Source organism: Drosophila sulfurigaster, chromosome 3, assembly GCF_023558435.1.
Source record: "Drosophila sulfurigaster albostrigata strain 15112-1811.04 chromosome 3, ASM2355843v2, whole genome shotgun sequence".
Taxonomy (NCBI): domain Eukaryota; kingdom Metazoa; phylum Arthropoda; class Insecta; order Diptera; family Drosophilidae; genus Drosophila; species Drosophila sulfurigaster.
The window spans coordinates 5485889-5557977 of record NC_084883.1 but is presented as its reverse complement, the minus strand read 5'-3'; the positions used below and the strand labels follow the sequence as shown (position 1 = coordinate 5557977).

Below are 72089 nucleotides of genomic sequence, written 5' to 3'. Positions count from 1 at the left end.
GACATGGCTATATCGTCTCGGCTGTTGACACTGATCAAGAATATATATACTTTATAGGGTCGGAGATGCCTCCTTCAACCTGTTACATACATTTCCTGCCGGCACAAAGTTATAATACCCTTCTACCCTATGGGTAGCGGGTATAAATAGATTGATTGCGTTTTTTTCTTTATTTTACTCATTTATGTATATTATTGTATCTATTTTTTTTAGTATTAGTTACAATTATAACACTAATCCTTCTTTAAATACAAACCGACTAGAACCAACGACCACACAGCCCAATGATTTGCGGTATCTCTACTTACTGAGCTAACACCAGAAACTAGATTCTAATTTTAAAGGAAAGCAATTTCATTATTTTAAGAAACAGAAACAAAATTATTTTTTTGTTAAGATCGAAAGGTTCTTAAAGGTGCTTCTGCAGCACTGCTATTTTATTGAACACAGCTGTATATGTTATATATATTATTATATTACCAGAAATTAAGGTTATAACAATAATAAAAATAGTATGGCATCAAGAGCTGTACTTGAAAATATAAATTATAGCTATTGAGTTAGCATCAATTTTTTAAAGCATCTTTAATAATGATTTTATATAAATTTGTTAAAATATAATTTATTCAGTCACTTTAATAGAATCTCAAGAATATGCGAGAGAATCATATTTGGGCAAAAAGTTTTCTCATAGCTGTCGCAACTATAGTTAATTACTCATACTTATTCACAATGCTTAACCAAAAATGATTCGCATTTTGAATGTGTGAGTGAGTCAGTGGTTGGCAGTTTTGAATACGCCATAAACTATACGAAACAAGCAGATCGTCAGAGAGCAAAAGCCCATGTCGTTGACACTTTAAAAGGGGTCACAGAGCACTTCAAATTTAACTTTCGGACAGAGAGAGAGAGAGAGAGAGAGATAGAGGGAGAGGGAGATGGAAGGAGAGAAAATCAAATTTTTGGCGACAGTTTAGTGAAAGTGTAACTGTAACTGTAATTATATACAACTGACTATATGTCTGTCTGTGTGACTGTCTGGGAGGGGCCAAAGCACGTCCGAAGTGTGCAAGTTTATCCAATGGTTTGCCGTCCTCAACCTTAACTCCGACTCCAACTCAGAACTCATCTCACTAAACTGCAAGTGTCGCTCAAATGTCGCTGCCATTTGTCTGTCTGGAAGAGCAACGCAGTCCGAGAGTCTGACTGTCTGTGTCTGGTTGGGCTTGCCTTGGCTGTCATAAAATATAAAACTTTGGCCCAAAAATATATACGTATATTGTATGTATTTGTAGTCTACATATCTAACGTTGTCTGTTGTTATTCTGGTCCTGGTTCTGCTTCTGCTTCTACTTCTGCTGCTGCTGCTGATGCTCGAGCTGTGGCGCTGGTTGTGGGTTTTTTTGCTTGCCAGCCCCAAAAAGTTTGCAGTTTTTGTTGCCAGACTTTTTGTTGGCAACAGTCGCCCTCCCAGTTAGTTGCGTGGGTGTAACTCGAAGCGCCATTGGCCCAATTACACTAAACGAGTGTTTCGCAGATGACAACCTTCCCCTCCCCCTCTCCTTGTTCCTTCCCCCCACCTCATGCTGTCATGCTTTACCACCAGACTCATCTATGCTATCGCCTCAGGCAGTCGCAGGCCTTGTGTCTGTGCTGCCACCAGATAAACGACAAGGATTCTGGCCAGGATTCACATGCTGCTGCGCGTCTGTAATTTCGGGGCGTTATAATAGAGCTTAATGCACAAAACTCGTTATCAGTAGCCGGCGTTGAAAACTTTCAAAGGCAAACAAATGAAACACAAACGCGTTTGATTAAATGCATGTCATTTGCTTCAGTTGCTTCAAGTTCTCCTCCTCCTTCTCCTCCAGAGACACTGCTCAGCTAATGCTCAATGCCAACTGCCATCAATCGTCATTGTCTATTGTCAAATTGCGCGGAATGAAGCGCCAACGAGTCGCAGAACAAAACACAACAACACACTCTTCATAGTTAAACCGAACCTACAATGTTGAGAAAGCATCTTAAATATCCACTACAAACAATCCGAATGAGGTATGCACAACTCTGCGTGGAAAGCACACTACCATATGTCATATTTCATATAGCATAATATAATATTGAATTACAACATTCGTTAGAAATTTCCAAATATTTTAGAATTGAATATAAAACAATAATACATTTTATAATTTAAAAAACGGTAGTTGTAAATATCACACTTTTAAAGTACCCAATCACAACTCAAACTTACAATACTTTACATAGTTTTACATTATTCTCTTTCTTAACTGCCTAAATAAACGTTAAGTAATAATAGCTAAACACCAATTGCTAACAATATCTTTTATTTTGTGTGAAACAAACAAAATTATTGTATAAATTACAAATTAAATTTTATGCTTAAATTACAAAACTCAAATATATATGTAGTTTGATAGTATAGAAGACTATCGAAAAACTTTCAACAACTATCGAATAATTATAGACGACTACAGAAAGTTACAAAATAACTATCGTCGAGTATCGATGGTACGGACTATCAATAGTTCCCCACTTTTAAGTTCAACTATACGCTAGATTTCTAAATAAATAATTGTGGTGAGAATAGAAATAGTGAAATATTTTTGTATATATTTTATTATTCACATTATAAGATCATCATAATAATGAGTCAATAATGAAAGCCTTGACAAAAAGATTGGTTTTCCATTAATTTGTATTGAACATATTAATATAAAATTTCTCATTCTCTGATGCATATAAGCTCTAAGACAATATACCCCTTTAGTCGTCGATTGAAAATCAAATGGTACTTAAGGTAAACAAACTGTCTGGCTAGAGCAGAGAACTCATTCCGTTGGCATCATAAAGCAACGCTTTGTTGCGTATTAATCTCTTCAGCTATTTTAGCGGCAACTTGTGAATTCCCTTCAGTTCTTATTCCTAACCCATACTTCCCCGATATCTCTTTTGGCTATTTATGACGCCCACTCAGACATCTTAACTCGAATTCATACTTCTCTACTCATTCTCAAACTCGGGGTCGAACTCGGAGTCGTATGCTGGGCGTGCTGTATACTCGTATTTTTCGTGTATTATGTGAAAAATGCAATTTGATTGCTTGTAAAACATGTTAAATTCTTATGTGGCAACAAAATCCAACAGCGAACAACGAGTGAAGCGCAACTTTTATGTTTCTGGATTTTTGGAAGAATTTATATGACACGGGGCGTGGTCCAGGTTCTTAGACTTCCATCTCGACTCTTCTTAACAGTCTCTGCCGACAGACCGGGCATACTTTTATGATTTGTTTGTTGTGTTTGATCTTTTCGGGTTCTCTGCTCTGACTCACGAGTTGTGAAAACTCTTCTCTCATAAATGTATCTCTTGGTCTTCATAATACATTTGCTGTTGTCTTTGCCATGCTTTGTTTTTATATGCCGCTTAGAAATATATGTATGTTGTTGTGCCCCATGTGGCATATTATGCATTATATGTATTTATTTTTGTGAAATTGTCAACGCTGCTCATTTTTATGGCATATCATGGCCATTTGAAATTGTCGATTTCACACGCCCTGCCTTCCAGCAGTAGCACAAATGGGCGTGGCTGCTGCTGTTGCTACTGCACTGAAAATCTTGCGGCAAGGTTTAATTATTTGAATTTAAGAGCTGCTGACATCAACTTTTGCGACAAGGTTAAATCTTTCGCATTTAAGAGCTGCTAACTGGGTTCCCAAACAATCTATCTAATATGAGTTCTAAGCATGAAATATAAAATTAATAATCTAAGCACAATTATTAATTTATTTTTTTTATTGCATATTTAATAATTCGTTGTTTAGTTTGGTTTGAATTTTACAAACTATTGTAAATTTGCATATTTTCCTAGAAATCTGAAATGCAATTTATCTGTAAGTATATAAAAAAGTTAAATATTTATTTAGGGATTTAATATAGCTTTAAAATATATATATTTGTTACTTAGTTCTAATAATTATTCCTAAGGTATATTTTCTACAAGAAATACAAATAATTTATTGTGATGAAACATCAAAATTAACTGATTATTTATGAAATTTTATGAAATGCGGCGTTATCCTAATTCTTCATCTTAACTGTAAGAGTATTACTTCGATTTCCTAACATATTTGAAGAAATGAACAATTTCTATTTATGTATTTTCCTACGAACGAATTAGATATTTAGTATTATTTAATTCTACATATATTTTTAAAGTTTTCTATTGTGCAAGAAGTAATAAGATGAGTCATGAAAAAAATCTGTATACTTGCATAAAAGTGCATTTTGTTTATTTCTATATTTTTCATGGAATAATTAAATCAAAACATTTATTTAATTCTATGTATCGCCGCTAAGAAATATCTTTTAAAAATAACAGAAATAATTATTTGAACTATAACTTAAGTAAATAAACAGAAGATTAATAAATATTATATTATCCATATTTTTAATATATATTATTTATATTGGTCTTGTAAAAAAGGGAAGCTAACTTAATTGTGAAGAACTCTTAAATACTAGTTATAAACATGCGTTTGATGTATAGTATATTTTTTATTTTTCTTTTTGCATGTTAAAGAATTGATAACATTTTGTGAGGAAATAGGAATATTAAAATACAAACAAGAAATATTTAATCAATATTTATGATGTTGAATATCTTGTGCAAAGCGATGCTAAGTTAATTGTTCGTCAACTCCAGTCATGAAGTTTTCAATGCAACCATAAGGAGTAATTTTAATATTTGAGATCGCGAGGCGGACGATGCAGGAATATTTTGATTATAGCTGAGTGCAAGGCGTTGATGATGCCGCTGACGATGACGACTTTGCCACCATGTGGCACTGAGTGGAGAGTGAAATGATGAGATGAAAGCGCAACGCCGCCGTCAAGTGAATTGAAATGAATAAGCACAGCAATAATGGGGGACGAATGTGGGTTGAGGCAGGCAGGCAGTTATTGAGGCGGGGGGCAGCAAAAAAGGGCAACTGAAAAGCAAACAAAACGAGTGGCACTTGAGCAGCAGAACAAGCCTAAATAAGTGCCTGGATAGAGAGTGCCATAAATATGTGTGCGAAAATTATGCAGATGCGCAGCTACAGATACACAATCTCACAGATAGAAAGATTCATTTACATGCATTACTTCTCTCAGTGTGTATGTGTGTGAGTTCTTGCAATTTGCGTTGCTAATTTGACAGCCGTCAATGAATTTGTCTTGCCTGACTGCAAAGGTGTTCCAGTTACAGTTCCTCTGCCCAGGGTGGGCAACCGATCTCAGAGCTAAGTTAAATTGAGTTGGGTTTGGGTCACGTGCCTCTTTGGCTTTGATGTTAGCTCCTTTTTTCATCTTTTTTGACGCAGCAACAGCAGCAGCAGCGCAGCTAATTAGCCGGCGGACCATGCCACGAAGCTGCCATGCCAATCCCTCAACACTCGTTGGCAGCTGCCTCACCCTCTGTGAATGTAGCCCCGAAATAAAATTTAATTACGCAGATTTTTACGCCTTTCGCTCATTGCTCAAATAACACATTTAAATGTGTTGCGTTGTGTTATGTATTTTCAGCTCAGCGGCGACTATTTCCTTTTGACATTAAAATGCGTTTTTAACAAGCATTTCAACAAATCTGTCCACACTGTCTACAATTAAAATTCTAAAAAGCTTTAGCAACTACATGTAAAAAATCATTAAAAAGATTACACAAGCGAGGTTGAATGCCAAATGCTCTACAACTTAGAAAAATGTAAAATATGTATATTTTTAGATGTCAACTCTTTGAAATTTGTCTAATAAGCATTGTATATATTTAATATCTGAAATAAGATAGAAAATTGAATACTTTTAAAAATAAAAATATTTTGTTTACATAATTTCCGTATTGAATTTCATTTGTGCTTTTTAAACTACAAATTTATTTAAAATTGTATAAGAGTAAAGAAACAAATAAATATCTATAAGAATATTATTTACAAATATTTTTTAAATTTAAACTGTGAAGATCTTATAAAAAAGAAATTCTATTGCTTATTATGAAATACCATATAAAACAAATGATAATAAACTGTATAAATTTGTTTAATACAAATACTTATTACTACTTATTTATTTAAATTTTTACATTCGGCGAATATCATAATGCCATATAAATATCTATAAAAATATTGTTTTAAAAATTATCACGATTACACAAATAAAATATTATTCCTTTCGATAATTTGAAAGATAATTTTACAGTCAAAATACATATAATGTATACTTAAATCGTGTGTTCAATATATTAATTTGTGAATTCACGTATTATCTCTGTCTTGGTAATAACTTTTTAAAACTGCACTTATTACCATATGATAAATATGTAAAAATCCGAAATAATTCGTTTTTTAATAAACATGTATGTATAAATCCAAGCGGACTGTATCACCAATTTGAAATACTCTTTCAACAGATGTTTAATGTGAATCGCGAGATGACTGCGACTATGACAGAGACAGAGAGAGAAAGAGAGAGTGAGTGAAAATACGGAGGTGGGGACGGGGTCAACGTCACCCCTTTTTGGGGCAATGAAGCGCATCCGTGGCAGATCAAAAACAGCTGTGCACATGACAACGTCGTCGACGTCGACGTCCTCCTTCTCATCATCATCGTCGTCATCAGCATCAGCATCGTCATCGTGAGCATCGTTATGACTTCTACAAAGGCGCTTAACACTTGCAAATGCTGGCCGCAGTGGCAAGCAGAAGGCAGAAGGCATCATTATGTTTGCTTTCAGCTGTTGATGTTCTTGTTGTTCTTTTGACATTTCAACTGTCATAAATGGCAAATGCAGTGCGTCGCCTCGGTTGCCCTCTTTCCTCTCTGCCCCATACTCTGCCTCTGTTCCAGCTGAGCGCCTTTAATGCTCATGTGGAAAAGATTCACATGTTGCCTCCCGCCTGCCCCCTCCTCACACTTGATTGACATACTAGGAATGCCGCCGTATGACAAAATGTCGGCGCACCTTCAACAGCCACAGCAATGGCAACAAGAACTTACACTCGTATTTTGCAATGGCTCCAACTTCAATTGCGACTTTGCTTCTCCCAGTCGCAGTTCCTGCCTTTGTCTCTGGTTCTCTTCTGTGACTGACTGTCAACAATTGGCGTGAAGTAGTTGATGCTTATTGTTGTCGTTAGCAGCAGTCCCCTCTCTTCTGCTTATTACCCCCTTTTTAGCACTAACTGACTGCCTGACTGTGTCTTTAGTGCTTTGTGGGTCTCGTTTGCTAGTTAACCAGCCATGTCTTATGTGCTGGCTAATTAATTTCAATTAAAATGCCTAGACTGTTACTCAGAGTCGGAGGCGCTCTCTCTTTCCTTCTTCTTTTGTGTGTTGTTCTCTGGCACTTTGGCGAATTCAAGAAATTCGCATAGACCTTTTAATTGATTTACGGCTGTCAAGTAAGTTAACTAATGACCGATGGAAATTTTATAATTAAAACATTTGACTACTAACACTATTGCTACAAACCATAATAATAAATCTTTACCGTAATTGAAATGTTTTTGCCTATTGATTTAAAATAAATTATTCAATGGCATGCAACATATTTTCATTTGGTAGTAGTAAATTATTGAGTTTTCAATTTGACTTCAATTTAAGACAAACACTTGCATCTGTAAATCTGAATTTATATGATCTTTTTGAAATGCTAATATCGCATAATTTTACTACTATAAATCTTAGCGGGGGAACTAAATTTTATACTAGGGATCTGCAAGCGCAATTCCTACTGGGATTATATTGATTATAAGGCGATTCCCTTTTATACATGGGAATTTTAACGTTACGGCTAACGATTGACGTTCATCGTAGTAATGCAGCTGCAAATATCGGCAGCGTGATTTACTTTAAATTTGTATGTCAGCTCAAATAGAGGGTATTAATTGTGTAGAGCACATATGTATGTAAAAAATAAGGAACATTATCAAATTTGTAAATTTTAATAAAAGAAAATAAACATTTTAGCTGGCCCACTACAATTTGTTGTTTTCGAGAAGTGGACTGCTCGAAGAACGGGTAAAATATAAAATAAAAATTAAGTAAGATAATTAAAAGAAAATTTAGTAACATAATCATTCTACTTGCTATACAATTTTCTACTTTTGCCTTGTCTAGTATTATATTTTTTATATGGAGTCAAAGCGCTGAGAAGTTTTGCATTATTTCGATAGATATATTTTTAAAGTAAACATAAAGACAGTTGTTTTACTTTTTTCTACTTTAGCTTAAGAGTCAACAGCACTCTTAACAAGCTATAAAGAAAATTTAAAACTAGAGCTCTCATTTTTTTTTTCGTTATGATTTTCAATCGTTAGTCGAATGGCTTTTCAGCCTTGGCCTGTCCACACTTGAGATCATTGCTACCACAGCTGCCTAGTTGGTGAGCTGCCTCTGGGTTAAAGTCTAAAGAGAACGCTGGATGCATGGGCAATCGTTAGGCTCGCTTTAACAGCTGACAACTTTGCATGTGGTTCGCATTTATAAAAATCAATATTTTTCCTAGGCATTTGCTGGATGGTGGATGGCTGAGTATGAGGACGTTGCATGGCCCATTCTGCCAGACAGCGTCATATAACTCAGCATAAAAAATGTCAACTGTCTGCGACACACAAAACTTATTTGTCATGCAATTTTCTCTGAACGCCTTAAGAGGAGGAGCAGGCAATAGGATGAGGATGAGGAATCGAAACAGGCGGCACACATGGCGTAGGCAAAGGCAATGGCAATGGCAATCTATACATGTCCATGGATGGCAAACCTGTTTTCCCAGACATAATAACTTATGGCGATTGGGTGGCGGCGGCAAATTGTGGGCTGCGAATCAATAACGTCAATTGATGCGGAGCAGGTGACAGTCCACAGCAAGCGCCAGAGTCAGAGTCGGACTCGGAGTCGAAGTTGGAGCTGGAGCTTAGAGCCATTCTACTCTTGGGAGCCTGACCTAGGCTTACGGTTAGTTACAGTTGGATTAGCTGAAAACTGGTTTGTCACTTTGCCAGGCAAATAAACTTGACTTTTGCCTGCTGGCCAACTGGCCAACTTGGTTTGACTTCGCTGACAACGGCCAACTAATTGGCCATATTACTAAAAACTGTTAAGTTATGAGTGCAAGCCGACTCTTGACTTGATCCTCTTCCTCGGTCGTATATTGTGTCGCCAAATGGCTTCATCAGGCACTTGAAAAGCTAACTAGAGCTTAGCTCAAAAGGAGTTTACAGATTCAAGGATACGGGGAACACGCTCTTAACGTGGCACATTAACACTTTAACGTGCCATAATTATCAGCGCGGACAACCAAGGAAATAAAATCATGTACACGCGTAAAAATGTCAGCCAATGCCTTTTTAAAAGTCAGCGAGCAAGTTAATTGTCTGCCCAAGGTAGCCAAAGGAGCGAGTGTTGGCCGGACATAAGTAGGAGACAGAGAAGGAGAAGGAGCAAGAGAAGAGAGGAGAAGAGACAGAGTCAAAGTGTCCAGTAGATTGTGGGTTGTGCAGTGGCAACAGCTACAATCATCATCATCAACAACATCGTCATCATTATCGTGTTCGTTATTATCATTGTCCTCAACGCGAACTCAACTCCCCTGACAAAGTTGTAAGTTGTTGATGTTCGTCTGGTTGTTAATGTGGCTCTGCCTTGTTCTTGGGCCATTTTAATGCTTTTGACATCGAATGTGCACAGTGGGAAGTCGCTCGAGTTCTTATGGAGAGATTTCGCATAAAAATGTCCCCGGGAACTGCAAAATTTATTGGCAATGCGAACGACAGTCTCATCTTTATGACAAAGTGTACTGCTGAAACTAGTTAACTCTTAACGAACATTTCAAATTACTATTGATCATAATTTAAGGACGAACGACAAGGATCGAATCATTTAAATAGTCTCATCCAAATTAAGCTATTATTTTTAAGAAGTGGTAAAAAAAATATAATATACTAAGAAAAGATTTTGTATTATGCTTGGTGTGATTTAATAAATTCGTATTCCTTCTTTCACATGGATTTATGTTTGTTGCATACTATAGAGCAACTAAAAAAAAATAAAGTTTCCGCCAAATATTTATATAATTGATTGCTCACATTTAAATTTTACAAAATATTGAATTCCATTCATAGTCAATGATTTTTATTTATATCCAGAGATTTGTTTCAATTGAGTATGAGAAGACCGTGAATAGAGATTTCCAAGGGCAAGACCACTGTACTACTGATAATTACAATTCCACACCTTCAAGATGAGAAGCAGTGAAGAGGGAAAAGGAGAGGAGCAAAGCGCGAGGATCGACGCGCTCCAATGTCAGAAGATCGTTAAGTGAATTCATATAAAAATTCCTTAAATGTCGCATTATGACAAAACGGTCATTTAGACTCGCAGCCACGTTGAACAGCGACCGTCAGAGACAGACAGAGAGACAATGCCAAACAACATATGTATGTTTTTTTTATGAAGAACTCGCAACAAGCTGAAGTTTGGTTTGAGGCTAAAGCTGAAGCAGAAGCTTGCGTGATAAAAATGCTTAGCACACGGCGCATTTTGTAAACATGGCCAACATGACTGGAGACTTTAGCAAAAACAAAACAAAAACTAAAGGGCAGCGACGAATGGCTCGACTCCTCTCGATTCCTACCAATTCCCGACTTCAATTTTTGCCACAACATTTTTGCTTATTTTTTTGTTTATTTCCAAAAATATTCCGCATTATTTTCGGTTCGTTCGCAGCTTCGGCAAAAGTCACAAACCGAATCACGAACATTTTTTGTCCTCGCCTCTTCCATTTAAAATCTTTCTCTGTTAACAAGTTTTTATGAAATATTTAATGCGCTAACTAAGGAGACTCTATGTTATATGAGCAATCTGGTTGTTGGAGTCTTGAATCGGTAAAGTTCCTTTAAACCCTTTTCATTTTGTATAATTTATCAATTGTTGTTTTGCAGTGTATTCAAATTCTTATACTATTCTACTTAAATGTATAGGGTATTTACGTGTCGTTATTCCAAAGCTAGACAGTTCTTCTTTCTGCTTTTATTTTTGGCATTTCTGTGGCTTTTGGTCATGAATCATGATTTATTTGAGTTTTTTTTTTGTCTTCTCCTCGACTGCGCAGGACATTTTCACTTTGTTGTTGTTATTGTTGCTGTTAGCATCCCAACTGCCGCTGCTGTTGCTGTTGCTTTTGCTGCTGTATAAGCCAAGTTTGGTATTTAGACGGGCGGCGACAAAAATGGCTTAGTTTGTTGCACACGTTTTGTTTAGCTTCCACCGCTTGGTGGGAACTTTGCAACGCCAACCCAGCAATGCATTTGCTGATGTTGTTGTTGTTGTTATTGCTGTTGCTATTGCTGTGTGTCTGACTGTCTACGAACTTGTTGTTGTTGTTGTTGTTGTTGTTGTTATTACTGCTGTTGCTGTGCCGGCTGCCGGTATAAATATAACCACATTCACAGTATGTTTGCATGTATTTCGTTAGTCGTGATTTGCAGTTGATTTTGTGCCACAGTTGTAACCGACGCTTTCCCCACTCCTCCTCCACTATTAAAGACAAACCTCAACGCACGATACCAAATTTAAATATTTAAAAATAGTCCTACAATGTGGCTGCCAACAGAGCCCCGAACAACTTGAAGCTGCTGCTCAAGACTCAGGTGAATTCAATTCAATTTCTAAAGAGGTTAGTGATCCATGACAAAACCTTAAAAAAGGGGACTTGGCTCACCATATGAAAAACAAATATATTTTACGATTACATTGACTGGAAATGGTTTCAGTGTAAACTATTTATTTTAATAAAATGTGCTTTGAAAAAAACTGCGCAAAATCGGACGTAAAATAGTGAAGTAATTGCTTTTCAACATTTATAATATAATGATATTACTCATACAGCATATATTGACCTGTTATTTTTATTTTATATATTTAGTAAAATTTCTAATAGTACTAATGCATGCAAATCAATTTAATTAAAACGAAATTCATGTCAAATTTTTATGAGTGTACTCAATATGATTTAATTAGTTAACCGGAATTATATATGGTACACAAAAATTACGCATTTTTGCGTTGGTATTTAGATTTTTTAACTTCACATATGAGTGAAATCGACATTAAACATTCTGCATGCCCCCAATTATTTAATTTTTCAATTTATTAATTGACTGAAATTCAATGCGCCAGCTCGAATAGCATTTTTTAAAGAGGGCTTCATTTAATGGCTTTCAGCAGATTTCACACTCACATCTCACATTTGGCATTATTTTATTTTTATATTTTCATTTTTTATTAGCCTTAAACCAGATGAGCCGAGACGTAAACAAATTGAACATTCTTCAATTAGGTGAATTGATTTAAGTATTTTTATAACAGCAGCAGCGAAAAACTGTTTTTTGGATTTTGGTTTCAGTCGATTGGGTAAATGTATTTAAAATGCAAATAAATAAAATACTTACAAATAAGTAACTCAACATAAACAATAATTATGTGGTATATTTGGTATATAGAGGAACTTTTGTATACTATATAATGGAATATATATATATATATATATAGCATAGAGTACCATATATACAAAAAAGATGATGGTGATTAATAATATATAAACTTTATAAGGTCGGAGATATCTCCTTCTATCTGTTACAAGCATTTCTTGCAGCACCTTCTACCCTATTGGTAACTGGTATAGTAAATATTTGTAATCGCCATTTATAATAGGATATTTTAACATCGTATTTGAACTCAATTAAAGGCAGATGACAGTGCTGCAAATTGGCCAAGTTAGTAGTTGTCTGGTTTCCGGTGTCAGTTTTCCGATTTCCATTTGCCGTTTCTGTTTTCCGCGTGGGTAAACTAATTGCGTTGCCTTCGGGCGTTTGTCAATTTGCATATTACAGAAAAAAAATGTATGAATGACTGACGTGTGCGACATGTTTGCAGGCTTGATGTTAATTCAAATCATTGGATCAAATTAATTTTCACTCAAGAAAATTATTGGCTGTCAAGCACCGGGCAATTGGATTTTTCAATTTTCCCCACTGGTATTTTCTATTTTTCATTTTCTGTTTTTCGTTTCGCATTTCATACTCGCTGGTGACAACTCTGTTGCATATGTTGTAGTAAGTTTGGCAATTCTCGACCTGACTACGTGCCGCTTACCTTGTGATGTGGCATGTGGCATGCCACAGGATTACGATTACAAGCTCCCGACTGGCTGTTGCCAGTTGCTTCGATCCAATTAAAGTCACACAATTGAGCTACTTACACTTTAAGAATTGCATTAAAAATCTCATTGTTGGTTGGAGTTTTGTGTTATGGTTTTAGATTCTGTTTCTGATTCTGATTCGGTTCACTGCTCAGGCAAACTTCCGTGTCTTGAACTGCAACTAGGACGTCCGGCTGGTTCTACGTGCCTGGATTATATTGCAATCGCTGTGTTATGAGAGTAGTTGCTTGAAATTATGTTATGCATTTCACGTGCAACAAGTTGAAATCATAACAAGACCAAGTTGTACTAGAAAAAATGCTTCTACTTATATAACTGCAAATGCAATGAAAATATTGAAAGCGCCGATGTAGAAATTGCTGAAATTGAAAAGCAAACCATTTTTACAAGCCCTTCGCTGTGTACATATGTGTGTGTGTGTGTGTGTGTGTGTGTGTGTGTGTGTGAGCTTATGCATTTGTGTTAACAGAGACAAATACATTTCCTGGTACACTTTTCATGTTGTAGCTGCAGATGCAATACCAGTTTCAGTTATTCTCATTATAGATGATGTTGGTAGAAATTGTGTGGAGAAAACTTCTTGAATGTTGTTACTCGAGAACAAACTTACGCTTTCTTTACTTTAAACTGAACTGCTAACCATATATACAGTTAACAAACCCGAAAGGTAGTCAGTTCAGTTTTTAATAAATTACATTAGTGGATTTCGACTTTTTATACCCGCTACCCATAGGGTACAATAACTACATTATTATTATTATTATAACTTTGTGCCGATAGGAAACGAGTAGAACGAGGCATCTCCGACCCTATAAAGTATATATATTATTGATCAGCGTCAACAGCCGAGATGATCTAGCCATGTCCGTCTGTCCGTCTGTGTGTCTGTCCGTCTGTCCGTCCGTCCGTATGAACACGTAGATCTCAGAGACTATAAGAGATAGAGCTACAATTTTGATTCGACAGCATTTGTTATGTTTACGCGCAGATGAATTTTTTTTTTAAATTTTTGCCAAGCCCACTTCCCCGCAAATCAATAAAATCGAATAACAAGCGTAATTTGGCGTATATGATAATAACTATAGTATTTATGATTTCTGAAAATTTGATTGCGATTAGATAATAATTGTGGAAGTTATTGAAGAAATACTTTTGTATGGGCAAAAACGCCTACTTACTAGGGGTCTTAGTTGCTTTGGCTGAAAATCTGTTTTATAGTGCCGTCTATGGTCTATTTTGAATGTGGTACTATATCGATATACCAAATATATCATTTGGAATATTTTTTAGTATATTTGTGCTATTTTACTTTTATTCAAAATGGTCTAGCACACTCGACTGTAACTTCCTTACTTGTTTTTATTTTACATAGGAAATTTCAGTAACAGCAGTAAATTAAGTGTGCTTCGGATATTAGGCATGTTAGTTAGATTATTGGTACATACAATTAATTTATCAGATAATAATTGAAAAAAATTAGAAATACTTTTATATGACAGGAAACAGATGCTTTATTTCTCTGGTTGACAATCTGTTGTGCGTTGCTCTATATAGTATATTTTGAATGTAGTATTTTTGGTATATTTTAGGAATAAAACCGCACTGCTTTTCTTTTATTAAAAATAAGTATCGCGTATCTCATAGTCGAGCATACTCAACAGAAGCTTTCTCAACTGTTTTTCACTTCAATCGATCGTTGAAGAAATCTTCAAGATATATAGTAAGTAGTGGCATTTACTTATCAATGTAAATAAGATTTACGTCTAGAATATTTCACTGAAAAACTAAACAAAGTATGAAGTACGAATTTAATAAATACTGAGAAGGCTTTGGTTTTCTATTAGTTTAATCTCCACAATCAAAAATACATTCGGAGACTGACAAGCTCAAAGCTCGAACTTGTAGGGGATGAAATCTGGCCAGCATAGCATTTAAAGCTTTAGGACAAAATGTCGACCATGGATAAGCTGCAAATATTTCCATCGCGCGCCAATCAGGTGGTGATGAAGCAGCGAATTCTTGCAGCCAAGCGTGGTATGGGCCTCCTAAAGCGAAAACGTGATGCGATCGACTTGAAACTGCGGGAACTAAAGCGTCAGATGGGCGATAAAGAGGAAAATGTGGACAATATGATGAGAACTGCGATCTTCTCCATAGCCAAAGCCAATTTACTGGGCACAGACTTTAAGCCAGTCATTGTGGCCGGCAGTCTAAATGGCAGGACATTTCTGCGAAGACGCATGCAGAAGATTGTTGGCGTTATATTGAACTACTTTGAGCTGGAAGTGAGCGAACAAGATGCCTTTCCCAATACAGGACTCAGTTGCGGTGGTCAGCAGGTGCAAAAAGTGCGCGCCTATTTTCTCGAAGCTCTTAAGGAGGTTGTCATCTACGCCTCCTTGGAGTATATGCTGCGAATGTTGACGATAGCCTCACATCAGACCAACATGCGTGTCAATGCTTTAGACTATGTGGTAATTCCCAGACTGATCAACACGCACACGTATATCTGTGGTGAGCTGGAGGAATTTGAACGAGAGGATTTCTATCGTCTGAAGCGATCGCAGGCCAAACAGTTGGAGGCGAAGATCGCATTCACGGAACTCATCAGGACCAAGAATATGACCGATGAGGAATTGGCCGAGTATCTGAAACGTGGTCGTCCTGCACATCCTGTGGCCGATGTCCTCTTCGATGTCGATGATTTTGAGTACAAAACCCTCGAAGACCGCCTGAGGGATGCGTATGTTCTACGTCACTCGAGGCGAAGTAATCAGAGTAAGGAGAAAGCCAAGATGGATTCTAATGTGAAGTCATTTATAAAATCAGTTGCCATTCAGAAAAATCCACGCGCTAGCATCGCGAGTTTCATTTCCTTGAGCGGACGTGTGCTGAAAGAAAAAAAAACCCAGAAGAATCCTCCAGTTCTAGTGAACTGAGCTCTTATAAGTGAGCTTATGTATAAGTGATGAAGTAAATTAAAAGTGATATCAATGAATATATCATAGTCTGTTAATTTCATAAATGAGTATTATCTTGATAAAAAACAAATTATTTATTTAACAGTTCAATTTGAGTAAGCCATATTCCCCATTTCTGGTATTGAATTGCGCCTATTCGTTTATTCTACATTCCATAAACATAAATACCATTATATAATACTTTGGATTAGGTATTGTTTAAGCAATTAAGCTTGGCCACACTTTATTGACCTGGCTTATAAATTTATTTATCATTTGAGATTTAAAAGCGCTACAAAAGTAAATTGTATATTCTTTATGATATATTGAAGAGATCTTGGTTCCGTTTTATGGTTTTCTAATCTAATAATCTGACTGTACCTAAGCTCATTTGATATTTCTTTCAATTGCAATTGGTGATTCATCTTGTAATATGTAAGGAATTTCACAATGTACATATATTAATATTATTGTAATGATAAACTATCGGTTGCAAATAAGTTGCTACTAAATAAAGCAGTCAGGCACTTCTCCGAATTTTGCATAAATTAAATTACTTAAAATTACTATTGTCTAATTATTATTGTCTAATCTAGTATACACTAAATGTGATCATATCGAAAATCATATCTGTACCCAAGTTAGTTTATCTCAAACAAACAGAATGAGAAACATTTTTTGATTACGTGCAATTAAATATGAGTATAGTTATTGTCTCATTTTGAATGGCCATAAATTTCAGTTAAGGACAAATAAGCATCTAAAAGTGGAAGCTTCAGTTACTTTTGCCTTATAAGTTGCTCGTTAGCCAGCATTTCACCTGTGTGTAGCACCAATTGCGATTATGCGGCACATGCAACAGCGTGCTGTAGCAGCAGCCGGCCAACAAGGGAAACAACTATTGAATGGGACCCGGCTAGAGAGCAACAGCAACAGCAGCACCGGCAGCAACAGCAATTGCTGCCATCCATTGCCAGTGCGTCTTTTGTGTTGACAAATGCATATTACAAAATGCAACTGGCCATAACAAAAGGACGTCTATTACGACACATGATAAAGAGAAAAGGGAATGGGGAGCCAGGGAAGCGGAGGGAACATGAGGCAGCAGAAAAAAATAACACATACACATGCACACAACAGAACTCATAACACAGATATTGCAAACACATGCAGCACTCTTTGCTCTTGTTGCGAGCAACATAAAGGCCAACAGCAACAACATCGACATTGTTGGCGACAACAACTTGCAACGTGCGCTGCGGTAAGCTCACGTGTTATAGAAAACAAAACAAATATAACGACGACGACGAGAACAGCAACAATGCAGGCGCAATGCAGAAAAAAAAATATGTATACAAAAAAATATAGTTGAAAAAAACAAAAACAAAACAAAACTGCAACAATTGGCAGCAACAACAACAACTATGAGCAGAGCTTGCAGCATCAGCCACAGCCGCAGTGTGGCAGCAACGGTAGCTCCAAATAATAAAAGGATGATAGTCAAAGTTTAATGACAGTTCAAATGATGTTGCCGCCGACGTCGCCGTTGCAGCCGCTGCCACTGCAACAGACTATGCTGCTGGCGTTTGTTGCATGCTGAATGCTGCTTACTGCATTGCTGCACTTTGCGATGTGACGCCAAACCAAAGTATGATGAGATTGCCAACAAACACTGGTTGTGCCAGCTATAGCAATGCATTCGATACATTAAAACTACTTGACAACAATTGATTCTAAACTGACAAGTATATTTGGAATAAATTCAAAATGATATGAAACAATATGAAACTTCAAAATATTTAACGTTATTGACATTATTTTTATAAAGGTTGTTGTTCAACTTCGATGAATATAACGAAATATTTTCAAAAATATATTCACAAGAAAATACTTATTTATAAATGAAACAAAAAGCTGCCAAATAAATATTTTTATAATTGTAATGAAATAAATATTTCAAATAATGCAAATTCACCTAAGTTTAATAAATAATTATAAGGAAAATAAGCCAAAAACATAGTTATGTTACGTGTTGTTTCCAAATATGAAAGTGTCAAATATACATATATACATATGTATGTAGAAGTGAGAGTTTGAACTCCCTTCTTAGTAAAATTATAATTTTTGAATAAACTCATTTCTTAATTTTATTAATAAACATGTTTCTTATTTATGTATTTAACGTGTTTATCTATTTTATTGTTTTATTGTATGTATACTTTTCAATTTTAGTTTGTAGTTTTCCTTTTTTTTATCAAATGATGAGTGCATACAATAGTTATCTTTCATACATATTTTTTCAAATAGGGTAAATCAGTTTCGATGTAAAATGTCGTTTGCATTTTGCATGTTTGATTACATTTTATTTTCCTTTTTTTTTGTGTTTGCACATTTTCCCTGTGCGCTCTGTTGCCATTGATATTATTATGATGGTTGCTGGCACAGAGAAGAGGTGGCCGAGGAGGTGGCACAGGCACCGGCAACATGATGTTGCAACATGCGCTTGAACATAATAAATTTTTATGCATGATTTCTCACATTGCATGTGATGGCTGCCACTTGATGTGCCTGCTGCTGCTGCTTTTGCTACTGCTCTGCTCTGTTCTGATATTGCTGCCACATGGGGCGTATGCGCATTCAGCGAACGGACTGAGACTCACCGAATGAGAAATGTGCATTTTAAATTTTAAAGTAATTTATACCAAACATACAAATAAAGTACAAATCGTTAAATATTTAACAGCTTTACTCAAACACAAAAAAAATATAGATATCATTTTAGTTTGAGTGCCAAATTCACTACGCATCTTAAAATCCATCCGCCTTTTAAATACCCGGTACTCATTTAGGTAAGTGGGTATACCAAGTAGTCAATGAAAAAGTCAATTCTATAGCTATATGTATGTAAGTAGTATACAAATTATAGAAACAAGGATGAGTTTGATCTTAAAATATGTATTTTTTGTTAGTCATCACCATTCCTTTCTCTAATTATCTTTCGGTTCTAAAAGTTATCAAAGACAGCCAACATAAAGTGCGAGTACATATCTCACATATTTATTGAAGATGTAATTATGGGATAATTACCCTTCACTTACTTATACCGGGTATATCGAAATCGAGCATAATCAACTGTACTCAAATTCATTCTGCAGTTGAAGTCATTAACGTTCCTTCCAACACTAAAAATGACAAGACCAAATGCACTAAATGGAAGAAAAGCCTTTTGCTCTAGTACGCCAAGATCAAAAGGCCAGACAGAGACATCAAATGGAAAATGCAGACGTGGTGTTAAAACGATGTCTTACATTTACAGTGGAACGAATTAATCACATATATATATCAAACATATTTGGGCTTTCATAAAATTTGTTAAAAATATATTTATTTATTATATTAAATCTACTAGTATTAAATACTAAATTTGATATACAGACATGAGAGTATTGGGGCTGATTTATACATATTAACTAATAGTAATTTGAATAGATCATTGATCTGATATCAGATTAAATAACATTTAAATAACATATAACAAGTTATTAAACTTCTGCTTTGAAATTAGTCGGTTGCTTTGCTGCCAGTCATCCATAGTGCAGCTGAGAAAGAGCAAACTAATCTCTGACAGCTCGTTATGCCAAATGCTAAAACCAATGCCCGGGCAATAGGCAATGGAGCGATGTAGCATTGCCCCTGCCCCGTGCCCCTCGGCACTGCCACTGTCCATGTCGCAGAGCTAACTTTATCATCATTTGTCGGCGACTCTTTTAGGGAATTGGGTTGCTGTTTCCCGAGGGGGGAGGAATATCAAAACACTCATAGACTTGTGTTCAGTTCATACATATGGAGAGATGATTTAAGAGCTCATGCTGGTCGTGCCGATCATAATGCGGATGTGTCTGATGTTGATCATGTACTAGGCCTGGGCATTATAAATCGCCTGGCACTTGTGCATTATGCCGCTCAATCACTGAAGCTGCGTCTCCATCTCTTTCCGTTTCCCTTTCCCATTCCCTGTTGTGTACTCTGTTTGTGTCTCTGGTCGAGAGCATTCATTGTGCAGCATTTTAATTGCAAAATCACATTAGCATAAATTTGTTAAGAACATTTTCAAGTGAAGTTATGCCCAGGCGCCCTCTGCTGTTGCATTGTCGGAGGAAGAGGAAAGGGCGCTATGGTTGCTGGTTGGAGTATGAGGAAAGTGGAGTGCTGGCAGGATTGGCACAATGACATTAATAAGCAATTACAAAACAGAAAATGGCAACTGAAAATTACTTCAAAAGGCTAAAAGGCAGGCACAGTCGTCTCTTCCCATCACTTCGCCTGTCTCTGTCTAAGTTCTGAGTGTAGTACATCATCATTTGTATCTGGTTTTCCTTTGAGTATATCATCATCTACACTGTCACATAAAATACTGTGTATATACATATATACATATATATGTTTCTTCTATGCAAAATGACCTCCAGTTATGTCTACTTCTGAGTCTCTATCATTCTTCTTCCCTCTCTCCCTTGTAATGTATTTAGCTGGCAATGCACTCTTATAGTTTCTAGTGGCTTCATTCACAGCATGTCCTCCTCTTGGACTCTGTTTTGCTGTTGATGGAAAAACTAAAACTGACGCCGCGTCATGTCAGGGCACGACAATGAGCTGGCTGTTTAATGTCTCAACTATTGTCTCTATACACTGGGAAAAAGATTAAATTTAACAAGTAAGAAAGTTACAGTCGAGTGTGCTCGACTGTGAGATACCCGCTACTCATTTTTAATAAATGCGGTATTATTTTATAAATACGCCAAATTAATATAGCATAAAATTCCAATAACTATATTTGTTATTACGATATACTGCGATATTACTATTATTATATGTTTTAAATTTAAGGTGAAGAGCAGAATTAAACGTTAGTATTGACGCGAAAAATCAACGCAGGCGGTAAACTCAAGTGATAATTCAAATAATTTCATTAATCTACAAGAACAATTTTAGATCAAATTGAAATTTTATTTATACAGGAATTAGGTCTTCGTTTAGGACTTAATTAAAGCTATAATATTTTTCTCTATGTGTAGATACGGCGGTGAAGGGGTTTCTTCACTCTTTGCTAAAGCTTCACTTCCATGTTTTCGCAAAAATAAGAGCAAAACCTTTATTAGCAAAAAGTTTTGTTGCTTTTGTCTAAGCCAAGGAAAAAGCGCCGCTGGCTGCGTTTGTCCAATAAACCAAAAGGGTTTCTATTTATTAGCCAACTGAGTCGTAGTCACTGAGTGTCCATGGCTATGGAGAAAGCTGTGAGCAGATTAGAGCTGTCTGTCTATGCCATCATCGACTTTGTCTGGGAAAACTCGAGCTATAGTCTTTAGTTGGGATTGTCAGCTTAGCTGGACATTTGTAGAAAGAGTTGGACTTGGAAACGGAGTTGAGAATTGCTGAGCAACTGAATTACATTTACTCCTTCTCCAATGTCTAATCAGACATCCAGCTTATTATTTGAGTTGCTTAAGAAACTGTTGTTTGCTGCTGCTGCTAAAGTCACGCTAATTTGTATAGTTCAGCTGCATGACTGTGGCACTTGCGGCAGTGTGGCAGATGCCGCAGCATACGAACTGCAGTCATGTTGCATGCATTACGCAACATTTGGCGTTTCGGTTGCCGTTGCCACAACAACACGCTGATTATTGCTGATAATGATGGCAGTTGTAGTTGGCAGTTACACGCCCCCAAATTCAACTCTCATTCCCTTGCAAAACCATAACGAGTGGCATGCACCGCAAAACTGCGTTGACAATGCGACTCCATTCGACTTGCTGCTGCTCACTGGCTGCTGACTGCTGGCTTTTGGCTGCCTTTTTGCCAATTTCGAAATGAAAATGGCCGAACGAACGAAAACACAAACAGTCGAAACTCGACATTTAGAAGCGAATCCTGCCGTAGATATGAGCGACAATTAAGTGTTTGCCGCATAATGATGTTGCCGTTTTTACAGCAGCCAACTGACGGCAGCCAAGAGGCCAAGCATTGTGTGTAGCATGCAGCATGCAGCATGCAGCACAGTCACACAGCAAGTTTTTATCGACATTAATACACGTCTCGTTGCAAATATGCAGAATGCCGAATGCAGAATGCTTTTCGGGGCAGAGCATTGCGGATGCGGCACTTTGCCTCTCGCTTTTTGTGCCCCTCCTCATCATTGCCGAAATATGCTGTCGCCGCATTGGCTAATGACATAAGTTCCTGACAGTCTATTTGAACTAACTTTTCAGACTCTCTTCACGACGATGACTGTGATGATGATTGCAAGTAGGCCATAAATATCACCTTGGAATTGTGAGAACATCTTCACTTTAAAAAGTTCTGAAAAGTGATAAAGATATGTGTGAAGAACACTCATGAAAACTAAAGTCAAGAGAGCTTCACATCTTTAGATTCGCTAGATTAATGAAAAAATTAGAAATAAGAATTCGATTAAAAATATAAAGTAATTCGAAAAGTTTTCTTAAAAATGGATTTTTTAATACAAATAAAAATGTCAAAGACCTAATGAAACAACTTTGATAGTATTTCTGAAATTAGATAATGTTGTTAATTGTTAATAATAATGGTGTCACATGTTCTTATAAATGTAAATAGTTCTAAAAGATTGTTAATTGATTTTTGTAATTTTTCCTTTTTTTTTTGTAAATTGATACTTGATGTTTGTTTAAAGAGTTGCGATAAAACATTTATAAAGTATATAAATTTCCACTAATTTGTTTACGTTTTCATTTTTAATATTTTGAGTATATTTTTATATGTTTTATTAATAATAATAAATCAGTTTATTATAAATTAAAATTAAAATAAAGAACAAGTTTGTGTAATAAAATGAAAGTATTCTCATTATAGTAGTTTCATTTTGGAATATATAATAAGAATTGAGATTGTTCTTAACGTTACTTAACAGCTGTCATGTGTTTGTAATTTTAAATAATATATCGAAAAGTTAACTTCATTTTTTATGGGACAAGTGCTTTTTCAAGTGGTTGTGATTTCTTGCACATTTTTCTCGTGGGTTTCTTGGGGGTGATTTGTTGTTTGTTATCGTCCACGGCGCCTTTGGAAATATGAAGCTATTCGAGCTGTCAGGGGGACCATTAAAAATTCGATAATATTTTGTTAACAAAAATTAAAAAAGCACAACACGCTTCGTATAGGGGGAGGGAGGGTTAAGAGAGGCGTTTCTGGAGGTATCTGTTACTGCCACTAGGCTGACCATTTTGATTGAAAATCCAATCTGCCGCGTCTGAGTCTGAGTCTGCGTCTGATTCTGATTCTGAGTGGCTCATATGTGCAGTTCCCACAGCAATTAAATTTGAACACAGGACGCAGGATAACACACAGGACAGTCAAAAGACCAAAAAAAAAAGGCAGAATCAAGAGCGTAGAAGAGGAGAAGTTGACATGCTCAGCAAACAAACAAACAGGGCTGGCGGACAACACAAAAAACAACGAGGCAGCCAAAAGACAACCGCAGACATGCAGTAACAGCAACAACAATACTCGAAAGAGGAACAACTATATTGAGTCGCACATATGCGCCCGCCTACCGAAGAGGACAACGCTGCCAGGACACACATACATACACACACAGGACAACACTCAGCTGCTTTTTGGGCATGGAAGAAGACATCGCAACAACCACAAAAGCGACGCCAACTTCTTTTTTGTGTGTTGTGCTGTGTTGCCATAGTTGTTGTTGTTGTTGTGCTGTAGTCCCAGAAACAACAACTGCAAACTAAAAAGGACAACGGGCATACAAATAACATTAAGCCGGCGAAATCAGCAAAGGCAAAAGGATCCATCGCCAAGGACTAGGACTGTCGATGCGGGCCATGTGGCCCCGGGGCCAGGACCACACTATCAAACCAAGCCATCGCCTTTACAGACATCCCAAAGAGGACATCATCAGCAGCAGCCGCCACCGCCACAGCCTCAGACACCGCCACCGCCATCGCCACAGCTATGTTAGTCCACAGAAGGTGAAAGCGCTCCATAGAGCTATGACAATGACAATGTGCCTGCCCCTTCCTCCCCTCTCTCTATCACTCTCTCCATTCATCCTTCTCTCTCCCCCTCGCTGGCAACCGGTGTGTGTGACACAAAACTGGCATTAGGCAAGGATTTGCCTTGATTATGGACAGCAATGGGTTTTAGCTTTAGCCATTTTCAAATGAAATGAAAAGACAATGAAAGGTTTGTCCACATCGCCTGCATCCCTCGTACTTTATCCCTGACTTCGATAAGCAATACGTAAGATGATAATGCCATAAAGAGCCAATTCCAGGTATAACGCTAGCCTAGCCTCGGTATTGTGAAGTTGTCCTAAGCCTATTTTTTCAGCACGTTGTTCTCACTGTTGTTGGCGTTTTGCAGATAAAGCTAATTACAAAGAATTACTTTGGATGGAAGTATTCCAAAGTATTTTTTGTTTTATTTTGCAATATCAATGTCACTAAACTACTTGTTTCTTTTAGTTTTGTGTCAAATTATATTTCGCATTTATTTAATATTAAGTTTTTAAAACCATACAATTTTCTAATAATCAACACCGAATTCATCTTTATGTTGTAATTACTGATCAAGTTAAAGAGAAAATTCATATATTAGCACGGGATTTTGATTCCACCCCTTTTGTGTCTATCTTGTTAAACTAATACAATGTCAATTATTCATAGACATACATATTTAAAAAATCAAGGCTATAGGTATTTATTGTGATACTATTTATATTCTATGATATTTATGGTATCCTATTACCATACGGCATATTTTAATGAATGTAATAGTTTATTGATATACCAAATATAGCCTCCGGTATTTTTTGATACTTCAGTATAAAATTCTGGTATATTTAAGAGTAATACCTCATTTGCTATTATTCCAAATGGCCAGCGGGTTTCCTTACTTGCTTATACTCGTACATTTACATCATGGAAACTATAAATAAAACGTTCGTGTGTAAAATTTGACATAAAGGGTTCAATATTTATTTCCAGATGTTAGTTAATTAAATAATACGAGGCTAACTACGGAAATAGCGCCAAGCTTTTAAATCAATAAAACAAAAATTTGTAAAGTGCCAGAAACATTATTTCACAAACACATGCCAAAGTTGCTCATTAGTAGACGACATAATGTTGATAATGTTCGGGCTGGCATTTGGAATTGAGGCAACCATCGTTTAAGAAGCCATTTATTCATTCACTGGCTGCAAGACACTTAAAAATATATTTTATTATTAATTCATTAGGCGTTTTTTTAATGGGCAGCATATTTCTGTTGTGGTGTCGAGATCTGTTTCTTTGCCGAGGCTGGCAGTTTAATTGTTAATTAGTTTAATGTGCGATACAGGCCACATGGCACCCAGAGTCAAAGCAGATCCCTCCCCAGACATCCACCAAGTGTCGCACAAGTGTCGCCCCAGTCGGACTATTTATTGGACGTTCTAATTGAGAGTGCGTTGAATTGGAAACCACAGAAATAGGTCTGTCCCTCTGTCTGTCTCTGCTGCTCCCTCTGATGGCCTTCTGTCTCTTAAAGTTATCGTGTCCACGTACTTGGCCCACCCACTCTGTCAAGCCATAAAAAAGCCCGGCTAATAATTAAGAACTGTCGTACTCTCCCTACCTCTCTTGCTCCCTTGCTCCCTTCCATCCCCCCAACCAACAAGCAAATGAACATAAATGGGCGCAAATTGTGTCGCCCTCTCCACGCTTGGGGTTTCGGTTAGGGCGTGCTAATCATAAAAAAGAAATACAACGAAAATTATGAATTTGTTTGGCGTAATTTTACGCGCCGCCCAAGACAAGTTATGGGCAAGACGCAGAGAATGAGCAACCGAAGTTGGAGGAGCAAGACAAAAAAAGTATAATGTTATTGGAAAACCCAGCGAACGGTGCTGCCAATAATGACCCAATTTTGTGCATCAAATTTATGTTTATTCGGTTGCTTCAGTATCTTGTTTTTCCCTCTCTCTTTTCTTATTTCTTTTCTCTCGCTTTTTTTTTTTGTGGCAGCATTTTCCAATATTAATATGTATAAAAATTAACGGTGGAACAAAAATCGTTTGCGTCGCATAACAAGAAAATTACTTTTTAATCTTATGAGTCATTAGAAGACATTTCTACCATAATGCTCAAGCCTCAGACGATTGTGTGACAGCCGAGAGTGAACGGGAGGAGGAAAAAGTCGACTCGTATGCGATGCGATGCGATGCGATGCCATTGATTGAGCCAAAGACGATACTTAACTCCAAATTCGAAATTTAACCAAAGCTGCTTTCTGCTAATGCCGTCACACTTTTCGGGCTCATTGTTTAGTCTCGCTCGGAGTTTGGGTTCGGCTTAGGTTGGTTCTGGGAAACGGAAAAGCCCAAAGATAATTTTGTTACGTGTGAACTTTTGTTAACGCTTAGTTAATGCCGATAACTGGCCGAAAATGAGAGTTGACATATGGAAATGAAGCTGTCTGTCTGTGGCAAAAGGTGTGACCAGCTCTTAGTTATCTTCCATTAACGAGACATTTGACCAAAACATTGTTGACCAACTGATTACCAAGGCCATTAAGCTGCTGCTATTAAAAAATCGTAAACACATGTTAAGTGCTATATGTATTAGAGATAATACAAAACAAGTCGTTCACTATTTCTCAGTGCAGAACAAATCAACATAAATTCGATGTTCGTTGAAAAAAATTCACATTTCAAAAACATAAATATAAACAAAGAATCGTTAGCCTCGGATAACACTGCTCTTTATATTATAATTAATAAGTATAGCAAAATAATAAATAAAAAAACAAACATGTACTAAGATTAACAGTAAGATAGATTTTATTATTACTTTGACTTCAGCATAAACTTTAATTTCAAAAATAGTTAATATTAATTATATATAAACAAAAATACCATAGACTATCAAATATAGCAGATATTCATATAAAAATACCACTTAAACCTTCCGTCACAATATGTAGAAATAATGAATAACAATGGATTTTATTAAAAGTTTTTATTTTCGTATATTTTATATATATAATATACTTTATAATACTAATGATTTTTTTATACGAAAGGTTAATGACAACAAAAAGCTTTATTTTTTTATACCAGCAACTTAAATGGAAGCTTATCTAACTTTTCCATTTTGCTGCTCTTTTTTTCTAGGCCTTTTTTAAAATTGATTAATTAAACTCGCACTTTGATCTTTGAATGTTTGTCTCTAATTCCATAAAATGCCATTTCGAATTTATCAAACCGAACGGATTTCCTCTTAACATTGCCAGATTGCTATCAGATATCTTTTCTCTCAAATATCAATAGCTCAAATCCAAGATTGCTGCGCACTGAATTTGCAACATGGGGGCAAGGCACAGGAATCTGTGGCCCCTAGTGCCACAATGTTTTCGGGCGACCTTTGGCATGCAGCTGTGCATGTAGAAAGTGTCTCTGTCCCTCAATGTTTGTATGTTGCCATATGCCACATGTCATGCGCCCCGCACAAAACATGTCACTGCCCATTTTATCCTTGCTTCCTGCCACCTTTTCCCTGACTTTTGGCTATGGGTTCTGGATTTGGTATTGTGATTCAGTCTCTGGGTTCTGGGTTCTGGCTCAGTCTCTTGGCCGCAACACAATGACACAAAAACCCAAAGCACATAAAAGAAATTAATCAGATTTTTATTTAAACGCCCATCCATTGGGCGTCAACCATGTCTCTTGTATGTGCGAGAGTGTGTGTGTATATTTATGTGTGTGAATGTGTGTGTGTGTGTTGTGACCATTGTCCCTAACAAAACCTCACAACTCGCTCAGCAGTTTGTGTGCAATTTTCGTCAACATGTTTCCCTGCACAACATTTTGCTTTTTGTTTAGACTCTTCTGCCTCTACCACTACTTCCTCTATTCCTATCTCTCTTTTGCTACCCCTATCTCATATGGTATATGCTGCTATCTAACACTATCGCACAGTTCTCTGTTCTTTCAATGCCTGACTCTCGCTCGCTGTCAGTTTTGTCAGTTTTCTGTCTGTGTGTCTGTGTGGAATTTTTGGAAGCCTCATGAATGATTTTAGCAGATTTTTATATTTTCACAGTGCCATTGTATAAAAACTCGTTGCGTCCAGCCAAGCGGCCATCCATCTCTAAGCATCTAGTGCGATCTCCACACACTCGCACACACACACACACACACACATTCGACATTTATCCATGCGTCTCTATCTCCATGGCATTCGCTTGGTGTGGTTAGTTTGGTTTTGTCATTACAATTGTTTGCGTTTTCCAACCATTGAATGGGATGCTCTTTGTTGTAAAGGACTCGAAATGAAAGCAGCTAGAGCTAAGCTGAATCGTGGTAAGGGCAACAGCAACGGCAATAGCAAAATGTCCACAAAAAAGTTGCCCAAATACAAAAAGAGTTTCATGCGTTTCATGTGTGCAATCGAGTTAAGGTCAGAGTTGTCATCGTTTTGGGTTAGCAATTTGCATTATGCATGGAAAAACAGTTGCATAAAATATTTGTATGTCGTAAATAATGCACTTAAGTAGCTAAGTTAAAGTTGAGAGATGATGCATTGTCCTGCTCGTATTTGTATTGGCAATAGGAGAACAAATAATACGCTTTGTGTAAGGGACATATTTTAATAAATTCCACTTTAAATCAAAACATTCAATAAATTCTGGACTCTTAAGAAAATCTTTAGTGGTGATTCTAATATTGAATGTGTAAGGACATAATACACAACTATAAAATTAAATATTAAATGGGAAATAATGTTATTTATGGTATATTTTGAATTTAGAATGATTAGCAAAATATACCGTGGGATATATATATCTTGTTTAGTTTTTGTGAGACATATCAATTTGGTATATATAAAAACAAGTAAGAAAGCTACAGTCGAGTGTACTCGACTGTGAGATACCCGCTACCCATTTTGAATAAAATAAATCTATTTTGCGGTATTTTCTCAAAATATACCGAATATACTGCAAAATACTAAAAATATACCAAATGGTATATTTGGTATATCGACATAGTACCGCATTCAAAATATACCATAGACGGCTCAATATACCAGATTGTCAGCCAAAGCAACTAAGACCCTTAGTAAATAGGCGTTTTTGCCCATACAAAAGTATTTCTTTAATAACTTCCACAATTTTTATCTGATCGCAACCAAAATCAGAAAACCAGAAATCATAACTACTATAGTGTTTATTATATATACCAAAATTCGGAACTCTAGCTTGAAAATTACGCTTGTTATTCGATTTTTTTGATTTGTGGGGGCGGAAGTGGGCGTGGCAAAAATTTGAAACAAACTTGATCTGCGTGCAAACATAACAAATGCTGTCGAAGAAAAATTATAGCTCTATCTCTTATAGTCTCTGAGATCTAGGTGTTCATACGGACGGACGGACAGACGGACAGACGGACATGGCTATATCGTCTCGGCTGTTGACGCTGATCAAGAATATATATACTTTATAGGGTCGGAGATGCCTCCTTCTACCTGTTACATACATTTCCTGTCGGCACAAAGTTATAATATCCTTCTACCCTATGGGTAGCGGGTATAAACAATGGTGTCGGCTTGCTGGTATATCTTGCACTTCATTTAAGATTTGTAATATTATATTAATATTATATATTAAATATACATTTCAGTATTTTCTGGTATATTAATTTTGTATATTTTAACTTAAATACTGCTTACTTTCTATCCTGCATTTATTGAAACTGGGTCGCGGGTATTTCACAGTCCAGCACACTCGACTGTAGCTAGTTTTAATTACTATCTTTTTTTAGTTTTTTATTGTGCACTTTCTCTCCTCATTTTTAAGAGTTTCACAAAAATCCCTTTCAGGATTATTATCTTAAGTATTAGTTCTTTTTAGTTTACTCTACCGCATTTAATTTAATCATTTTCATTTCGCTGTCTTCGTTATTAAGCATCTTCTTCTACCTGTAGCTTTGCAAATGAATAACTGAGATTTAGCAGTCTTTCATTTCGTTTACTTTAGCTTGCTTCTTGGATTGTTTTTCCCATCAAAACTAAGTTTGTCTTATCTCGTCTGACTGGCATTATTATTCGCTTTTGGTAAATTGTCACTGCATTTATTGTTGTCGCCAAATTCTCAACTTCACTTCATTGCACCACAAGATGATGGTAAATGTGTTTTTAAACCGAAACTTGCCAACACAAAAAAAAAACGAAGCTGTAGATTCTCACTTATTTTACAGCATATTAGTTATGTGCCATAAACAAGATGCGACGGCCAAAGCGGCGCCATGGAGCCAGCCAAGCACAAAATTAGGGTTGCCTTGCCTCTCACCCTTCACCCCTCAACCTCTCTCCCAATCGTCATCAGCATTATGAGCAACCTGCGACAACTTGCAAAACACAAACCAAATTGTTCAATGGCGCCGCAAAAATGACCAAAATGCGATGCCAGCAAACGGAAGAAATGTTGAAGGCGCCGCCATTTTATTTGCAGCACTGCCACTTCCGGCCGCCATTTGCACACTTTCCTCCTCCCTCGCCAGCCACCTCTGTTGCCAGCATTTCCAGTTCTACCTACAATTTTTGTCATTTCTGCAGTGGCGAGCCAAAAGCTGCAAATTGATGGCGACTGGCGCACATTCAAAACGCTTTCATTATTGTCATAAGCTGCGGCAGCATCAGCATCATCGTCTTCCTCCGCACTTGTAGACACCGAGCGAGAGATAGCGCTGAAAAATTTTCCAGCGTACTTTTCGATTTCCGCTACGTAATATTCAAGTGATTACCAAAGCGGTCCAAAAACCCCTCCACACAGGAAGCAACAAAGTGCGCTGGCAACTTTTCTGCTGACGTGCGCTGATTTCATCCTTGGACTCACTGACTTGCCATTTGCTTTTGGTCGCATTATAATACCCTATATACTATGTTGGGGATATGTTAGAGAATTGTCAGATTACTGAAAGCATACGACATTCTAATTGTGAATAATTAATAATAATAATATAATAATATATGTATATTACATATTCTACATATAATATAGAATTTATTTATTTAGTTGTTTTAATTATATTATTAAGTAATATTATTTGCTGTATGTATTTATTTGTATTTTTTACAATTTTAAATAATGTTTAAAAAAAAGTATAATATAATATTTATTTTATTTTCATATTTATTGACTTGTGAATAAACGAATAATTAATGTAGTGAATTAGATATATTTACTATCGTTACAATTATTGTTACGTTTTCATTGCAGATCATAATAATAATATAATAAAATTAATTTAATAATATATATTTATTTTGATTCTATTTCCTGATACTTTATTGTTGTAAAAGTTAAATTATAAACTATAATAATCAAATATTAAAATATGTAATTTTAAGTCTTGTAGAGCGTAAAAATGACTTAATTTTTAATTGAACACGATAATAATAATAATAGCTTTTTCTGTATATTTATTAAATATTATATATGTAAATTACAAATTATAAATTCAAGTAAATCTGTAAATCCAAAGAATTGTAGAGCGTGTCTACTTCGTGGTATTTCTCAGATAGCTTCTTTGTTGTTTGTGTTGCTAAGTGTACAAGTATTTCGGACCTCGGCGGGGTTCAATGACAAAGTTTACTACCACTAGGTATTTATAACTATTATTTATGTGGACTCTGGACCCTGGACCCTGGACTTGCTCCTCCATTTTAAATGCTCACTGATGCGCAACGAATTTCTTAATGGTGCAATTTGGCGTTTTATGTCTGAAGTTTAGGCCAAAGGAGATTTCAACAAAGAGCGAGCGAGGGAGGAGCAAGTGCACCATTTTTGATGTACGCTATCGCTACGTGCATAAACTTTTTGCAAACAATTATGGCCTGAACCAAGCCGAGCCGATTGGAGTCGAGTCGAGCCGCCTGGCAGACGACCAACCAGGCGACCAAAAATCAAACCCCAACCACAAAGCAATCGAATGAATGGCGGCCCTCTGTGCGCTCTTTCGATATTTGCCGTTTTTCATTAAATTCATGGTGTGATTTCCGCGACGCTTTCTGGCTTCCGGCAAAACGCAAACAGTAATCACATTTTTTGTGGCCATCGAGTTGTCAATTTGAAAATATGCTCGCCGCAGCGGCGGTGTCGTATTATGATAGCGAGGCGCTTCCCAAATCGATGTGCCACTTAAACATAAACATGGACGGAAAATCGAAAAACCGTGCGAATAAATTTTATAAAATATAAAACACAGATGGGGGGGAATTGTTTGATCGAAATTCTCCGAATACGAATTATGCACAAAACCAAAAAAGACAAAGTCAAATTTCTCTATTATTTGTTGAAAATCAAATTTATCTCTACTCGTGAAATTCAAGTTATATATGAATTATGCATAAACTGAATAAGTTACCATAGTTTTCACAGTATTTATCAAAATCAAATCGAAATAAAACAATTCTGTTTTTCATCAAAATTTGTTCTCGTCAATTTACTCTTCGTATTTTTAGTCGACACTCACGCACTCATCTCTGATGCGGTTAAAGGGGGGAAAAAAAACGTCGAAACGAAATTAAATTTATATAATCAATAAAGTGAGTGGTGACAAAAAATCAAGCCAAAAATCAAATATTTCGCCCTGTGTGTGTGTGTGTGTTGATTAAAATGCAGTTGCGCACTCTGCGGAGGATCGTCGAAGCATTTAATGGACAATGGCACTTATGACAATGGACCATCATGACACCTTAAATCATAACGGCAAATTTACTTTAATGGGTATCTGTGTGTGAGTGAGTGAGTGTTGTACTGAGTTGTGTGTGCGTGGGGGACATGAATATGTTGTCATAAAGAATGAATATTAATTGAAAATGCATTTTGACCGCCATTGTCTTCAATTAATTTTCATTTCAATCATTTCCAATAGCAACCAAATTGCATGGGATGAGCAAAAAGTAGTGCGAGAAAGAATATGACAATTCAATCAATTTATGTAAATATACAACTCACTTTTATTTATAGTGGAACAATGAAAGCGGCTTAAGCTGCAATTAGTTTATGGCTCAAAATTAAAGTCAATCGGCATGATTGATGACAAATCAATCGGGCAGAAACTGAGGCTTTGTTTTAGTCGATTCATTTGGATATTATTTAAAATTTAAATTTGCAACTAAAAAGCCCAGTAATTGTCTATTGTATTATGTCATTGACTGTGTGGCGATGCTTAAGTTGTTTCATTCATAACCAGCTTAAGTTCCTAATTGGCTCATCACAAGTTCAAATAATGCAACTCCATTAGAATAGTCGTCTTCTGTCTACTATAATTCTGTTTTGGCGCTGCAAATCGTCTGCGCTCTTCAATTACCAAGCTAACATCATAATGTATTCAAAACCTTTAATGTAATTAATGTTGCTTGTTTAATGAAAGTTGTCTGAGCTGCAAAGCCAAAGCAGAAGCAAAAGCCTTTAGCCGTTCACACACTCTGCAACACACCCACACACACACACACACACACACACACACACACACACACACACACACACACACACACACAGATACATAGACAATGGCTCAGCATTCTCATCATGAATGTACTTGTTTGTGCATGTTCGTTGCAAAGGATATATAAGCATGCAGCCAGGACATTGCTGCTGCATACTGCAAATGCTACTCTCAATGTTGTTGCTGTTGCCAGTCATGTAGCGGACATGCAACATGCAGCAGCAACAAGAAGAGCTTCCCAATATGCTGTCTCACGCACCGTTGTCGTATTGGGGTACGTTTCTAATCATCGACAACTGTCCATACCATAGATTTGGTATCCTGACTGCCAGCCTGCCTTTCTACCCCCACTGACTGTCTCTCCATATGTATGTCCGTCCGTCCGTCCGCTGCTGTGTTTGACCCCGTTGGGGTCCCTGCCGTGGGTCCTAATGCGCTAAAGTGCTTTTTCGTAAAAACAAGTTACACTTTGCAATTTGCACTAAATCCCACTTGGCTGTGGCCAGGGATCGTGGGTAGAAGGAAGGAGGAGGAAGCAGGCTGCTGTCCAGCCAGTCAAAGTTGTCCTATCGTCCTCTGTGCATGGCTTCAGCCTCCTGTCTACGGCCTCAGTGTCTCTCTGTTTCTGTGTTTGTGTGCAAATCCTTTGGCCGTTGCGTGGCAATTAAAAGGGATTTTCATGGCTAAAGCGTATTTATTTTAGACACACACACATGCATACATCCGCATACTCAGGCAGACACACACACACACACAGACACACTCAAACACACATGTGAACTTCCTGAATGCCCCACACGCCCTCGCATTTAGCTCGCTTAATATTTGATTTTTGATTTGTGGTCTGTTGTTCTGTTGTGTGCTTTTGTTTTGCCTTGGAGGGGGGAGGCGGGTGACTGGGAGGCGGAAGGTAGTTCAGTTTAGTTATTGGAATGTTTGGTAAAAAGCTCGTGAAGTGTTAGCCTGGGGTTGGTTGGTGGTTTAGTCAAGTACTCATATTAATTACTATTGATTTTAGTGCTCTGTGCGCGTTAATGAAATTGAACTGCACGCTATAAACTGCCACGCCCCCTCTCAGCCGAATCGACGAACAACAACAACAACAACGGCAACGCCACCAAATAAAAATCAATAAATACACAACAGTGGCACAATTTTAATTTTTGAAATAGTGCATTGAACTTATCGTTGCGCTAAAACCCGAACGAATGTTTAACCGAAATATTTTTAAAAGCTCGACAACATGTTTTCATGTTGCTGTTTTAAATATTTAGTATATTTTAAAATTTATTTAAAGAATTCATAACATAACTTAACTTTGAGGAAAAAAAAAATATTTCATATTAATAATGTGTATACCAAAAAAAATTCATTCTGAGCCCTAGATAGAATTCAACTGACTAAGAACAAGTAAGAAAAATATAGTCGAGTGTTCCCGACTGTGAGATACCCGCTAACCAGGTCGAAAAAAACTGAATTATACCGACAATATTTGGTGTATTGACTTACTCCTAAGTTGAAAAACACAAAATTATACCGAAGACCATATTAGGTATATTGATATAGCTTTACATTTAAAATATAAGAGTACTAAATATATCAGATTTTCAATAAATATACATAATATGATACTCTAGGCATACAAATTTACGTATTTATAAAGGTAAACCAGTTAGTATTACCAAAATTTAAATTAAAACTGCATAACCTAAAATAGAGTTTAAAGCTTAGTTGGTAGTATTTAACATATTTAGCTTTCCGCTTCAGATTGAATATACCTAATTTTGTAGAATAAAAATAATAATAATAATAAATATATACTTTTATAATTCATTTTTAAGGTAATAATATTTTTCATATTATTAATCAATTTTGATAATTTAATACAAATTTTTAATATAACATGATTTTAATAGGCAAGCTAGAAACTTGTATAGATTATAAAAAAAAGAATTTTCTCAAAGTTCACATGAGTTTTCGCATTTACAATTTAATTTTTAACCTATTATTGTAGGATTATGAATGTTAGATAAGTGTATTGATTACCAACAAGCATCAGCTATTACATAAGCCGGTCTATTTCTGCATTTCTGCTATTTCTTTGGTTACCACAGTTAGTTAAGTAGCTTTCAGGAGAAAACAAAAATTACGCGACATGACGTCACACAGAGTGGCATGAATAAAGTCCACACCAAACGATTCTCGTAAAACTTATATTAAATAAAATTGTGAAAACCAAACAGTTCTCAAAAAGGTTTAATTTATTTATAGTTCAAATTCAAAGATCTTTCTATGAATACAAAACTTGTGAAATGAAAACCAAATTTCTAATTTCCACAACATTATAAAATTTGTGGGAATTCTATTTAATCCTTTAATTTATGAAAAATTTAATTTAAACAGATCAGTTTATTTAATTAAAATGTCTGTATTTTGCATTGTAACCAAACATTACTAATTGAGAGCCTTGTTATGACGTCACACACGCAGCATCCCTTATTCGTATCCCTTTTCTCTACAGAAGTCAAGTGAAATCTTTAAGAATGACGCATCGCTACCGCAACATTTTGGTGAAGCTTTAATCGAGCTACTACTTTAGCCAAAAGCCTTCAACAAGGGTGAGTGGATGGACAGGACAGACAGGAAGCGAGCATCGGTCCATTGGGGGGAGCATCCCCAGTGGAAACACCTTGCAACCACCGAAAAAATGAGCAGGCTACATAAATTTCATTTCATGCCAATTTAATCAATTGGAGTTAGACTTAGATAGCAAGAGGCAAAAGAGAGTTCGGGGTAAAAATCAAAATAAATGTGGCCCCAAAAATGTGTTTGTCACATGCGACTGAAATTAATTCGTTTTTGATTAGGCGCAAAAAATCAATTTCACTCGACCAAACTGAGTTTTATTTGTTTATTGCCAGCATCAGTTTTGTGTGTCTCCCTTTTCCCTCTCTCTCTCTCTCTCTCTCTCTCTCTCTCTCTCTCACCCCCAAGGCGCATCAGAGTTGTGGCAGCTGTTACGTCACATAATTTGTTGCTGTCTGAGCGGCAACAGTTGATGCCAGCAACCAAATGTTCTGCCCTTTAGTCGATTAGACGTTTATTTGTTTTTGCTGTAGGTAAATGCAAATTCAAGTGGCCATTCCCCACCTCCTCCCCCGCTTTCTATACCTATCAGCCTGCCTAGTATCGGGTTTATAAATCAACGCCAGCAGCTTGCATTGTCAGCTTCTCTCCACCAGTCGCCATGTTGACAATTTTTTGCGTCGGCAGCGACCCCTTGACCAGCGCCCCAGCATCAGTAATTAACACATGCAGATTTCCCGATTCAGTCCAAAAGGGGACAGAGGGAAATGGAAGAGGAAGAGGAAGGGAGAAAGAATTGGCGCAACTGTTGCCAGGCGGCCAATTGTCCATTTGCCTATTGGGGCGTTTTAATTTCAAATTCAATATTGGCAACAGCATCAGACAGACACAAGAACAAATTGACAAATAGACAGAGGGACAGTCGGACAGACTGACCAACCGATAGATAAAATCACCATATTGGTCAGAGAGAGAGGCGGCAGACAGTCAGCAATTTGTTGTCATATGTTTGGTCCATTTTCGTTTTATTTGTGTAACAATTTTACATAATTAATAGAACGGGAAAGTTCGGGGATAAATCGAACAGCAATCAAATGTGAAAACAATTCAAAAGCAGTTGCTGATTTGTTTTGTGTCATTTAAAAGATAGATGCCAATAATCGATATTTATGTTACATTGGTAAATGGCAAATGCAGACACAGAATATGCAACTATTCCAACATAATGTGATAAACTTATGTTTATTACAAAAAGTAAATAAATGGCAATTAAATAAATTAAATTAAACCTTGTAGAATACATGAAAGGTATCATTTAATATTACTTTAAATTCCTAAATTGAACATAAATCAAAACATTAAACCTCCTCTCATACTTTGACATTTTATGATTTTCGTTTATTGAGACAATTTACTTAAATATTCAAAAAGCAATTAGCAACTGCTGATATACTCGTATACGAAAGCGGACCAATTTAAATATTCAATAAACTTTAAAGATTACTTATTTCATTATTTAAAGACTGAAATTTGATTTGCCCCATTGCGAGCAAATAAATGTATTTAAATAAATATTGTCAGCAATTTCAAATGCATTCTTAATTATGTCATTCGTCTGCTTTTGGACTGAATAAATGTATATTTAAACAGCAGATTGATTTGCTTATTCATTTGCTCCACTTTAATGATTTTTGAGGCAATGCCAAATTGTAGCTTAAAACTGGAAATTATTGTTGCCCGAATTTCGTACACACATACATACATACATATGTACATTCACCCGGATACATTGGCAAATTCACATTGATTGCTTGCGCAATGCATTTTTGATATAACTAAGTAGGTCGTCGCATATTACGCATACGCCACGTGCAGCCCGAAAATACGACAGAGGCTGTCATAAAGCAAACCAAACTTTAAATAAATGATATCCGAATATAACGAAATATGAATGTATGGATGAGTGTGTGTACAAGTATGTGTGTTGAAAATGGCCATAAAAAGCAGTCATAAAACCCTTTCCGCAAAGCGGAAATCCCGCTTCAAAACAAACGCCATTAAAAACGAGGTCATGCACAACAGGCAGAAGCAGAGACAGAGTCTGAACTCATCGTAGGAGTATGAGAGTGTGGGTCGAAGACTGTCTGCTTCAAGGACTGTCAGAAGTCAGAGTAAAAAAAAAAAAACAAAATTTAGAGCCTCGAAACTGGCACCAAAAAAATATCAAAAATTTTTACAAAAGTTGTGCACAACAAACAGAAAAGAAAAGCAAAAAAAAAAAAATAAGATAATATTTTAAAAGTGCGCATAGGGAGTCGCATAAAATATGGGCATGAAAAGTTCAAGTTGAAGCTTCAGCGGAGAAAGGGAGAGCAGACACCAATACACACACTCACACTCACACATGGCCAGCTGAGGCGTCTCTGCCTGTGTGTGTGTGTGTGTGTGAGGCAAGGTATTTATTTTCATAACGCAACACAACATAAGGAAGCAATAAATTTAAGCTGACTGACGACAGTTTGCCTGACACAGATGAGGAGGATGGAGCATAGATGGTTTTACTCCTAGTCTGCTCCTATGGTTTAGTAGGCGGAAGGAGAAAGGGAAGGGGAACTTTGCAATGTGTCGTCTGTAGGTAAAATGCTAGCAGCCGTCTGTACATATTGCATAGTTATTGTTTTAAAGCTTAAGCCCTTCTCTTTCTATCTCTCTCTCTGCCACCCCTCGGCAACCCTTTATCATTTAAATAAATTTTATGCAATTTAGTTAAGCTGTTGCTCCCCCTCGTTTCCCTTTACCCTCTACCTTCGCAGCTAGAGTGAGTGAGTAAATGTCATTTAAATATTTTTCTCCTCATGTCGTCGTCCTCGTCATCGTCATCGTCTCTGTGGCATTCCAATTTTCTTTTGCACCGCCTGCCCCCGAGCCCACGTTGCAATAAAATATTTAGTAGGGATGTAGTGTCGAGTGGGTCGAGTTAGGGGTTAACTTTTGTAGGGGGGGTTAGCTAGGTGTAGGTGTATCTGGATTGTTAGCCCATTCTTCAGCATTTCGTTTGTGTTTTTCCAGCACTTTTTCCTCTCTCTCTCTCTCTTTCTCTATCTCTCTCTCTTTTCCTTGACTCTTGTCGTATGTCACCGGCGACTTGACTGAGTTGTTAGTTTTTACTGTTGTTGAAAAACCTTCTGTTGGTTGCTGCTGTTGTTTTCGTTGTTTTTGTCACAGCACATCATAAAATTGTTGTTGCTCTCATTCCCATTCGCAGTCGCATTCGCATTCTCGTTTTGGTTATTTATGTTTGTCATGTTGCGTTTGTCAAGTTTTTGCATTTTCAGAGACGCACTTGAAAGCATTATGGCTTAATTCTTATATGAGCCCTGGCAATAAGACAACACACTACACACAGCTTACATACGGAGTAGTCAAGTGTACATATGTGAGTGTCTGTGTGGGAGTGTATGCTGGAGCAGGTGTGACAGGCATCCTGTGAATTTTAACTGTAGTTACGCATTATTAATTCACATCAAAAGAAACAAGCTGGAGTCGTAAGTAAGATATAAAACGAAAAAGAGCAAGTTCGACTGCAGAATACTCTGCACTTAGATCAAAGAATCGATCGCAAGAATAAACATCAAAAGAAGAGTTAGAACACTTAATCAATTTCATTTCAATAGTCGATAGTTGGAATATCCTGAAAAGAAATGCTAAAAAGTAAAGTAAAGTAAAGTAAGTAAAGTACTCTGTAAATATTATTATTATTATTATTATATTTTAAATTTTTTTTGTATATTTATTGATTTTTAATACTTTCTTAGTTCGGAGGATTAGTCTGTATTTTGAACTATACATATTTGAAACTTCATGAACTTTTTTTTCACTAATTTCTTGTTAACACTTTCTAAACTTCTTATCAATATTTCACCTTACTGAATTTCTTAGCAAATTTATGCATTTCTTAAATAAATGTTTTATATTTTAAAAAAACAGTTTTTTTAGCGTAAAAACATTTGTTGTCTACGTTTGTACACATTAAAGCTCTTAAACAAACCAAATATAAATGTTGTGCTTCCTTTGAATATTTTACATTTTGATTGCGAATTTTCAATTGAAAAACTGAACAACTAAATACAAGACAGATGACAAGCAACAGAACATTTGAATCAATCTTAATTAAAAAAATCTATTATTTTCTCATGTTTTCTTGTTTTTTTTTTTAAATAAAGTATGTGTAGCGTTGATGGTGAATTGGCAGAAGTCGAGGAGAGCTTGAGCTAGAGAGCTGAGAGAAGCATATGCCAACAGCTGTTGCAACTATTTATTTGCACAAAAAATATAACAAATGTCAAATGTATGTTTACAATGAACGAATACACACACACATAGAATAGAACGTGTATTTGGAGCTGCCGTTAAGGAACAACAAAGAAAATTGCTTTAGTAAATCCAAAGGAAAATAAACACAAAAACACAAGTTGAGTAGCAAAGCAAACAAACTCACAGCTCGCATTCGCATATGTATTTGTATTCGTATTCGTATGTGTGTGTGTGTGTGTAGGGTCTAAGGTGCGCCCAGGTGGGCGTGGGGATGGGACAAACGGGGGCGGGAGGAGGGTTGTTTGGCTAGGGGCTGCTCGTTGACGCTTTTGCAAAAGTCAAAAAGGGTTAAGCCAAAGACGAGTGCTCCAAGTGTTTATTATGTGTGCGTCGATGTAAGTGTACGAGTGTGGCTGTGTGTATGTATATGTGAGTCCCACTACTGTCCCATTGCCACACTGTCGCATTTGCCACACCCACCGCATTTGAATGATATGTTGAAGGGAGATGAAGAGAAGAGGGCGGCACTCACGTGTGCGCTCATATTGCGCCTTATGTATGACACTTAAACATGCAAAGCTGCTTGCCAAGATGATTTATATTAGCCATGATTTCTAGCAATTTTTAGCACTTTAGCTTTACCGTTACCGTTACCGTTACCGCTACTGTTGCCTTTACCTTTACCTTCGTCGTTACCTTCACCGTTACCTTTTACCGTTGACATTACCTCTTTTGGCGAGGCGTCAAGGTGTTGATTGTTGTTGAAATTCTGTGCACCAGATGACGGACCGGAACGTGAAACATGAAACAGAAGTGGGTAATTCACCACACTTGTACACTCACAGTGTCATACATGGCGTATGACATATTTTCAGTCATGATAATAACAACTTATTCCACTTCTTACATTCACTTTTTCCTCCCACTTTTTGACAATATTTGTGGAGTATTATGACATGAAAGTTATTATGCGTAAATGCAGCGTGAGTATATTCAATATGATAAAACAGAAAGTATTCACAATAATTTAAAATTCTATAGTCAAGTCATTGTATTATAGCTAACTTAGCGTAAGTAAATAAAATGAAATGAAATGAAACATGGAAAAACAAGTGAGAAAGCTAAAGTGGAGTGTGCTCGACTGTGACATACCCGCAATCCATTTTATGCAAAATGCAAATCAGTGCGGTATTTATTTTAAAATATACCACAAAAATACCAAATACTATTTTTGTATATTTTTGAATTAAAAATAAATAAAATAAATTAATATCTATCTCTTATAGTCTCTAAGACTTCGGTGTCCATGCAGACAGACGAACAGACGGATTCGGCTTTTGATACTGATCAAAAATAAATATACTTAATTTTGTTGGAGATGCCTTCCTCTATTTGTTACATACATTTCCTGGAGGCAAAAAGTTACCCTATGGGTAGCAGGTATAAAAAGAATGGATTACAATGGATTTACAATAATTATTTTGATTACAGAAATATATAAGAAATAACCTCAATATTTGAAATTAGATAAGTCATCGTAATATAGATAGATGTAAGTATATTGAATGACAGCTAATAAGGAATACCATTGATTAATCCACAGAAATATATTTGGAATTAACAAGGATAAAATATATGACGATACATTAATATCAACAACGATTCTTAGTCACATTAATATACATATTCGTAAAATTAATTAATATCATTTCTCTATAAATGCAAGCCATCAATTTACTCTTTTTATTTGAGTACAATTTATGCACTTAATCCTAATCCATTTAAGTGGGTCAGCACTTTGTTATGAAATTCCCCACATGCTAGTGTAATATGTGTATCCACTTAGTGAACTGAACTGTAAGAAACGCAAACCGAATGCAAATATCAACTCATTTTTGTGTGCAACGATTCATAAAAGCCGCCTAACTCCACCTAATTCTGGTCACCAAAAAGGAGTCACTCCCATTCAACATGCGCATACCCGAAGTCGCAAGTTGCTTATAGGCAATGCCACCGCTACCGGTATTAGTTGGAGAGCTAGGTGGCCACAGGTCGTGTAAACAAGGCGCGTGCACAAGGCAGTTAAAACAATTAGGGGCCACAAAGCAAAGTCAGTTTTGGGTTGTACATAGTCTTGGGCCACGCTACGTATACGTATACGTAATATTAGCCAACGTCGTACTAAAAGGAAGAAGTGCATGGGGAAGAAAGATGGCACACACTTGGGCCATCAAATTAAGTAATTGCATAATTGTTTCACTAGCATTTTACTATGCCCCACGGGTGGGCTCTTCTCTCTCTCTCTCTTTCATTTCTCTTCGCTTCTCTCTCTTCCCCCTCTGTGCAATCGTCGAGCACTTTTCGGCTTTAGCTTTTTATGTGTGCGGAGTTTTTCTTTTATTTGCCTTTTGCCACGACTAATCCCCTGGCCGGCTGCTACGTGCCTGTCTTTGAGTTTGAGTTTTTGTAGGCACTCACAGTTGCCTCGCCCCGCCCTGCTCCCGCTCTAGTCCTCTTCTTCCGCCTCTTGGCACCGCCTCCGTAATGCCACTCATAAATCAGCGTCAAATCGTCGAGGGCTTTTGCCTCTGCGTCGTCGTTTCTAATTGTTTTGTTATAGACACATATATCCGTGATATTCCGTGCCGTATTCCAAATGCCAACTGCCAACTGCCGACTCTCGACTGCTGTATGCAAAATGCAAATGTCCATAAGGCAACCCGCAATACCGCAAATGTTGTAAATGCCCCCCTCCACCAACCCCACCGTCCATTCCGGAACCCTTTCGGGCCACACGAAAACACACGGCCACTTGCACCTGGCAGCCAACCTTGCGGTTGCGAACATTGTTGCCTGAGGTTACCTTTCGGCTCTGCAACTCGGTCTGCAACTCGGCCTCTATCTATCCCTGTCCCTGTCTATGCCACTGCCTGCGACTCATGATAACGCCAACACAGCGGTCAAATATGGCGCTAATATTATTAGCCAACGCTGGCCAAGCGACTAGACCAGGCCAGGAGGTGGACCACACTCAGAAGTGGACTCCTGCGATAGTAGTTGAGTGTTCTGCGGGTGCAGTTTGATTGCTTGAACTAAAGTGTAATTTCTAATTGTGCATATCGTAATAGCAAAAGGGTAGCGTAATATGCGGCACTTAGTTTTATGGACTGCAGAAGATGTTACACTATGCTGGCAGGGGTTTCTTTTATAGAACTCTAGGTTAAACTTTGTTAATAATTCGGACTAGCAGGTTGTTTGAGAATGGCATTCCATAGCATGGTTACTTGTAGAAAATAATGATGGATTATGGATGCACGTCATAAAAATACTTTTCTATTAGCTGTCAGTAGTGTAAAAAGGTATGAAGACTTTGTGTCAACAGGAAATGCATGAAGCAATAAAATAATGCATCTCCGTTCACATAAAGAATATATAATAGATAATAGAGATCAGGCGATACCATATATAATATATTCTTACGGAATTGTACACAAAATAGTAACTACATAGATAGCTGACAATTTGATTGTTATTAGATAACACAAGTAAGAAAACTAATGTCTAGCGTGCTAGATTGAGTGAAAGGGAATGTCACATTCTAGCACACTACCCATGTTCAATAAATGCAAAAAAGCAAACAATATACCAAGTTAATATTTTGAGAAAATACTAAAATATTCCGAAGACTATATTTTGTAGATCGATATACTAATACGTTCAATATACACCTTAGAATTGAAAATATACAAGATTGTAAACCAAAACAACTAAGTCTCAATTTAATAACATCTTTAATTTTTAATTTTTTTCAGATGATAACTCCTAATTATTCAGGAATAATGTAATCAGGACTTTATGTTAAAAAATTATCTTTTGGATTCGATTTCTTTCTGATGGTTCGTTGTAGTACAAATAATCCTTTCGTGTATTTTGGTATATGGTTAATATATTTATTTGGTGTATTCTTAAGGTGAAGCCGCCTAGCATTACTGATGACAGTTAAAATTTAAATTTAACATAGGGTAAGGTTGGTTATTGGCTTTTAATAATTCTCGTAATTAAGATTTAGTAGTATTTCACATTGTAATATTTTAGACTCTTCTTGAGCACAAAATTGTTCCTTCATAAATTTTGGTTTAAGTCTTTTCCTTCATTCCTCAAATACTATTCTCACCCCAATCTGTTTTCCCTCACAACTTAATTGCTTTTCCACCTTATCCATTCATGTGTCTGTTTGTCTGATGTGCCACTTTTTGTGCTTCTATTTTTTATCCAAAGCACACGGACACATTGCCCAATTGGTTGTCGTTTCTCGCATCTTATTTATAACCCTTCCATATCGAGACTCCATCCGATTGTCTGCCTTTCAGTCTGCCCAGCCCAGTGCTCTGCATTGAGCATATATCATTCCTAATTACTGATACTAAGCTGTTGTCTGTGCCTTTCGCTGCTGCTCTGCTACTTCTTCTTCGACGGGGGGCACAACTGATTGATCTACGTTGCTTGGCTCTGGACGACGTGCCCAGTCTTCAATTTATGGCATCGCTGGCATCTGAATGTGCAACTGCAACTGCAACTGCAACACACAACTGGTTGAAAATCTCATTTGTTGCGCTTCGTTGCTAATTTTAATATTATTTTTGGAAATCTTACTTATAACTTGCCCTTTGCTACTGCAACCTCCCTCTGCCTCCGTCACCGCCTTCTGCTCCTGTTTGGTCTTTGATGCCACCGAACTGTTGATGTCTTTATTGCAGTTGTTATGGGTTCCGTTCGCATTATAATTTTCATTTTCATTTCGTTTTCATTCAGCTTTCTGTTGTCTGGTGGATCTTCATTCTGGCATCTTCACGCGGCTTTGGCTGTCTATAATTGGCTGTCTGACAGCCCCCAACTGGATTTGCTATGCTTCTACTCTCGCCCCTCACTACTCTAAACACTTTTTTTTTTTTAATCAAGATCAAGCGTGATAAACTCAACTCGCTATGGGAATTAAAAGGCGTTGAGTGTGGACAGTGCATATACATAGGTAGGTTTCGATTAAAGTGCTAATAAGTTGGGAAATTCCCAAAAGTAGGAATTAACTAATGTATTGGGGAGTTCATTTTAATTGAAGTAATGAAACTATTTTATAACTAGTTGATTATTATGCATGATTTTGGAAAAATTTAATTGGAAGGCAATCATCTCTAATATGACTTTTTAAAATAAAAAGGATTTCCAACAACCTATTCAATGAAATGGACCAACTGAATATGTTCACATTCATAGTTCACTTTTCTTCAGTTGCTTAATTTAGTTTTTGATTTCCTTCTCATTCCGCTGTTTACTTTTGTTCTATATTTTTTTCCACATATTCCTCACTTCATTAGTCATTCTATTTACAATTGGATCTTAGTCGTTATCAATCAGTTCTTTTAATTTTTGTGTCATCACGACACTTTAATTTGCGTTTCAGCTTTAATTGTATTACAATAGATTTTCTAAACATGCACTTATATTTGTGAAACCGATAAGTATAATATTTTCTTTGAAAAATAATATCATACATTAAATTAAACAAAGAAGAACGTCACGAAAATTTAATCGAAAACGAAACGAGATGAAATCGAAATAAAACGAGATGGGATCAAAATCAAATGAATCAAAAAATGTTGCTCAGCCATCAAAAATTAACAATCGAATATCTGAAAAACATAATTTTCATAATATCTTTTTAAATCACTTGCAATTTTCAATCACTATTAGGCCTTATGCATAACTTCAATGTCTTGATTACGGTTAGATTGCATTACTGTTATGTTGGAGCTGCAACTGAAAGTGCATTATAATAAGTAGCAATACATTTCAAAGTGAACTGCATTGAGTTTCACTTTTTACAAACCAGTTTCGTTTCCGACTTTAGCTTTGAAATGATTCAGCTCATTGAGTGAAAAACAATTGTAAATCTAACTGGCTTATTATCATAATAAATGCTTGATTCCCTAGTTACGTAGAAACATATCGTCATATGAAATAGTGGCAAATATTTTATCCAACAACTCAGCTCCTCGTCGTCCATAGCTGGAAATTACAGTGGGTTCTACATCATTCCAAAGCTCAATCCAGTTCTCATTGTACACACGATTGACAGCGAGTGTTAGATCCTCATTCTCTTTATAAAGACCATCTAATTTAAGAGTAAACCTACGAAAATATTACATTTTTACTCAACATCAAACTTTAAAATAATTGAAAGTAAACTAACCTGCCTAAATCCAATTCTGGCACGAGTTCGTAAATTTTTAGATAACGTTTTTCCATTTTATATGTTACAATAACTTTAACATTGAGAACTAGTGAGACATTCTGGAACTCAGCATAGCAAGGCCCCGTAGTGTTTGTCTGTACCATTGTAAGCCATCGCAGTTCCATTTCATATTGAGATCTATGAATCATTCGAGGTATATTCACCTCTATTTGTATTTTCGACTTTGCGGGATCCTCTGCAAAGCCACTCACACGTGTTACAGTTGCATTTTCACAACCACTTATTACTTGATTCGTTAATCTAAACGTTATCCAAGTTCCTCCAACCTTAGGAGAATCCCAAAGTTGCAAATCACTCGGTCGAAAGTCACTGAATGGTGAAATATTTAATTCGGGTATTCCATTAGGATAGAGCTTTATCAGCTCATTGATGCTTCCTTTAATGCACTCATTGTCACCGAATCTGCACTTTTTTATATTTTCAGCTTGGAAAATTATTAAAACGAGTTAATTTTCCAGCATGTCGCACTGTTAAATGATTTTCTTACTCACGTAGTTGCGCGTTGTTGACGATTCTGAGACACATCACGAATACAACTAACCTATACATAATGTTGTTTAAATACTGAGCCAACCTGTTAAAGCGAAAGTCAAAATACAAATGAAATAAGTTCTCATATTGACTCTTTGTTAGCTCAACAACCCGATCCAAGATAGTGTTGACAACCAGTTTTAAAATGCGCTTAGAGAAGATGCACTTAGGGTAGTTGATAACAGGAAATGTAAAATCACAATAGCAAGTTTGCGATTAATCTATAGGGAACTTAATTTCGCAGCTAATGTATAAAGAATGAGTTTCACACAACAATTTATAAACACAGTAATTTACATAAATTGAATGAAAAGTAACAAACATAAACTTTAATGTAAATATTATTTTATTTTGTGATTGCCGGTTTACTATTAACAAAATTATAATGCACATATTAAGTTTTAAGATTTCTCAAGAGAATCTTACTATGAATTTAATAAATAATTTACTACGAGCTGGACTTGTCATATATAAAGGAATTACTATACAATGTTCACATTTCTTAGTCATGAATGAGTATTCCATTTATGATCAGTTACTACTTGCACTACAATATTACTATTGTTAAGAGGTACGCGATAAAAGCGCAGAACAGTTAGTGTAAAAATTGATGTTGATTTATTATCATACATCGATAATAGTGTTGAGAAATCAATTGCATGCGAATCTCGTTTTAACTCACGAACTCATTGATAAAATTTGCAATTAAACTAATTACTGCATTAATTATGTGATTGCGCCAGTCTCTATCATTAACATCGCAAATGAAATAAATACTTTGGAATAACTCATTAATTCATTATATGCATGAATTTCTTACCACACTTCTCGAGTTAAAAAAGACATAATAGTATTCAAAATTTCTTTGATGACGGATTAAATAAACATAAGTAATAAATGCATTACCCATTTAATTGCTTAATACAAAAATTAAATGTTATCATTTTGTATGTTCTTGATCATCGTGATTCAATACATTTACAATTGAAATACATAAATATAAATACATAAATATACATATGTGATGCTTTGCAGATTTCACCTTTCTTCTGTCATGTCACGCACTGGCAATATAAATGAACTCAAACTGTCTGCTTACAATTCAATTCTTTCCATTGTTATGTGCAACTTTTATGCCTTAACCTGCAATTCACAATCGAAACTGACTAAAAACACGATTGATTGATGTTGATATTTTTAACCACACGTTTATGCATTGCTATAAAAAAATCGAGTAAAAATAAGTCAAGCATGCGGACCACAATCGAATTTACGTAATTAAGAAAAAGCTTATGAATAGTATAAGGTATATTAATAAACTAAACAAGTAAGGAATCGAACTAATTTAACTAAGTTAAAAGTTCAATAAAGGTATTATCGACTGGAATTTCTTTTGTTTTTGCAGAAACCCATTTAGTAGTGCATTGCAGGGTATTTCGAATAAAAAAATTGTGCTGCTGCAACGTAAACAAATATCAAAACGTGTCCGGCACAAAGCAGGCCGACAAACGAGCCTCTGGCACTGCCTGAAACTGGCCTGTCAGTCAACGCCTTTGGTGCATACCAAAACGTTCTCTTTATATCAAGAAATTCTGAGAAACTTTTGCAAAATGTGCGTTGTGCTTTTTTGCATATCAATTGAAGAGCAACTGCAAACAGACAATGAAAGACACACCGAACGGAATAATCCAAAGAAAAAACTGAGCAGCAAAAAAGCAAACGGCAAATTGCTGTCGACTAAAGTCATTTGACAGGGGCTAATAGCTAAGGTCAATAATTAAGCTCTTTCTTCTCTCAGTGCACTAAAATTCTGAAGTACTGCTCTCGCCCTACATTTCTTCCTCCTGCCATAAAAGACAACTGCATCGACGTCTATTTGCACTCCATTTATTTTAGATTGCCTTGCACTAGGGAAGCCTCCCCTCCCTCTTCTCGCCCCTCCTTTAGGCTGTTTCTAGTTCTAGTTTGTGTTACATGACTCGCAGAGGCTGCAAACAAAAATCTTGAGCACACAGGAAAAATCAATCGCCCGCACTGTCAATGTGTGCCCGCAGTTTCCGAAATATTTTCTGTGTTTTTCTTTATTTTATTTTTGTGTACTGAGGGTTGATAAACCACAATTCTACCTAGACACGCGTTCACTATGTAAATATTTTTCACGAGCCTCTGACAGCAAGTAAATGCAGCCTCCGAATCTCTCACTGACTTTGACAAAACTGTTGCCTTATACCGTTCAACAATACAAATGCATCTTTGTATAAAATAATATTGTAAAGTATGAACGGACTTGTTTGATCAAAATACTTTAATTAAGGATAACCAAATATGAAATTATATTTATACGCGTTAGAAGGATATTATAACTACATATGTATTTGCCTCCAGGAAAAGTATGTAAAAGTCAGAATGAATTTTGACAGCACTGAGATCAAGTTTGTTTCAAATTTGCGTTACGCCCACTTCAGCCCCACAAATCGGTATAAATCGAATAACAAGCAAAATTTTGGAGCTAGAGTCACGGTGTGATATATTTTGAATGTACATTTTTTTTCAGTTAGTGTTTCGTTATTCTTTTGCAGTTGTCCACGGCTCTGTTAACGTATTCAAATATGTTTTTTTTTAAACTTCATTCAGTTGTTAGTTGTGAGTATATGAAAATTTGATCAGCATTTGTTTGTTTTTGCGTTGTCGCTTGTTAAAATATGTGTGTCTCGGGTCTATATGAAGAATGTGTTTGTGCGTCGCGTTGCATTTCCGTTTTGCAGTGTAGCACAACAGTATTTTTAAAATTAACAGTAGTAAATCAGACGGCGCTCGCAGACGCTGCTGCATGCCCCGTGTCTGATACTGCTCTGATGCAACGACCCCCAAAACAAACAGCGAGAGAGGAAAGCACAGAAAATTGTTGGGTAAACAAATATCGAAATGATGCGTGCCACAGTGACTGCTGCGGGTATTGTGCACTTGGTTGCAACATCAGAGACAGCACAAAGCAGCTGGAGAACGTTGCAGCCTAGAACTGGCTCCATGAGAAATATTAAATTTTATTTATCTTCTATGCAATAAGCATTCACTCAACAGAGAGCACTGTCAGTAAGACACTTTTCAGTCAAAACTCTGACACATGTCATTCCGAAGCGCCGAACTTGAATCATTGCTATATCATCAGCAGATGAATATTATATTTAGCACTGGAAATTGCTTATATTATTCATTGAAGAAATTAGCAACACTTAAAAAAATGTTGTTGATAAAGAAAAGAAAATACATAAATTATTATTTACTATCTTTGAAATTTGCTCAATAATTTGCATATTATTATTTTAATAAGCAAATTTTATATAATTGATTTCAGCTTCTGTCAAATATATTTAAAATAAAAATAACTCCTCGGAATTGGTTTATTTAATCAAAAAAAAACAATATACATATTCCTTCGAATTTAAAAATAACAATTAGAGAAGCTTTAAATAAAAATCGATTAAATTAAAATCATAAATTGATAAAACATTATGATGATTATTTGATTATTTTTAAGCTTTTTATTTTTGAAGTAAAGTATAATCTCAAATATCATGAGTGCGAAATGTCGGACATTTTGATATTACCTTGTTAATAACTCCAAAGAACTTTTTTATTCTATTTTAACGTTTGCATATTAATACTAATTTATTATTTGATAATGATCGCATAAAGTAATTGGATTGAAGAAATATTATAGTAGTTTGTAAGTCAATTGTGGTTGATAATAACCCTATTCAAAATTCAATTGACTTTTATTATTTGAAGATAAAATGAACTTAATAGCCAACGCTTCGTTTTCAAGTTCGGATAAAAGTACATTTAGTAAACTAATTTGAATAATACTAGCTTTCTTGCATTCCCAAAGAATTTAAGGGAGCTCCTCTCTATTGTTTTAATATTAGTCTTGTCATTAGAATTTGCAGTTGTCATAAAATAGGAAATCAAAATTAACTGAGAACAAAATTCGAATAAATTTTCATCTTGAAATGGAAAAGTTTTCAACGGTTTTCATCTTTTCTCCCCCCTACAGTGAAATGGGGGGATGCAACTGCTGGCGTCCAGATAAAAAAGATTGCCTAAGCATGCAGAAGGAAAGTACAGAATATGTGGAGCTAGACCTCGAGGACATTGCGGAAAGTCTAATGCAGGTGATGCGTATCTGTCGACTGCGTCCTTGGGAGGTGAAGCGCACCAAGAATGTGATCAAGCGTTCCTTTCGGCACTTCGAGGAGATTCGTTTCCGGATTGATCGAGTACCAAAGAAACGTTTCAGCAAAGAGAACTTCCTGCATGATCTGGCCGTCGTAGCAGGCATGGGACGCATGGACAGCCATTTAGCTTACGGTATAGTGAAACGCGCCTTCCAGGCCTACTATCATGGCACAGGCGAGGGAGGCATTCGACTGCAGTCATACGCTGACCAAATGCGACATCGCTCCGAATGTCTTTGGTTGCATGCTGCCAAGCGAACGGCGGAGATTTTTGCGGTCTACGCGGGTTTGATGTACTCGGAGCAAATGAAGTACGAGGAGTGCATCAAGTGTGCTTATCTTATACTGTATAAGGAACTGCAATCGCGGTTTAAATTTGAGAAATCCGAACCACAGATCTGTAAGTGTAAGACGGAAAACGAGAAGGCGAACAGCGTGTGGGATGCCTTATCTGGAACGACACTGATGAGTGGCAACACGGCCATCACCACCGAACTGTTCTTCAACAAGCACACTTTCGATGTCAGCAATCCCACCTCGGTGGTGTCTGTTAAAGCTGAGTACATGATGGTCTCGCGCACCGAAAGAATAATAGGCGCAATGTCGTCTGCACCTGACGAGAAGATCTCCCATCCCGTTGTTAAAGCAAACTCTAGCCAGAATTCGAAGCAGAGCGGAAAGGTGACTGAAAAGAAAAGCGAGAAGAGCATGGGCAAGAAGAAGAAACGCAAAAAGAAGAAGAATCGCAGCGAGAAATGCAAATGCCCCACTCTGCAGTGCACCGGGAGCCAACGTCCGCCAGTTATCACCGCCGAGTGTAGTCAAGGTCCCTACGTCTGCCGTTGGATTCCCTACGAAGACACCTTCCCAGCCCACCGCGTGCCGTGTCCCCCCATGGAGACCATCTGTCCCCCCTGCGATCACGACAACCGACCCTGTGACGATGAATGCACCTGCACCTGCGAGGTCTGCACTTGTCCGCCTGCCGATGAGTTCGTCGAAGAGGAACATTGCGAAAAGTTGTCTGGTTCTGGCTTGGAAGATCGAGATACCGATTTTTGTTGGCTGGCTCCATTCCGTGACGAAAAGATGATGCGAAGGGATGCAGAGCAGTCGCTGTTAGACGAAGAATTATCCGAAGCCGATGACGCAGAGGAAGAGCTGTTCGAGTGTCGCTGCACTTGTGAATACAAGCAGCGCGCTTTCCCGCATCTGTTCACCTATCTGGCGCCATTCAAGACACCTCCAGTCGAACCCGAAGTGCCACCTGTTGAAATACCCGTCAAACCGAAGAAACCACCTTGTGGCATCTCTATGGAGACTTATCGTTGCTGGAATGAACCCGCAAGACCATCAGAGGAAGAACCTCTCTGTCCGACTTGTCCTCACATCGCACTGCTAGCACATGCTGAGAAGTCGCTGGATGAGAGAGCTCCAACGGTGAAAGGCATCAGTATGGACGTAACTGTGAAAAGCCAACATTATCCTAGAGAGGAGAGAAGCTCCATAAAAACCCAACCTCGAGGCAAGGCTGGAAAAACTGCTCGATCTTCTGATTCCGTACAGAAATGCGCCAAGGAACTTGAGTCAAATTTAAAAGCTGTGGAAACCAGTAAAGGAAATCAACAGGGCGCAAAGATGCAAAATACTAAGCGACAAGCTCCTTCAGTCATATCACCACCGCCAAAATCCGTTCCTTTGAAGCCTGTTCCTATCACAGTTCCACCACAATCAAAAGCTACTTCCAATCAACCAGACAATACACAAAGGCAAAGTGATGACAAGTTAACCAAAGACGATATTCTAGAGATGCTGGGATTGAACAAGTAATTAATAAAATTATTGCAGTAGTAATTAATTAAAATTTATTTTTTTGTATATAAAACTATACGGTCTGAAAAGTTGTTGGGCCAAATTTCTTATTACCCATAATGTAACGTTATAATTTTGTGATTACACGAAATGTGTATACTTATAATCAGTGTCAACAGCTAGGACAACTAGCTATTTGGTATAATTTGGTATAATTCGAGGATATATTGCTCATATTTTTTTAAAATCTTACAGTATTATCTTACAGTATTATTATTTAAAGTATTATTATTTAAATCTTCCAAATGTTAATACATAGAACCTCAAAAATAAATTTTTATTAGTGATGCGATTGAGAAAGAAATTGAGCTTGGGATTCTTGAAATTGTCAAATTCAAAGCTCTCAACTTGGATCGCAGAATGATTATAATGATGAACTGTATCAATTTTATTAACAAAAGTTTATATGAGTTACATAATGATCGGTGGTTTTGCCTGCTAAAGATTGTGACCTAATACAAGGCTCTTTTCTTTCCCATTCAAAAAAATCAATGTTTCAGCAAAACCAAATACTAGTTTTGCTTTGCTTTGGTTATATCAATGTAAGTTTTAAAGCCAACATTTAATATTATTATTGGTTCATATTTATCGAACTTGTCTTTAGGTTGGTCGACTTCTTTTTATTATATACTTTTATAGCAAAGCTAACACTAGTCTTGATGGTTCTATGTATAACATAATAGTAATCTTTATCTAAGCTGCTTCTTAAATAGTGAAAATAAGCTCTTTCAAATAATAAACAAAAAAATATAATAGAATGGCGAAATGGAATCCCTTTGATTTATAGAAAACTTGCACAATATGTGTGCCATTTTATTAGGTTGAATAGTCTTTGCTTTCAATCAAAAGCATTCAATAAATAGTCTAAATGACGTTACAGTGAAACATTAGACGCCAACGCATTGCAAATGGAAATTTGCTTTCAAATAGTTCTTTTTTGCCATGATATTTGATATTTTTGGATTCCTTTATTTTTATGATTGTCAATGGTTTTTCACAAATTTGTGAGTGTGTGTTTATGTTTACCAAACGAACTGTCAATTGATTGTCAAATTAAAAATCAAATGTGAATGGGGCGGGGCTGGGGTAAGTTAAGGACACATGTGACTGTTGCGAGGGTCCTTTTGAAATTGTAAACTGTTTTTGCGGCAACTTTTGATACTGTTGACACGGGCGGGACTTTGGGAGTGTTGCGAACCACTTCAGCTGCACACAAAACTATTTGAAATATTATCCAACACGCACAGCAAAACAGCAACAACAACATTCTACACTAACATATGCGTATCGAGAACAATAAAATGGAACACAACGCATCATTCTGACACACAATATTTTTGGCATTGTGTAGCAACTAACAAAATGCGCCCAGCCACGCCCACAGTGGACAACATTCGATCGCCCATTCCCCACAATCGATGTATCGCTGCCAGTTGAGTAAATTGCAAAATATGATATTTGCATTGTCAATAGTTTTTCCTAATGTGGCACAGAAATCTCGTTAGAATCAAATCACGTAGGGGTTTTCCTTCTTTCACTTTTTCGGTTTCGAGAACTTTTCTGGCTTTTACTCGAGTAATTGCAGACAAATTGTAAATCCACAACAGTGCCAAATATTTTGGGTCGTCGCTCTTTGACAAGGGGCGTTTCAAAGTTTTCTGACAGACGCTTTTAAGCAGAAAATTGTTTGCTCATAACTTTTAACCTGACCTCGGAGAAATGGGGGCCGATGGTCTATGGAAAAATAACAATCTAGACGACATTCTCAACCAACGCAAAATTCAATTTCTCGCTCAATAATTTGTTGTTACCAGCCACACACACGGCTAGACAATTATAGGGATTCTTGACAGAACCATACGGAGAGAGCGAGAACCATTGTATTTATATAGAATACATATTTCTTTAGATTTATTTTTTATATTTATTCGAAACATGTATTCCTTTGGATGTTATAAAGAAAGAAGCCATTTAGGTCATTGCAAAAATAAATAAATAGACAACTGCCATTTTTAATATTTAATACATAGTTATTAGAATATTTTAAAAAAAAGTTTATTTATATTATATATGTATAAAGTAAGCAGAAAGTTTAAAATAGAAATAATAAAACTAGAGTATTTAATATTTAATGCATTTAATTTACTTTATTTTGATACATTTAATTATTATTTAATTTAACTATTAAATTAGGGATTTTATTGTTTTATTGGAATCGTTTAACATGCATTTCAATATCAGTCGTAGTTTCTTAAATGGCTACTTTCGCCGGAACACAAACGGATTGTTAGGCTGAACGATACAGCTGTCGGTTAAGAGTAAGTGCAACACCCCGCCAGGCAATTACATGCAACACATGAATTAAAGATGTACAGTGAAAATACTCTAAAGCGAACACTCATTGAGGTCCGCTCAAGGGCATGCCTGTTTAACAAACCCCTTGAAAAGTTTTCCCTTAATAGACAACTCTATTAGGCGGACAATTCTTCTCCTTCTAGGATACCAAGCGGACACATTTTGTACCTCACTCGTTTTATTTTTAACATATGCTTAGAATATATTTCTTTATAAATCTAAAACATATTTACATATCTCTTGAGACACTGAATTGTGTTATAAAGATAAAAGAAATAATCAACTTTAGTCCAATAAAGATTTCGCTGTATCATAAAGGAAAGTGTATGCTGCGAAAGTCTTCACTGTATCGTATTTGCTAGCCTCTATGATCAAAACTTTCGCCGTATTGAGTAAAAGTTTCGGGAGCAGCATTGGCAGAGACACGATTTCAAATTAACACGTAAATTGCAGCAACTTAACGCGCGCTCTGCGGCGGAGGAGTTGCAAGTGCTGAAGGTGCTACATGAAAGTGTTGGCCAATGGGCAAAGACTCTCGTTAAAGGCTGTCTGGCTGCTTGGCCAGTTTGCTGCCTGGCTGCTTGCTTGTTGGTTGGTTGGTTGGTTGGATGACCTAGCGGGCCTTGTTACAATTAATTGCATATGCCAGGCCACATTTTTGCATACCGGCAACATGTTGCAGTTAACAATAAATTAGCGTTTAAAATGCAATGGCTTGCATAGGACAAACTGGCACTAGTTGTGAGCTGCGAGCTGTGAGCTGTGAACCTGGCCCTAACTCTGCTGTGGTACGCCTTCAGCCCTGCACTTGGTCTCGGCTTGTTAGCTCTAGAAGATCACGCAGCCAGACAGCAGTTGGTGATCAATCAACTGCTTTTAATGGGGGTACCGACCGAAGCACTCGCAACATGATAGTTTACTTGAATTGCGCAATTAATTAGTTTCGTGTTAATGAGCAATGCAATGCGCATCATCATCTATGCCCCGTCCTCATCATCGTCGTTGCGAAGAACATCAAGACACTTTGGCATTTTGCGATGCTCCAAGCGCAGGCTTGAGCTCGATACTCGGCTTTTACGTCCAGGAATTTTCTTAATAGCCTTCCATGGGCTTCTGGCCAAGCCAACGCTGTAGTTGGTTCTGGCTGCTAGACATTTTATGACTTTGTTTTATATGTCTTCTAAAGTGTGTGCACCCAAGAAAATGCAGCTTCTATATTTGCTTTATATGTGAATTCCTTCATAAGTCAACAACGCTTGCTTATCATATTCTTGCAAAAAGATAATAAAAGTAATGGCAAGCTGCGGCACTATCAAATTTTGCCTTTGATCCTCATTAACTGCATTTTCAACGGTCATTTTACAAAAATATAAAAGTCGAGTTATTGCTCGCATTAAATTCCTAACAAAGAATTTAAATATAATAAATCAGTTCAAAAATAATACAAATGAATAGCACTGAAAATATTTAAAGAACCCTTAAAAAAGTTCATAAGCACTCGCTATACTCAAAGTTAAAAACGCTTCTATGTTTCATTTTTTTATCAGTTTTCAGCATTCGGTCTACAAATCTGCTAAATCCACATATCAAAACATTCAACAACTCTCGACTCTCCTCCACACTCAGACCTCAACGTCCTCCTAGCCATTGCCATCAATCAACACTAAAACTAGCTGTGGAAACTATTTGCGAAATCAATAAATACCCATAAACTTGATGTAAGAACTTTTTGACTACATATAACCATGGCCACAGTTGTATATAATAGTTGGATGTATCAAACTATATATAAACTGCATTTATTTTTATTTATGCCTTTTTTGAAGCAAATAAAAGCTGACAGCTAAATAGTTTCGAATCCAAAAATGTTTGCCATAGTTAGAGGCCAAAATATTTCAAAAACTTTTACGCAAAATCCCGTACACGAAATGCAGCCCAAAACCCAGAGCCCAGAACCCAAAACTCGGAGCCCGAAACCGCAGAATGCACATTTGCAGCACTGACTCTGACTCGGATCCGAGCTCTAGGTCTGGCTCTGGGCGGACGGATGCTTTTCCAGCTTCAGAGAGAACTGAAACTCAACACAGCAACATGCAACATGCAACTTGTTTTGCGGTTTGTTGCCGTCGTCGTATCTGTTGGCTGCAAGATTGTTTTTAGCGTAGTTTGTGATTGCTGCGATTTGGTTATTTTCGGCTGCAAATAGTTGTGAGTAAATGTATTGCGTTGCTAGTTGCATGCAACGGCAACGGCAACAGCAATGCCACTGTGGCCACACACATGACAAATCTCTTGGTGCTTTATGGCAGCCAACATATGTTGCCATTCAAAATATTTAACCACAGCAAAGCTCTGCACTTCCAGCGATAGAAAGAGAGATAGAGACGGGGGACAGACATTCATCCCAAAAATCAGCAGCAAAGCGGCAGCTTGATTAATGACAGCATTCAATGCAAGTGCATCGAACAATTTTTGGGGCGCTGTTGATGTTGAAGTTGAATACTGCATGTATCCATCAGATACACAGTTTGTCAACGACGCTTTCAACTGACATAATCATCAATTAATGCGCTATTAATAGAGGCTTTCCCCAGAGCAACCAGCCCCTTATGTGTCCCGACTCTGTCTGTCTCTGCATCTTTAGGTCCATTTCTCTCTGGTTGCCTCAGTCGCTGCTGTGTCTGCGTTTGTAGGCGCGACAACACTTAGGAGCCAACATATGTTTGTGTCAATTTGATTGAAGAGGCAGCCAGAGAGAAAAGAAAATCTAGCAAGACACCAAGATCATTATCTAGGCATAGACGAAGCTTAGCACACACTGCCATTTCACTTAATCGTAAATTTCAATATGAATAATTGGTTCGACTTAATTAAAATTTAATTTGGAATAAGAGACTAAAATTTATAAATTTCGTTTTCAAAACAATACAAATTTGTATTTATATTTGTTCTATTTTGATGTAAATTAAATAAAGCAAGAGGAATTAATGATTAACTTATTTAGCAGACAAATCTAATAAAATTTTAACGAAAATTGCAAATCTTTTTGTAGAGTAACGGCTAAATATAAATACTCTTCATTGTATATAGCTGAAACAGATATGGGTTCTAAATTGCTGCTAAATTACGAAATGATTATAAATTCAATTCAAAGCCCAATTCGATTTGAATTAATCAATCAAATACCCATACAAAGGCATGTGTATACGAATTCTTATCTTAAAGAAACAGAAAAAAGTCTTAAGCACTTGCGTGTGGCTTAAACCTCAAACTGAGTCAGTTGCCAATGAAGGTCACCAGCCAACATACTGACAATAATTATGGTTGAGCTTGGACTCTGGTTTTACAGTTTTCCAATCTGCTGGGGCATGGCTCATAGATAATTTTCAATAAGAGCAAAGCCATTTGCCATCCATTTAGTGTAGACATACATTCATATATCGCATTTGTATTTCACATGTGTGTGGCGCAGTTACACTTAAGCACCAGGCATTAGCTCTTTCTACCAACGTCAATCGACTGGCACGCAATGGCCTTGTCCCTAAATCTATCGACATGCTAGATGCGTGTATTGTGGTCTAAAGTGCATTTTATGCTGGCCTAAGGGCGGCATAGAATTTTGAATTTTTCTTTTATTTTTGGGTTATTTAGATTTTTATTGCTTAAACCTTTTTCTTTTCTGTTGACTGAAGTGCTTGGTTGATGCGATTCCACTCATCAATGGATTTAATAAAGAACAAAGGTTAATTTTGAAGCTATTTAAGTGTCTAGCAAAATCAATTTATAACCTTAAATGGAAAACGCAATAAAACTATTGCAATTTTAATAAAATATATAATAAATTAATAAATAATAAATATGTAAATATAATTTATATTAAATATAGAATAGGAGTATTTATAAATTCGATCTGTAGCGCTTATTTTTAAATACTATTGCATAATATAATATTGTATTCAAATGTATTTTTGTGATGAACATAAAATGTCAGTTAAGTGACATTCACAACAAGATTATACATTTTTATACCCGCTACCCATAGAAGGGTAACTGCGTGCCCGAATAAAATGTATGTAACAGACAGACAGGAGTCATCTCTGACCCCAGGGCGTATATAAATTCTTGATCAGCCTCAACATTTAAGACGACAAAGCCATGTCTGTATGTCGGTCTGTTCGTCCGTCCATATGATCTCAGAGACTGTAAGACAAAGAGCTACAATTTTTGAATCGAAAAAAATCGAATAGAGGTTTTAGATGCATACAAGAATATCTACAGTAGTAGTAGTTACAATTCCTGGAAATTTGGTTTCGAATAAACGCCTACTGCAATAGCTGCTCCCGCTGACAATCTGGTATGTTTATAAATATATAGTATGCTTTGAATGCAGTCCTATATTAATGTACCAAGTATTGCACTTGGAGTATTCATGTATTTTTGCGGTATATTAATTTGGTATATTTTAGTAATAATACACAGTCCAGCATACTAAACTGTATCTTTCTTTCTTGTTATATGTATATGGAAATACAGAATATTTAAACATTTAAGATGAAGGCTCATTGCTCACATATTGCACATAATATGCGCATACATTTTTATGATAAAAATGAATCTTCTCAGTTATATTCACTTCATTTCATGTGCAGCCGCAAGCAGACTTTCAGATCTTTTTTTTTTTATATATATGTACATATATATGTGTTTTTTTTTTATTCTAAGCTTTGCCATATGCTAAACTCGTTCGAAGCCCGTAAAATTCTATGCATGGCATCAGCTAAGTACCTGAAGCAACTCCTAATCTGCAGAGATGTAAGGCTCGCCGCCCCCTCAAATCGGACCCCTGGCCTGGGAAAATCCTGACCCCCCGCCTAGGCCTTCCAATTCAATGAACTTAGTCAAAACAGCACATACGCATTTTAAAGATGCAAAAACTTTTACATTTAACCGCATTTATGAAGACGCCAGCTGCTTGCCAAACATACCAGAACTTCTCTCAAACACACACACACAAACACACACACACACATAGATACAGAATGCTGTGTGTGCATAAATCGAAAAGCCCGGCAAATGTTTCGTTTGCGTAAGGAAGGAAAACAAAACCTTTTGAAGCTTTCAAAAGATTTTCACCTTTTATTAGATGCCAAGTTTATTGTTTTGCTCAAGTTCGCGTTGTTGGCAGGTGAATATCAACACCATTCGAAAGGATAAATCCTTGCCAGCACACACTCATACACACACACACTCATATATACATATGTTATGTAAAATTGATTTGCCTGCGCTCTCTGGATGCTCCTCCTGTCGGGGGCTTTGCTTTTGTTTTGTTTAGGGATAATCCCATACATTAGACTTTTGTTAGGTACTTGTTTGATTTTTCCTTTTTGCTTGTCTTTTAATTTTTCGTTTTTTTTTTCTCTTTTCGTGTTTTGTGCGCTTTGCGTTGCTTTGCGCTTTTGAGAAATTCAGATTTTGTGCATTCTGAGAAGAAGAAATTTGTATAACCATAAATGCGCCAGATTTGCGTTTACTCGAGAGGATTATGCGCGCCCAGTGCTCCAAAAGAAAGCAAAGGAAACTTTCTAAATTCACATAAAATTAGCAAATATTACATTTGCGCTTTGGAACAGCTCCCAAAAGGTTGAACATCTCTCAGCAGCTCTTAGGCTACTCTACACTCTGCATCCTTTCTCCGCGTTCCTCGTTACTTGTTGTTCCCTTACTTTACTCTGGCTGTCTTAGTCTTGTTCTCCGAGTTTATTTTGTATATTTTAAGGAAAACTTTTTTATTGCCGTAAACAAAGTTTGCGCGCAACGGGGACTTATTTAACGTATATAACTAAAAAGTTGCTAGCCCAAGAACAAAATAACTCAGCCATGTGGAAATGCTGAAAAAAAGGTGGCCCATCTACTCCTCTCCTCTTCTTGCCTCCTTCTCTCTCCAAGTGTGAGCTCCGTTCACATGCGATGGCTGCCGCTGATTGACTTCAGTTCTGCATAAATCTCAACTTGGCCAGGACAATGACGCAAGAAGTCAAGGATAGGTTCAGTTCAGTTCGGTTTGGCTTGGTTTGGTTCGTTCATGTTAATGTGCGACAAAAAGTTTGCATTTTTCGATGGCAATTTACAGTTTATCGGTTATGTCATCTAAATGGGCAACATGCGATTTCTTTGGCATTATCATTAACCGCCTCAGTTCCGGTGTGTCGCCATGTGGCTTTTCCGATACGCTCGTTATGATTGCGTCTAGGCGTATGCAGGGAAGTGGAAACCCATTAGAATCTATAAAGTGATCCCTTTAGAAATCGGTCAATCAAATGGCTCAAATCTTCAATGATTTCCACAGTACTTTAAAAGTGTCATTGTTAAAGTAAATGAGTTTCTTAGAGTTTCAAATATTAATCTGATAATATCTTGTAATTTTTTCATTGTCACATTTTACTTTTAATAAATTTGCTTTACAAATTGTAGTAGCTATAAATATATTAATTTCAGCTTATTAAATATTCGCTAAGAAAGCGCTTGGCAAAGTATTTAACTATTCTAATTTAGTTTTCTTTATTCTCTATTCTCTTCAACTAGTTAAGCATATTATTAACATTATTATCAATTCATTTAGTTTTCGATTCAGATGAATAAATCAACTTTTTGGAGTACAAAATTTAAATCAAACTTTTATAGCATAACATATTATAATCTGCTACAGTCGCGTTTTAGTTTCTTTGGTTGACAATCTGGTATATTTAGTACTCAAGTTAAGTGATAGTATATCGACATACCAAATATAGTATATTTCAGTATTTTTGGTATATTTAAAGAATAATATCGCATTGTTAAATTTGTATTAATATGGTGAGGACACACTAGTTTCTAAAAATAATTGATTTATTTTTCTGCCTTCAATCACAAATAAATCAGATAAAAGAAGTTCTCATACTCTTGCCTTTCATTTATATTTAGTTGACCAACATTCCTTTGCTGGCGCCTGTTTCATTGTTCTCCTTTGAGTTCTGTTCCCCAATTTGACACCAGCATACCTCAAGCACAATTACAGAGAATATGAGTACAAGTTGTGGCATATAACATACTCATGCTCAAACTTGTAGTTGGACCCGTATATAAAAGAGAGCTCACGATGCGTGGCTAATTTACAATTTCAATGTCACGCTTCATGCAAGTGACGATAAATTTGCACTATGTTGTAGTCTCGTCTCGAGAGAGAAGCCAAAGGAAACTAAGGAAGACCGGGAGACGATTGTTGTACTTGCTGGGATCGTTCGGTGCACTTAGCGAAATTACACGGCTGCCAAGACTTGTTGATTGTGCCCGTTGGCTAAATTTAGCATTATTAAAAAATTAAGCTGACAACATTTCGTTGTCATATAGACCGGAAAGTACAATAACAACAACAACAACAGCAACAACGAGTGGAGCAAAGTGCCAACCCAGCTGACACCAGAAAGGGAACGGGAGGAGTAGAGCGGCCAAAGGCGCAAAGAGGAGCTGCTGTGTGGCATAAGAGATATGCGTGCGTCATGTGGTCGCTTGGTTTGGTTCAGTTGAGTACAGCTCGGTTCAGTTCGGTTCGGTTCGGTAGTTGTAGTGCATCCGAACCGCCCGACACTTAGTTTAATTTCTAGGTGCCGACGAGGGCGTCTGCCAGCCCAAAAAACAAAACAAAAAGGCAACTCAGTTCGGTAGGCATGCCACATGCCTCGCTGATTAATTATATTTCGTTTTTTCTGTCTGTCCCTCTCTCGAGTCGAGTTATGGCAACGGTTCTGTCTAAATTAAGTGAAATTTTTCATCCACATTTAATTACGCTAATGATCTGGCAGTCAGAACCCTGATAATAATACTTAGTTCTCGTCATGTTCTATGCTAAAAATTCCCCAAATCTCTTGAAGAAACACAGAAAGATACTCACGAGAGATACTATCGAAGATTTGTTTTCTCTATCCGACGACTTCAGGCTATTTCTAATGCCGCTACTTTGTTTGCTACTTGGTGTCGGTGTTTTGTCTTTTATCTAAAAGGAAGAAAAATTTCTTTCACTTTCGTGAAGGCTGCCGGGCGACGTCGGGAGACCGGAGGAGTCTGGAGACTGTGTGTGTGTGTGTGTGTGTGTGTTGGGGGCATGTTTTGGCTCTATCCTGACATGATTACCAGTCGCAAGTGTACAGAAAGAAAAGTACACGAGTTGTAAGTCAAACTGACATTGAAGATTATGGTTTATGTCGACAAAGTTGACACGTTGTTTATCAAAAATGCAAGTCAAGGACTTTTGCCGGCACACAGCAACAGCAACAGCAGTAGCATCAGCTTCAACTACACAATGGAGACAGTCCGTCTTCAGACTAAAGAAAATCGTGAGCTGCAATATGCAACAATGTTCGAGTGCTTGTTGTGTGTGTGAGTGTGTGTGTGTGTGTGTTGACGGATGCTTGGCAAGTGCAAGGCATCTCTGCTGAGACCCCAGACAAAAGCCGATGCTACTGACAACAACAACAACAAGAATAACAATAACAACTATCACTACTTACAACTACTTCGAATGTAGGCGACTGTGGTGGGGTGTTGGGACTTCGGGGGCTTGGGGATCGATGTTCATGGGCTCTGATGTGCCCAACTTGTAGCGCGTGTATCTGACAAAATGTTGTAATTAATTTAATTTTCTTCTTTTTCGCTTACAATGTGACGAGTTGCAACGTGTTTCACTTAAAATCTTAATAAATCAGCGGCTCTCTTTCAGACCAAATTTAACACCACTCAATTAAGATTCACATATTACATACATTTGAACTTTTACTTTAATTTCATACTTTAAATTCATACTTAAATGATTTTCTAATGTAACTAAAATCAGAGAAATTTAATGCTTAATTGCTTAATGCTTCGTAATTTTATATATTTATATAAAACAAATTGAAAATGGCATCTTATTAATCAATTAACTATTTTAAATATGATTATCCTGAACTAAATTATGTCTTAGTGAACTCCTGTTAATAGTCACCAGCGTGATTGAAAATGTTTGGAAAACATACTTTTATTAAATTTATATAACCAATTGTATATCAAATATATCAATTAATATTAAACATACTTTAGCTGTAGTAGGCGTGCGTCTTACCTAAGACTAGCATTGTACTTTAACTCTTATCTTTTTGACGCTTACCTCTGCATTATTAATAATATTAAGCTTTACTATAATAGCTTAAATACAAATAGCTTAACGAAATTTAAGACTAAAACAAAAAGCGTTGAGAGGTGTTCGTGACAATATTCAAAAAAGTTCTCTTTTTGCTGTATCAACTCGTAAAATCTTGCAAATGTTGTTTTTCCAAACATTTTGCTGATGACTTGTAACGTTTGTTGTCTCGAGATACAATGGAAGCATCTTGAGTCTGTTACCGATACTAATCACATGCTGTTAAATCATATCTCAGATGGGCAGGTTCTGTCAAGCGGCAGGACGAAACTAAATCCAGTTTGGGACAAGAGATGAGCGCAGGCCGAAAGCAAAGCCCGTTTACTACAGGATAGAGGATACTCCGGAGAGTGCATTGTGCTCTGAAGTGCACTTAAAGGACTTTTTTTGTGCAGTGCGCAACGCAGCGAAGAAAAGAGAAACGGAACGAAACGAAACGAAACGAACGAAAATCAACAAATGATGACAACTACCCCAAGCAGATTTTTGTCTTGATGTTGTGTCCTGTCTGGTCTGTCATTTGTTGTCGTTGTCGAGTGTGTTTGTCCTTTCAAAATGTTTTCTTTTCTAACAACTTAAGTGCTTAGCGTATTCTACTAATTTTATTTTTACACGCCCCGTGAATCCTGTTGACAATCATCTCAAAACTGCGCACAGTGCGCTCATCCATATGCCCTATCCATATCCCTCAATATAATAATGATCCCCAAAACCTAAAACCCAAAGTCCCCTACCCAAAAACTCAAAACCAAACCGAAGTCCATAGTCATACTTATGCAGAAAGCAGACAGCAGGCAGCAGGTAGTCCCTCATTGATTTTTATTCGCGCGTGTTTAATTCCTGAAATCAGCACCCGGAGATCTTCAGATCGTCGTTGTCATTCATTTGTTTTGTATTCTCTCTTTTTTATAGTTGGTATTTTTTTTGTTGTATTCGTTTTGGCAGCGCTTTGTTCCGCATTTAGCGTGTTTTTTGTTTGACAGCCGCTGATCTTATCAGCATTTTGTTTTCTGAAGCATTAAAAATTTGTCATTTGTTCCAGCCATTGAGCTCTTGTTGCTGTTGCTCTTGCTGCTTTTCGGGCCTTGTCCTTCATTTGCCAACTAAGTGCAGTTGACGAACAGTTGGAGACAGCGTAGAGGAAGCAGCTGGTGAATAAAATCTTCCTGTTGTCGTTGTTTTAATGGTTCTTTGAAATCAAAATCTGCATGGATCATTCCATCAACTGCTTAACCGCATGTCAAACTAGGTAATTGCTACCTTCTTCATTTCGTTATCCCTCAAATTATAGTAGCTGCAGAATTAAATTATTGGTTCGACAAATGTTGTAGATCAAATCTTCTGCTCAAAAGGGGATATCAAATTGGATGATGGTAAAAGTACATACTATGTTCGAGATCAATATATGTATAAATGAGTTAAATAAGTTTTAAAATTTGTTGCCTTCTATTTCTCCTTTTAAGTAATTTGGCAGATTTCTAGTAATAAACAAATATTTAAATACAGGCAAGTAAATGTAGTAGTGAAGTATACAGAATGTAGTTTAGAGCCAGCTAGATGCATTAATAGTGTGATTAATTTGTTTATTTTTTGCAAACTCATCAAACATATTTTACATAGAGAACCTTTATGAGAAAATCTATATAAAGGGTATCAATCCGTTGATGTATAGCATGAATAGCTTATATATAGTCATTAATTCGTTGTTTATTTCTCTCGGTTCACATCACCCTTCAGTTACCACACAGATCAATCGCATTGTCAGCCTCAGCCACGCCCAGTAGCAGCAGCAGCGGCTTTTGTTCGACCCCTTTTCATAGTCGAAATGCGAAAAGTGCAGATGTCATCGGCAAAATGTCGTATGACGGTATACAAGTTTTCGATCAGTTAACAGCATGATTGCTGTACCCCGTTTTTGCATAACAAATGCCAATGTCAAATTCAACGGGGTAAGATTCGCTGCCAGTTAGCTGTAAATAGAGTCCCATTGATGATTCCGATTACAGAATCGAGACGAATGGACGCGAGCGATGATGTTGCTGCTGTCTGCAGTTCTATTTGCAAATACTGATTATGTTTACATGCATACATCAATACTCGACGCTCAAACAATGCTGTACTAGCACACACACACACACACACACACACACACACAAACATAGACACGTATCTAACAACTCAATTGTATGCGCTGGACAATGGGTCGTATGCGTAATGCTGCACAAAATGCCATATGAGCAATGCCAGTGTCCAAATGCGTAATGAAAATTGGTGCCGAGTACTCACATGCCACATGCAACTGACGAAGCACACAGCACATGCTGCTGCTCACCTCTCAACACCCCTCTATCCCCTGGTTCTCACTCTCAACAACAACTGGCACATATCCTGGCTTGAGTAGACAAAATCAATTTGGTTTTGCGGTTTTTGTGCACAGCCAGGACCTGGTAACCAGCAACTAGTAACCAGCATTCAGCATGAGGCATGTTGCAGAGGGGGACGGAGACGGAACGGGGCACAACTAAAGCTGTTGTCCAATTTGTCGAGCGGCGCACATGTCGTTGATGGTCAGTTTTGAAGCTGCCCAGCTGCAGCCAGTCGACTGAGTCCAGCTGCATTTTAGTTTAAATACATCAAAGAAACTTATAAAACGCCAGCATACCGATTAGATTCGAGTGAATACTTATGATACGATACGATATCGAACGTTGCCGTGCTGTGTTTGTTCTTGAGGTCCTACAAATTGGCAACTTTGAAGTATCCACATCATCTCGAAGAAAAGTTGCCAGCGTCAGCGTTAAAATTTCGGCCAAGCAACGCAGGAGAATAAAGTTTGAGCAATTGTTTATTTTTTGTGTCTTTTTTTGTAGGCAAAACTATTATTTGCAGTCGCCACTTGCCGCTTGCTACTTGCCACACTTGGCTAGATATTTCTTTGGAGTGTAGTTGTGTTATTGAAAAACTTTTTGCAGCCACATGCAAATCCAGAGCCGAAAATGCTTCAGATTTAAATGAAGTGAAGTGAATTTAATGGTCAACAGACATTTGCCATACAAACATCAAACTGCTGCACAGTAATAGATGAAACCGTGAGGGGAAAGAGGAGAGAAGGCAGACTATTTACATAATGGTGAAACGTTGCAGTGTGTGTGTCGGGAGAGTGAGAGAGAGAGAGGACGGACTGGGATGGAGTTTTTCGCAGAGAGCGCAACTTGGTATCTATCTATGATATTTGCATAGTATACAATTTCGAGTGCTTGTTTGTATGCATGGAACACAGAGGCGCGCACACAGCGAGCGAGGAATAGAAAGCGACATAGAGACGGGCAGGGGTAGAATAAGACGAGTCCTTAGTCCTGCTGCTGCTGATGCTCTCGGTGTAACTATCAACGCAAATGTACTTGAAAATTGTAATGAGCTCTAAGCTTAAGCGTCAACAACAAACATTTGCCTCCGACTTCATCGACTCCAATTCTCGCCACCAGCAGCCAAGTTCCGAGTTCCGAACTCGAGTTCCACTTCCAGTTCGTTTCATTTGGGTATTTTCCCCGAGCATAACCATTTAACCATATGCTCGGATTAGACATAAGAGATAGCGCTTACAGTTACTTCTAACAGTTTTCAGCTGCACTCTATACAAATCGATTCGAGTGCCGTTCCCGCTGCAAATGACTTTCCTCCTGCACAGCTATCAAGGCGACCCTCTAAATATCGTATTGAGAGGGAGATTAGGCTTTGACAGTGTTATCAACCAAATGTAACATGCATGGCAACCCCAGTCTAATATACTCATTAAATTGTGCATTACATAAGAGCACAGGACATTAAAAAGAAGTAGTAATAGAAGGAAATTATAATATTATATAACAAAACATAATTTAATATTTCATTAGAATTGAAATGAATGTATTGAAATGCATAGACGAATGCATAGACGAAAACGTTGACATTAAAATACGCACAACATAAGAGCAGTAGAGTAGTAGAAGAACACTATACTAAGAGAACATTATTTATTATTATGAACATTATAGAAAATTGAATCAACACAATATGCTTACCATTGTTCGAATTCTATTTAAATTTTTTTAAGATTGGCACAGAATCTAATTATTAGAAATATTTAATGGGGAATTGAATGCTACTATTTCCTTATATTCTTGTAAATAGACCCAAGTTGAATATTTGATCACCAAAATATTATCAATATTTGAAATATTTTTATCACTTTTATATGTTGTGAAAAGATTCAAATTTTTTTAAACCAATTTAATTGGAAATTTATATGTTTACTATTATAAGGTAAACCACTTTTAAAATATACAATTTGCTTAATGTGAATTATATTATTATAATATTACGATTCTATGTGCAACAGATTTACCAACAAATTTATTGAGAATTGCGAAAATTAAATTCTTAATAAGCATTCATAATCTGTGTGCTGCACATTCCATCAAATCATTTTGAAATGCTGAGCGGAAAATATACAATGCGATGGCGAAATCCATTTAACAGAACGATTGCTGCTATTCGGTTTAGAAATCGAATCCGAATGGCACTAACACTCATTAGTTGCCATAAAACACAAACTGCAGAGGCATTTTGTTCGTTCACAATCACAATATGAAAGAGGCAAAAAAGAAAAAATGAAATCACGTCGCGCCAGTGCAACAAATTCAAGTTAATTGAATTCCAAAGTAAGCATAATTTGAGTCAACATCCAACAAGCAAACAGTCAACACTTTTGCTCCAAAGGTGAGCTGGAGAATGATGGAAAACTGCAGTGCAAACGAGAGCAAGATAGAAAGGGAAAGAGACACACACAGAGAGAGAGAGAGATGTAATACTCTTGCCATATAACAAGTTGAACAGACGACAGTCTGTCAGGAGTAGCATTCAACGGGTAGGCATTTAAACTAAATTTAGCCTGAAATTGCTTCCTTTTTGTTGCTGTTGTTACTCTGGCTTCTGCTGCTGCTGCTGTTGGTGCTGCTGCTGTTGGTTTGCCTGCTGCCTGTTTGCTCCTGCTTTGCCGACAAACACAAAATTCAATTACAATTGGCAACAGCAGCAGCAAAAACGAAAACGAAAGTCGCGCTTGAAACAGCATAAAAAAAAACTTGGGACCAACATCAGCAACAGCTCCAGTTTTGAGCCACTCTCGCAAGCCGGTTTCTTAATGTTTTCAGCACTTGCAATTATTTTGTGCCGCCATCGTTTAAAGTGTCGGAAATTTGGTGCGGTAATTAAATGAAAATCAACGCGACCAACGCCTGGACAGGCTAGCAACCAACAAAAAAAAAAAATATATATATATGTGCAACTAATAATCCAGTATTTTCACATGCCGAATTTTGAATACCTTACAAAGCGTCTTAATAATTTATAATAATTATAAGAAATATTAAATTTTTATTAAAAAGTTCTTACAGGTACGTTTGTAACATTTTTGTTTAACATAAATCCTATTATAATATTATTATTAGTGGTGGTATTTAATTGTTAAAAAAAAAACAATTTCAAATTACTTTTTATTATTTATGGAATATTTACCAAGTACACATAATAATAAAGTATGTAAATTCTATTTTTTAAAATAAATTGTTACTATTCTATCAACATGTAAGAATACACAGGCTATGCCTTGAAAGTCAAGAGTAACCCAATAAAAATAACTTGCAATACACAACATGGGAAACCTTCTCTCACCCAACGCAGCTGCAGATAAACTAGTTCAACACGTTGCCGGTTGTTGAATTTCCCCCACCACTAACTTTTGCTGTTATAGTATGGCAATATAGTCTATGCTGTAATCAAAATACCTGTGCTAATAAAAGCAACACAAGAATTGATATGAGAGCAAAAGTGAACTCTGAATGGGGGAAACGAAAGCTGAGGAGCGAAACCATAACAAATCAAAGTCCTAATGAATATTAAGAGGACACTAAAGAGAGTTGGGTGCTACAGCAGTAACATCGCCAAAGCAAGGCAAGACAAGACAGTAGCAACAAATTAATATAGAACAAATACACATAATAATAAATGCAATGCGCTACGATGAGTACCTAATAAAAGGGCCAACTTTTCCGAAAAGGGATAATGAAGTGGCTTCTATTCGGTGGAGTGGGTGAAAGAGGGGGGAGGTGGATACAAGGCACCTGCCTAACAACCCGCACACAGACAGACAGACAGCAAGCAATGGCAATAAAAATCGTATAAGTACCCGCAGCAAAGACAACAACTGGCAAAATATTGAGAGCGGGGCCAAAGGGGGATGAGTTGGCTCGTTAATTTGCAATAAAATCCGATTATAACCACAAAAATGCCCCCCGTCGAAGATATATAGTATAGTATATCCGACTGAGGCCAACAAGAGAAGCCGCGGCAAAACCAAAACGAATTCAAGATACATACAGGTGGAAATAAAAAGCCCGGAAGTAAAAGCCAACTTGTATCAATATCAATAAGTGCGTAGCTTCTTGCAAACCCTCCACCATTTAGCTCCCCTTTTGCCCCTTTGAGTAGGTAAAGGGCTGATTGTGGAGTGCCACATAAAACTTGCATTGATATTTAAGCCCACCTATAAATAAGACGCCCTCAAGGCAACCAAAGCCCACAAATTATAGCAGACAGGCCATGCCCTTAACGGGGTAGGTTTTCTTTTCGATTAAGGCCAGAACGGACCCCAATGTTGGCCCTTTTCCCAAAGAAAAATAAAAATTGAGATACCATTTTGGAATTTGCATAGAGGGGAGTGTCAATTGCGGAATTTGCACCCTTTTTTTTAGTTGTATGTTAAGTCCCACACAAATTATGTTTAATTTCAAAGTTATAATACAAATTATGGACACCAGGGAAACTAAGCACAATCTATTGCATATTCCCT

The 72089-nt window shown here is 36.8% G+C and overlaps 3 protein-coding genes across 4 annotated transcripts; 2 read left to right on the top strand and 1 right to left on the bottom strand.

Moving 5' to 3' along the window:
- The first annotated feature begins 15133 nt into the window (after nucleotides 1–15133).
- Nucleotides 15134–16278, top strand: LOC133843707 (V-type proton ATPase subunit D 1). The gene has a single exon (XM_062277360.1). The coding sequence runs from the start codon at nucleotides 15231–15233 to the stop codon at nucleotides 16218–16220; it is 990 nt and encodes a 329-aa protein (XP_062133344.1). The 5' UTR covers nucleotides 15134–15230; the 3' UTR covers nucleotides 16221–16278.
- Nucleotides 16279–46621: 30343 nt separating this feature from the next.
- LOC133843966 (protein takeout-like) lies at nucleotides 46622–47546 on the bottom strand. 2 transcript variants are annotated; one of them, XM_062277743.1, is made up of 3 exons: nucleotides 47485–47546; nucleotides 46931–47417; nucleotides 46622–46869 (listed from the first exon to the last, which is right to left on the bottom strand). In XM_062277743.1, exons 1-3 carry the CDS (start codon nucleotides 47540–47542, stop codon nucleotides 46668–46670), a joined length of 747 nt encoding a protein of 248 aa, XP_062133727.1. In that variant the 5' UTR covers nucleotides 47543–47546; the 3' UTR covers nucleotides 46622–46667. The 2 variants fall into 2 exon arrangements, 1 of the variants encoding a protein (XP_062133727.1); XR_009894558.1 differs by having other exon boundaries at nucleotides 46623–46869; nucleotides 47481–47539.
- A 3916-nt stretch (nucleotides 47547–51462) lies between these two features.
- LOC133842988 (proteoglycan 4) lies at nucleotides 51463–53691 on the top strand. Its single transcript, XM_062276320.1, has one exon. The coding sequence runs from the start codon at nucleotides 51535–51537 to the stop codon at nucleotides 53587–53589; it is 2055 nt and encodes a 684-aa protein (XP_062132304.1). The 5' UTR covers nucleotides 51463–51534; the 3' UTR covers nucleotides 53590–53691.
- Nucleotides 53692–72089: the final 18398 nt, after the last annotated feature.

Bases quoted from the DNA above. Each gene is read 5' to 3' on its own strand.
- LOC133843707 (XM_062277360.1), top strand. From the start codon at position 15,231: ATGTCGACCATGGATAAGCTGCAAATATTTCCATCGCGCGCCAATCAG.
- LOC133843966 (XM_062277743.1), bottom strand. From the start codon at position 47,542: ATGTATAGGTTAGTTGTATTCGTGATGTGTCTCAGAATCGTCAACAAC. The intron at 47,418-47,484 runs GTGAGTAAGAAA...TAATTTTCCAAG, and splicing joins CGTCAACAACGCGCAACTAC to CTGAAAATATAAAAAAGTGC. The intron at 46,870-46,930 runs GTTAGTTTACTT...ATATTTTCGTAG, and splicing joins CCAGAATTGGATTTAGGCAG to GTTTACTCTTAAATTAGATG.
- LOC133842988 (XM_062276320.1), top strand. From the start codon at position 51,535: ATGGAAAAGTTTTCAACGGTTTTCATCTTTTCTCCCCCCTACAGTGAA.